This window comes from Gobio gobio (assembly GCF_949357685.1).
Source record: "Gobio gobio genome assembly, chromosome: 7".
Taxonomy (NCBI): domain Eukaryota; kingdom Metazoa; phylum Chordata; class Actinopteri; order Cypriniformes; family Gobionidae; genus Gobio; species Gobio gobio.
This window is the reverse complement of record NC_137103.1, coordinates 3,116,651-3,188,739: the sequence shown is the minus strand read 5'-3', so window position 1 is coordinate 3,188,739 and position 72,089 is coordinate 3,116,651. Positions and strand designations below refer to the sequence as shown.

Here is a 72,089-nt window from a genome sequence, read left to right as displayed (position 1 = left end):
GCCTTAAAGAAAGTAAACAATGTTAAGCATTTAATTAATCTTAAACAGTAATACGTTAACAGCGTGACTGAATTTTTGGCATAAATGTGTGAATTACATATACTGTAGGCTACAGTGAAATGATTGTCACTGAAAAGTGACAGAACAATGACTAAAATATTAATACAAATCAATATGTTCATTCAGATCTTATTCGTCAGGTCTCACACACACTTAATCGCGGACACTATTTAGACGTGCACTGACACCGTGTGGTGAAATAAGCACGTATGTTTACGACCCTCGGCTTATGTCGGATTAAAAAACGACAAGTTCAACAGAGTTTGGAAAATCCTGTACACAGTAATGATCAGTTTATCTCTTCTACTGTCTCGGAAAATGTCCGGATTTTTAAATCATCCTCCAGATGCTTATTTTAATGGTTGTTTGTTCAGCTAGGTGTTCACAGCACATTGAAAACATGCATAACCAGAAGAATCAGCACACTGCTTCGACGCGCACTTCCGGTATTCAATTCCTCTGTGATAAAGGCCTATGATGAGTAGTATTAATGGAGATGAGATCCTTATGCCAGGCTAGCAAACAGTGTAGCATAAAATGACCTCAGGTATTCACGCTCGTTTCCACAACATCGTCTTGCTTCATTTGAAGTTGCAGTGAAAACGACTGGTTTCACAGACGGGGCTTAGATTAAGCCAGGATTAGGCTTTAGCAATATTTATAAAAGCTACTTAAATGTCCTAATTGAACTGAGAAAAAACATTACTGATGTGCATCTTGAGAAAAAACAATGACACTGACATATTTTAAGATATGCTTTGAGTTAAAACAGCTCAAACACGCATTTTAGTCTGAGACTAGACTCAAGCCTCGTCTGTGAAACTGAGGGAAGGTGTTTTTATTCCACTATATTGACTCTGTCAGCTAAACTCACTGTTAGATCACGAGCTAGATTCACTCCAAACACAGCGTGCTGAGGACATCTGCTGGTTAAAGCCGTGGACACACTCACTCAAACACACAACCAGGAAGCAGAAATCACATGACTTCAGGGAAAGAGAAACTTAAGTGTAGTCGAGCTGGTGTGTGTTTGTGTCTCTGTATTCATTCAGTAAAATGGCAGAAGCCAGATTTGCTCAGGATTTGATGTGTTCAGTGTGTCTGGATCTCCTGAAGGATCCAGTGACCATCTCGTGTGGACACAGTTACTGTAAGAGCTGTATTACAGGCTGCTGGGATCAGGAGGATCAGATGAGAGTCTACAGCTGCCCTCAGTGCAGACAGACCTTCAGTCCAAGACCTGCTTTAGCTAAAAACACCATGATGGCTGAACTGGTGGAGAAACTGAAGAAGACTAAACTTCCTGCTGACTGTTACGCTGGAGCTGGAGATGTGCAGTGTGATGTCTGTACTGGAAGAAAACACAAAGCCGTCAAGTCCTGTCTGGTGTGTCTGGAGTCTTACTGTCAAACTCATTTTGACCGTCATGAGGACTATCACTCCCGTAAGCCACATAAAGTGACCGATGCCACTGGACGACTGCAGGAGATGATCTGCCAAACACATGATAAACTCCTGGAGGTTTTCTGCCGCACTGACCAGAAGTTTATATGTCTGCTGTGTACGATGGACGAACATAAAAACCACGACACTGTATCAGCCGCAGCACAGAGGACAGAGAAACAGGTATGAAATCACACACTGATCAAATAATGCTGACACTATTTATACTGGCACCATATGATCAGGAAACATCATTCACACTGCAGACGTTAGCAGAAGTCAACAGGAGCTGGAAGTGGACTTTCACCGATGAGCCAATCTGAGCTCCGCACTGAATATAACAGGAAATATGGAGACAATGCACTGTAAACATATTCTTAATGCATCCATAATGCCTTATAAACAACCTTATAATGTGTTGTGTCATCTGATGGAGATCATAACAATACTTACAATACATTAAAATGCTAAGCTATTTGTGGTTTAACTTTTAAGAGCACAATGCATTATAACACCAGATGAGCCGGCATTTATAATGCATCATAAGGTTATTTTTAATCCATTATAAAGCACACATAATGCCTTATAAACAACCTTACAATGTGTTGTGTCATCTCATGAATAATCATAACAACAGTAATAATACTTACCTATTTATTAGAATTGGTAAAGCCTTGTAATTGAACAGTTTTTATGACTAAAATGGGATTTGCATTATGAATGTATTGTTACTTAGATTTCACCTTAAGGGAAATGTCTTATAACCTAGGGATGGGTGATATGGACTATATATATAAAAATATATCACAATATTTTCTGGTATTTACTGCGATAACGATATTGATGATGATATAAATGTAGTTTTGGCTACAGCTGAGAGCTGCACACATTCTTGAGAGAGTCAGAAAAACAAGCAATGATAAAGTAAAACGTTCCCATCATCAAATAAGCTCCTATAATACACATTGTTGGTCATTCAGTGCTTCTGTAAAAAAAACAATAATACACTGTGCGTTCATTGAGATGAACTGAAATAGTGCGCGTTATGCCTAGTTCACACATTCGCAGTAGCTCCCTGAACCCACTCTTATCATTCATCTATTTGAACGAGAAATAAAGAAAGAAATACAACTTTATATCACATTAAACGCCTTTTGTTTTTGTAATCTTGCCGTTGTTGCCAAACCACAACACAAGCTGGCAGCTAATTTTCCATTATAAACATGTTTAAACTCTTTCCAACTCTCTGTAGCACAGACAACCCCTGCTGCCCATGTCTGCTTATCCAGTCTTTCACCCATATTCTTTTTTCCCCCTTTTTTCGGGGTTCAGAACACATCATTGCGGAAACCACTTGCACCGCTAATTTTGTTTCAACATCAATTTTCAAAACAATTCCTGTTTTGCGCGTTGTTTCGCATCATTTCCCGTTCCACTTCTCGCAAGTTTTTTCTCACAAAACGTGGTTTGGGGTCCGGATAGAGTTGTTGGGTGACAGAGTTGTTGTCAGTTTGTGTAGTGTGTGTGACTCCCTGTTGCGGATCATTTACGTAGTGTCATGTAATGAGAACACCACAACGACTTCAAGACTCAATAGTAAGTCATGTAGTCTGAAAAGCACAGCGATCCGCTGACGTTTAAAATCCTGTAGTGTGAACTAGGCCTTACGGATCGCTGGACGGAGAGCGAATCTCTCAAGTGCTCAGCGAGTGTAAATATATCTGTGTGTACAGGTTCCAGATTGATGAACTCCTCCACAGCTTCTGTTGTAGTTGTTTTGGCTCTGCACATGAGCTGTGGATGGGTCGCGTCATCAACTAGGCTTTATCGTTAATATCGCGGGAAAACGTCTTAGGTTACGTATGTAACCTCTGTATCCTGAGAACAGGGAACGAGACGCTGCGTTGGAAAGACGCTACAGGGAATGCCTCAGCGTGACGGATGTCTGAAACTACTATCCAATCACGGCAATCCTATTGACCGCCGACAACCCATGATGTCATCAATGTGCGACCAGGAAGTATATATGGGAGCCTTGCCACCATGACATTAACCTTATCGTCTGAAGGGACTGTTCTGTCTGAAGTGCTTCGAGTTAAGGTAATACAAACTCATTATTTAATACACACGAGTGATTGCGGTGATTGGATAGTAGTTTCAGACACCTGTCACGCTGAGGCGTTCCCCGTAGCGTCTCTCCGACGCAGCGAGAGTTTCCTTTCGAAAGGGAACTAATTCTTATTGTGAGGAGAATTTTTACATGTATATCTCAAATGATAAGATAACGCCCATTTTCCATTATAACCACTTCATGATATCTTATGGCTGTTTAACTTTTGTAACTTTACTTAAAGCAGACAAAGACCACTTATAAATATTATGAGCACATTATAAAGCGCTTTAGATGTTTAAAAGAAGCAGTGTTGCCAACTCAGCGACTTTGTCGTTACAGTATATTTAGCGACTTTTCAGACCCCTTTAACGACTTTTTTTCCAAAAAGCGACTAGCGATAAATCTAGCGACTTTTTGGACAAACGTCAGCTACTTTATTGTACAAATGTGGCCAGTGCTGTTCTGCGAGCGCGAGGTCTTGCTTTCTCCCTGCCCTGTTGAGTGAGTGGCTGTGGATGAGAGGAGCAGCGCGTGCCGTTGAACACACACAGCAGCTGACAGACGTGAATGAGCTACACATGAACACACAGGGCTGCCAAGGACCAATCACTTATCTGCTTCCTTTGCTTTATATTTAGAGAATTTAGTTTGACCCGTTATGATTTCCATTCTTCTCTTGTGCTTATCACTTATTTTACTCACTATCACAGAGCTTTAGTTCATCCAGTTTCAGAAATCTCTTAATTGAGATAGTTAAAAACAAAATGTAGTCATTAACTATATCATACTCGTTCTACTGTGTAAAAAAAAGATATAGGAAATGAGAAGATATTTATTGGACAGTTGGCTGTATTGTATTATTTTAAAATACAGTATGTGAGCATGAATTAAGAGAGAAAGCGCATCAGGCAGGCAGAACGCAAGAACGACGCGGTGATGTCACGGATATGCTAATTGACGCATGACTAGCGACATTTAGCGACTTTTTGGGCATTGCATTTTTTTGTAAATTCGACGAATATTCGAAATTCAAATTTTTATTTGACAGCCCTATGGGATATATAATCTATTATAACTTAAGTGGATAAAATCATCTTCATTATGTGATATAAATCATCATAATCTTTATAGTTATAACCACACATAGGTAAGTATTATTACTGTTGTTCTGATTATTCATGAGATGACACAACACATCATAAGGTTGTTTATAAGGCATTATGCATGTGTTATAATGCACTAAGAATATCCTTATAATGGATTATAAATACAGGCTTCATAGAAAGTGTTCCCAAACAAAAGCTCCCATGATGCTCTAGTGTGCCAGTATAAAGTGGCGTCTCTGTCATTGGTTTGTGCTGCAGAAGCGGCTGAAGGAGACGCAGAGGTCGTTCCAGCAGAGAATCCAGCAGAGAGAGAAAGATCTTCAGCAGCTGAGAGAGGCTGTGGAGGCTCATAAGGTGAGTCTGGAGAAGAAGAGAAGTTTGAGAAGTGTCAGTCAGGACTCACTGAAGCCACTGTGTGATTGTGATGTGTGTCCTAACAGCGCTCTGCACAGACAGCAGTGGAGGACAGTGAGAGGATCTTCACTGAGCTCATCCGCTCCATTGAGAGAAGCCGCTCTGAGGCCACACAGCGGATCAGAGATCAGGAAAAGACTGCAGTGAGTCGAGCTGAAGGACGACTGGAGCGACTGGAGCAGGAGATCAATGATCTGAGGAGGAGAGACGCTGAGCTGGAGCAGCTTTCACACACACAGGATCACGTCCATTTCCTGCAGGTAACAGAGATCTAGAAGAACAAGAGACTCACAGAGAAACATTTCATGAGAGCAGAATGAGCCGTTGATCTGTGTGTTGGGTTATTATATAATCAGCAGTCAGACGCTCATCTGATCGTCTTCTTCTGAAAGAGACGCACTTACAGATGCAGTTCAGCCAGGGCCGGCCCAAGCCCTTATGGGGCCCTAAGCAGAACTTTATTCGGGGGCCCCTCGGTTCCACCAATACGATTGACTATTGTCAATTCTTGATCATCCGAACACCCAGTATCAATGTTAGTAGTTGTAGCTGTGTTGCTTTCATCATGTCTGGCTGTCATGTTTTTACACTTATGCGGTTTTTAATTCAGTAGCAAACCCACAAGAGTGGTCAGGTGTTACTATTCAAAGCCTTACAGTAATACTTTTTTTATTTTTTATTTTTTTTAAGTAGTCTCTATGCTCACTTTCCCCCAGGATTCTTTGATGAATAGACGGTTCAAAAGAACAGCATTTCTCTGAAATAGAAAGCTTTCAAAAAATCCTAAAAACATTGTACACAACTGTTTTCAACACTGATAATCATAAATGTTTGTTAAGCATCAAATCATCATATGAGAATGATTTCTGAAGGGTCATGTGACACTGAAGACTGGAGTAATGATGATAAAATCAGCTTTGATCACAGGAATAAATTACATTTGACTATATATTCACATAGAAAACAGCTGTTTTACATTATAATAATATTTCACAATATTACTGTATTTTTGATTAAATAATGGCATCCTTGGTGAGCAGAAGATACTTTTTTTTAAACAAGAAATGTTGATTTCTTTCAAACATTAAACAGAGCTTTTATTTTGGCGGAAATAAAATTGTATCTTTTGCATTCCATTCGACTGTGTAGAAAGAACCTTTTTATTTTCTAAATAAAAACTTCCAAAATGTAGGCTACACAACTTATGATTCCAAGGGGACGATATATGAAACCTGATACCGCCCACTAGGGGAGGAGCCGCTAGAAGAATTTAAAGTACCGTTTCCATGGTAACACAACATCCAATTTCACAGGATGAATTTTGAGTTCGTAAACTTTCAAATTATACATTTATGATCATTACTAAGATATTTGATATGAAAAAATGGACAAAAAAGAGTGGCAAGTGTCCCACTAGCGGGCGGTGACAAGTAAGGGGTTGAGAAAACATGTTCGGAGCTGTTTCTTCATGAAGGTGTGTGTGTGTGTGTGTGTGTGTGTGTGTGTGTGTGTGTGTGTGTGTGTGTGTGTGTGTGTGTGTGTGTGTGTGTGTGTGTGTGTGTGTGTGTGTGTGTGTGTGTGTATTTTGCTGTCGAACTCAAACAGTGCCACAAACAGTTCAAAACTTCACTCACATTTTTTTCCTCAACTTTTTAACCCAATTTTTCCTTCTGATTTCATACATCATGGTCAAATCAGTGAACTTGTGTCCTAAGAGTCCTAACTGCTCAAAGTTATAAATAATGCTCAATCTGCTCATGACCTCTGAACTTCTCCTGAGTGAATCTACTCAAGCCTTCAATGAGACGAGGCCGTTTCTGAACATTTGGCCCAACTTCCCAAAACTTACACACTCAAAACTTAAACAGCAAATTCAAACAACAATAAATGGACAAAGCTTAGAGTAAAATGAGAAATGTTATAATATTTCCTTTAATAATAACAACAGTATTGCTCCTTCACTTTCAATAATGCAACAGTAGCCGATTATTATTCAATAAAACTTAAAGAAACGACCCTGAATGTCAACCTTGATCTGTCACATTTCTGTTATTGGCAGATGTTTGATTAGAAACGTCACATATAGTGTAAGTGTCAAACGCTAGCACTTGTAGCTCTAATGTGATATAATGAATATGAGAAGAATGAAGCTGATGCTGTGAAAGTGCTGGATTGAGGAGAGTCACTAAAGATCAACAAGAGCCGCTCAAATCTGACAGTAGTGCAGGTTATTGGCTGAAGTGTGGAGGTGATGAGCTTTGATTTCTGTTTTCTGTAGAGTTTCCAGTCTCTCTCAGCTCCTCCTGAATCTACAGACGTCAATGACAATCCCTTCAGTTCTCTCTCCTCTTTTGATGGCGTGAGAGAATCTGTCCGTCAGCTGAGAGACAAACTGGAGGATTTCTGCAAAGAGGAGCTGAAGAAGAAGAAGATCTCTGACAGAGGTAAAGTCCTGGAGATTCATCTGCTCTCAGAAATCATCCTCCATCATCTCATATCATGTAGAAGATCATATTAGAAATGTCTTAGGAACGGATGCAGGGATCATTTTCTCTTGACATGATAATCACACTCTTCATGTCTGTTGATTTCCACAGTCACTGTTCCCAGGACCAGGAACGACTTCCTACAATGTAAGTCACTGAGAAAACAAGCAGAAAAACTCACTGAGTGTGTTCATGTTCTTCCTGGAGAAGGAGAAAGAAAACATGACAGAAGAGTTTTAGAGTTGATCATGTGATCTCTGGTAAACTGTACTGAGACACTGCTGATATATTGAACATGAAGAGTTCAGCTCCATTAAAAGATCAGACAGATTCATCATCCCTGATTCTGTTTTATCTCCGTCAGATTCCCGTCCGCTGACTCTGGATATGAACACAGCGAATAAACACCTCCGTCTGTCTGAGAGGAACAGAGAGATTACTAACACTGACACAGTCCAGCCGTATCCTGATCATCCAGACAGATTTGATGAGTGTCAGGTGTTGTGTGGAGAGAGTGTGTGTGGAGAGAGTGTGTGTGGAGAGAGTGTGTGTGGAGAGAGTGTGTGTAGAGAGAGTGTGTGTGGAGAGAGTGTGTGTGGAGAGAGTGTGTGTGGAGAGAGTGTGTGTGGACGCTGTTACTGGGAGATTGAGTGGAGTGGTGGTGATGTGTGTATATCAGTGTCAAATAAGAGCATCAGCAGGAAGGGACGGGGTAAAGAGTGTGTGTTTGGATCTAATGATCAGTCCTGGAGTTTGAGCTGCTCTTCCTCCAGTTACTCATTCAGACACAATAACATAGAGACTGAACTCCCTGTTAAGCCCATTAGTGGTAGAATAGGAGTGTATGTGGATCACAGTGCAGGAACTCTGTCCTTCTACAGCGTCTCTGACACAATGAGCCTCATACACACAGTCCAGACCACATTCACACACACACTCTATCCTGGGTTTGGGTTTGGTCCGGATCATCAGTGAAACTGTGTTGATGAATCAGAATAGACTGTAGAGAGATTCTACCCATAATGCTTTGAGCTCATGATAAATCATAAACACTGAGATGTTCTAGAGTGTTTCTCTTCATGACATTAATACTATAGCTGAGCTTCTGTTAGAGCCGCTGTGGTTGAGTAAGAGATGAGCTTGAAGCTGATATAATATACTCACTAAACTCAATAACTATATTGTTCTGTCTCATTATCTCTTGTGTTTGTGTGTGTGTGTGTGTGTGTGTGTGTGTGTGTGTGTGTGTGTGTGTGTGTGTGTGTGTGTGTGTGTGTGTGTGTGTGTGTGTGTGTGTGTATGGATATATGAGAGAATGTGTGTCTGTTTCTTTGCTCTTCTTTGGAAACTCCACACATCAGTTTCTAGTGATGGGTCGTTCTCTACCGTCAGGAGCTTTTCTGAAGAGACCTATAGAAATTAAATCATTATGAAATAATGAATGATTTAAATTTTATCTAAAATAATAGATTAATTCAAAGAACAACAACAAAAAATATTATATAGGCCTAAAGACGCACACACATTCGTTTCGACAGCCTCACATTCTGTTCCTGTCAATCACCAATTCTAACAACTCCAACCAACTCCACCAATTCAACACACACACACACACACACACACACACACACACACACACACACACACACACACACACACACACACACACACACACACACACACACACACACACAATCTCTCATAAAATAAATATGGTCAGCGTTGTGTGTGTGTGTGTGTGTGTGTGTGTGTGTGTGTGTGTGTGTGTGTGTGTGTGTGTGTGTGTGTGTGTGTGTGTTCATGCTAGTTATTCATAAGTGAGATCATACTGGTTATAACATGGCAATAAAGAAGAGAGAAAAAAAGGGACGAGTTTAATCCTTTCATTTATTTATTTTTCTTTAATATGTTCTATTATGTTGTTCAGATTCAAATTATAATTTTTTTAAAATGTTGTTTCTATACATTAAAATTTTGCAATTTAAATGCAAATGTTTAATATTATAATTTTTTCATAACAAATCAATGCATTTTTTAAGAAATTGTGAGTATGATTTCATTTAATAATTTAATTATAATAGTTTTCACACCTATCATAGTCAAAGTCATCGTTAAAACATTTATTTTTAAAGAGCCGTTTGTGAGTCAAAAGAGCCGGAATTTCACTTCAGGATGAAAGTACAATGATAGAAATCAGAGGTGGGAGCAAATCACACGTGTTCAAGTCATAAAGATAACGATAATGATATAGTTCCAAAAATAGAGAAACGATATCGTTGGGATCACACACACATTTTTCCAGCTGTTGAACGATAAAACATTGTCAGCCAATCAGAATCCATTCTAATTTAAGGGCTCGCACATTTAAACTGACAGACGACATTGAGGAGAAATGAATCGCAGAGGTCCAGAAAAATCCACCAGTTTGACAAGTCAAACCCTCTTTTCAAGGAGACTTTAAAGGAAATGGATATATGGAAAACAATCAGTCACACCCTGTGAATAAATGATGAGAAGTATTAATGGAGATGAGATCCTTATGCCAGGCTAGCAAACAGTGTAGCATAAAATGACCTCAGGTATTCACACTCGTTTCCAACTAAATTTTATAATTTCGAATTTTATTTTTTTGGTAACACTTTACAATACGTGTGCACTAATATGCATTAATTCATGCTTAACTAATGCACAGATAATCATGAGTTAATGTATGACTCATGAAGAACTAAACCATTTATTAATGATCACTGCATCAGCAACCAATGAAATTTGAAATGTACTTAAATTGAAATGTTTTAATGGCAGAATTTTAAAGACGTGTATTTTCGAACAGTTTTTGTTCTGAATTTGATCTGACTGCAAATATCCAGTTTATAATATTATGTCTAAAATGTCACTCATCACAATATTAACTTTGTTTACTGAACTGCATAAAATCAGATTTGCAATCACACTAATATTCTATAAATATTGCTTAATATCATATGTTATAAATATGAATAAATAACTTTTTTTCCACCATGTCTTGAATTTTTGGGAGCATTTTATTGATTCTGGTGTATTTTGGCCCAAACCCCTGATAATGTCTGACTCTGCATTAAGAGAAACATCGATAAAACACTGATCATTAACAGTTTTGATTATTGTCTCATTTTAGAAAGAGTGATATATTTGGCATTAAAGCACTTTGAAAGAAACTGTGGCAAATGTCAGTGAATTTACATCATGTTAATTATCAAACATCCCATCATTAATGATCATTTTAATGTATTGACCGCCTTAAGCTACACTGACTGAAAACATAAGTTTGTATAAAGAGGCTGTTCTGCCCATTATTCTCTCTAGATTTAGTCAGATTAACTATAATGAACAGGTTAGTTTATATAACTTACTTTATGAAGTGGTGAATGGTGTCTGATATCCTGGCCAGTTATTATGCATACAGCAAATCTCCTTTTATAAATACGTTACATTTCAAAGCATTTAAACCCAAAAGAGACGATGTTGGGGGATTTTCTTCTGCTCTCTGTATTTAGCGCGCTCATTATCAGCCGTTATGTGTTTTTGTTCACACAATCGCGCGTGCCTTCAAAGTGCATGAAGGTTACTATAGTAATAACTATGAGTTATGCATAATTACATGCAACTGACCCTAAACCAAACCCTGATAGTAAGGACATGTAGTTATTTAGTATTACTCAGTATTAATTGTATAATTACAACAAGGACACCTCAAAATAAAGTGTAACCTCAAATGATTTCCTCATTTTCACGCTCAACAGCCAAGAGTCCAGATGCGGTTCTGAAGAGACACACAAAAGTTCTTGGAGCGCATAGAAAAGAAGCGTGACAAGAGCTTTGATGACAGTGGGAGTGGACAGAAACGCCCTTGCCCTCACTGCAGTTGTGTCTGAGATTAAAATGATCAACCCAGAGTTTTATCGCTCCGTCCCCAGTTCCAGCCGCACGAAGAGAAGCTTTTTGATTTCGCCCAGAGGTGCTCAGAGGCCTTGACACCTGAGATGAAAGCCTCTATACCTCAGGAAAAAAGAGTGGGAAACTCCAGCCCATTAAACACAAGCTTCACTAAAGCTTTATTTCTGCTTTCATTTGATTGTTCTGGGCATTTTACGCCTTTTTAACTTTATTTGTCCCCAAGGGGTAATTAATGAGGCCATGTAGAGTAACAAACAGTAGCTATACATACAAGTATAATATATTAAATACATAACACAATGTGCACAAAGTACATGATAAATATAATCTACTAGCAGATACCTAAAGAAAAGTGCTCAAAGATCAGTGCAATCTTGTCTCTTTTAAGCTTTTAAGTAGCGTAATTATGTTGTGTTGCAAAAGTTTCAGAGATGGTTCTGTTTATCTGAAAGTTTTCAGTAAAAAGATTCATAACTGCATTGTTTAGTTGTTTTTCTCTGCATGAGCAAGTTTAAATCAGAATACTGTAATTTTATTCTGCATGTCATTAATGGTGTGACCCTTACAAGAGGTGGGCAGTTTGTGTGTATTTTCAGTGTAAGTACACATTAGTTCCTGGGTATCAACACAGGTTTCATACCTTTTCTGCTAACACTTTACAATAAGGTTTAATTTGTTAACGTTGGTTCTAACTACCTCTGCAAACAAATTACTGGCCAAGTGGCAGAGTCCATACACCATAGACAGGAAGATGGGGCCAGTGACTTAAGTCTTCAACCCAGGCAATTCTCATTGGATATACCACATCAACTTGTTGAAAGAGTGAAAAGAGCCAACTAATTCAACTCCAGTGACTTCACTGTTGATCAGGAAGGTAGAGGAAGATGATGACACCATCCATCTAACCAATACCAATCCTGTCAGAGAGTGACCCTATCGAGTACCAGAAAGACTGCTTGAACCATTGAAAGAGGAGATTGAAGAGATGAAGCGGCTGGGGGTGATCAAAGCCTCTATGAGTGAATGGAGCAGCCCCCTAGACATTGACCCAAAGTGGTGAAGTGCGAGTGGGCTCAACAGGAAACCAGCTATTTGGGGGACTGCCTTGGCAATGGCGAATTGCGGCTTCAAGTGGACAAAGTAAGGGTTAATTAGACACAGTTCGCAACCAAGGACAAAAAAAGGTTAGGTCGTTCCTGGCTCTTGCAGGCTGGTACAGAAAGAAATCCGATTACATGGACCAAGACTGTGAGAAGGCACTCATCTTGCTAAAAGAGGTGGTCCAGTCCAGTCTTCTCCAAACGATTCCTGGTGCAAGTCAATGCACCAGATAAAAGAATAGGGATGGTACTGGCCCAGAGACCTGAAGGAGAAGAGAAACCAGTCACCTACCTCAGAAGGAAGCTATTGCTCAAAGAAACCAGGTATGCCACCATTGAAATAGAATGTCTGGCAATCAAGTGGTCCCTGGAAGACCTCCGATATTACCTCTTGGGCCGAGAGTTTGATCTGGAGACCGACCTTTGGGCGTTGACCTCAATTCAGAATACAAAAGATAGCAACTCCAGGGTGACGAGGTGGTAATAATGCGTTACATTTTCTTTTTCTGGGTACTCAAAGCGCTTTTCATGGAAGGGGGGGGATCTCCTCAACCACCACCAGCCAGTCCCTACAGCTTCAAGATTTGGCCTGGGAAATTAAATATTGTGGTTGACTGTCTGTTGAAGGTTGCCGACAATATGCTGCTAGGAGATAATGTGACGAAACAGTCATCCCCAGTGAACGTGGCAGTACTGCAATCACACACATTTACACTGGCCTCATGCATGTAATCATTTCCCCTTTGCCATCTCCATGGTCAGGAAAAGCAGGTGCACACGTGATCCCGGCCATAAATGATCATCATCTTATCAACACACTCCCTTACAGTTTACATTCCGGTCCGTTCATACATTAAAGGGATAATTCACCCAAAAATGTAAATTCTGTCATCATTTACTCACCCTCAAGTTGTTCCAAACCTGTATGAGTTTCTTTATTCTGCTGAACACAAAAGAAGGTATTTTTAAGGACGTTCATAACCAAGCAGATCCAAGCAACTATTGACAACCATAGTAGGGAAAAATACTATGGTAGTCAATGGTTGCTTGGATCTGCTGGGTTACAAACATTCTTCAAAATATCTTCATTTGATTCAGGACTAAGACACTACAAGCCACACAGAAGAGGCTCCGCACTGTCATAATTCTCACTTCACTCTTTATAGTGACTTGAATTCGGGCTGATTACACATCACAAAATTGCCTAAGTACAATCCGGACTTGATTAGCGATACTAGATCAAGAAGGCAAAAGACGACGATGAAGGAAGCGCCACAACAAGACAAACACAAGAGTGCATAGACATTTACATCAACCTCACATCAAAACGTCCTCTACGCAAGTACATAACATGTGTTTCACATGCCCTATGTCACACCAGAGCAGGCGTACCGAAACACGCATGATGTGACTTAAATACCTGATGTCGTCACCCACACCCAACCGTAGGCATAATCAAGTCATGACTGAAACCAATGTTTTCTTGTGCATTCTCTCACTGAAGAGGAATCAAATAATTCAATGCAATGTTCATTAGTTTATACAGTTAATGTTCTTTTATGTGTAATTTCTCCATTTACATTGTAGCATTTCACAGCAAGACAGAAGATTATCTAACATTTAGACTGTAAAAAAATTAAACTAAAATGAAGTGTATCTGCAAGCGTGATGGCAAAATAAAAACAATTCTGACACTGAACAAGATTAAATCGCTTTTTTTAAATGTACAGGTGATTTTTTAAATAGCTCTCTTTTCTAAATCTCTTGAAAATGTATCTTTCTTTTGAGAAAAGGTTTGCAAATGATGTTTCAAGTCTCTTTGATATGTGAAGATTGTGAAAGTCTTCTCTCCAGTGTGAACTCTCATGTCTCATCTCATTCAAGGCTTGATTTCCTTAAGTATGTCACTCCACAGTGATGGCACATGAGAGGCTTCTCTCCAGTGAGTTATCACATGATTCTTAAGCGGTGTCCTGTCTGTGAAACTCCTTCCACACTGATGACATATTAAACAGTTCTTTCTGTGAGGCACATGGATGAATTCTCATGTGGTCCTTAATGAGTCCTTTAAGTGAAAAACTCTTTCCGCATTGATCACATGTGAACAGCTTCTCTCCAGTGTGAATTCTCATGTGAATCTGAAGATTTTCTTTTCGTGAGAAGCTCTTCCCACACAGATCGCAGGTGAACGAGACTTCTCCAGTGTGATCTCTCATGTGGATATTAAGTGCTGATTTTTGAGTGAAGCTCTTCCCACACTGTTGGCAGGTGAATGGGTTTTCTCCAGTGTGTTCTCTCATATGGATTTCAAGGCTTGATTTGCGACTGAAACTGTTCCCACACTGTTGGCAGGTGAACGGCTTCTCTCCAGTGTGAATTCTCATGTGGACATTAAGGTTTGATTTTCGAGTGAAACTTTTTCCACATTGTTTGCAGGTGAAATTATTTCTAGTTTCCGTCTTCTTTTGTGAGGAAACCTTTTTTGTTGTTGAGCAACTAAAAGATTGTTCTCCAGTTTTGAAATCATGATCTTTCTCATTTTTTACTTCAACCTCCTCCAGTTCTTGACTCTCCTCTTTCAGCTGCATCAGGTCTAAAGAAACAAAACAAATACAAGTTAGCCCTAGTTTAACGACACAGAGACAAACATCAAAACCAACAAAGGCCCTGTTTACACCGGTGTGTTTTGGTCGATCAGAAGTAAATGAGGGAGACACATTTAAGTTTATAACTGGGGCTTGACGCATAAACGTTGCGTACATACAAAATTGAAATGTGTGTACGCAATTTTCCACAGACACATCGGGATATATTCAAAAATAAGATGAGTGTAAATATGTGTGCACTGTACAAACACTGTAGAACATATTACTGGAGTGAGCGAAGGGATAAAGGACTCTTTTTTTACATCTTATATACACATTTAGATTAAATATGCCACTCTCATTAATGGAGTTAAGCACTGAAACATTATCCAGAAGTTACAACATTAAATAAATTTTTTTACTGTTTGATAATTTATAATCTTTAATAATAATATAAGGAACTGCGACGCAATTGTTTTGCTTAATACTCAGTTCTGTTGTGTTGCTTAGCTGATTATCTGCTACTGGGATGATTAATTTAGACTCTCTGCTTATTTGTTATTTATACTTTAATAGTAATTTGTATTTTAATTATAGTTGCAGTTTAGAATACCATGCACGTTTGCTGCGCTTGTTGTTATTGCTCACTATCGCACTTAAATCAGGGGTCTCCCAACTCTGTCCTGTAGAGTTTAGCTCCAAACTCAAAAATAAACTCATCTGAACCATCTAATAAGTGTTTTACAAGGCCCTAGTTAGACACCGATTAGCTGGCTCAGGTGTGTTTAATTGGTGTTGGAGCCAAACTCTACAGAGTTTGTAGACCCCTGACTTAAAGGATTAGTTCACTTCAAAATGAAAATTCTGATAATTTACTCAACCCCATCTCACCCAAGATGTCCAGGTCTTTTTTTCTTCAGTGTAAAAGAGAAAAAAAAAATCAGGAAACCATTCCAGAATTTTTCTCCACATAATGGATTTCAATGGCAACCAATGGTTGAAGGACCAAGCTAGATCAGACTCTATTCCTCGTCTGGGATCGGTCAGAACCTCTGAAGCTCTTCCTTTGAAACAGCTTTGATTTGGACCTTCAACCGAAAAAAAGAACAATTCTGGAATGTTTTCCTCAAAAAACTTAATTTGAAGACTGAAGAAAGAAAGACATGAACATCTGAGATGGGGGTGAGCAAATGGCATTTTCATTTTGAAGTGAACTAATCCTTTAAGTACTTTGCTATCCAGCAGTAGTTTTGATTTCATTTCAGACATTCATGTGCTATTGGATTTTAGTGTGCTAATTGTAAGGGCGTGCTCAGCAGTTTTCACTCAAGTGGTGAGACTTGGGTAAAGACCTGTGACTCTACCCGAGCAAGGACACCGGTAAGGCACTTAAGTATCTTTTTCCTTCTCCTGAACACTCATCAACCCGCTGCTCTCTCTAACAATTTCTCTCTCTCACACCCCTCGCCAGTCTGGGAGGGGTGGGGGCACAGGTCTTCTAATTTCTTCCAATTAGAAATACTCACTCCTCTCTATGCAATAACAATTTGTTTGAATCCCATGCTATTACTGTTACAACTCCTGTTCAGATTCATATTGTAGTCATTTAGGAGCTGGATGTTCTGCTGTCCTCATTCCTTGAGGATTGCAGTCTACTTGTCCACTTGGCGATTTCAACATTCACCTAGAGAAGCCTTATGCTACAGACTTCCACTCACACCTAGCCTCATTTGATCTCAAACGGCTCATCACCACAGGTACCCACAAATCTGGCAACTGACTTGACCTAATCTACACACACAACTGCATCACAGACAACATTTTGGTGAAACCTATGTAAATTTCTGATCATTTTAAATTCACCACTTTAAATTCTTGTCTAGACCAGTGGTTCTCAAACCTGCCCTGGGGACAATTCAAGTTTTGCAGTCTCTACTATTGAGTTGATGAGTTGAATCAGGTGTGTTGGAAAAGGGAGACATGCAAAATGTGCAGTGGTGGGGGCGGTTTGAGAAGCTCTGGTCAAGACGATATCTGTCCTCTATCTTCTAGGCCAACACACACTACTCCCTCTAACAAGTTTTAGATTAGATTAGATTAGATTCAACTTTATTGTCATTACACAAGTACAAGTACAAGGAAACGAAATGCAGTTTAGGTCTAACCAGAAGTGCAATAGCAGCAAGTGCAGGATATACAATGGTTGCGTAAGTGCAGGACATAAAAATGTTTCTGAATATATATAAATATGTATAAGTAGAGAGATGGTTATTACTATAAGCAGAACTGAATTTACAGATGAATATATACAGTGAATAAATATACAGATGGCTATTACTATAAACAGAATTTACAGGTGAATATGTACTAGAATATAATATACAGATGGCTATTACTATAAACAGAATTTACAGGTGAATATGTACTATGAATATAATATACAGATGGCTATTACTATAAACAGAATTTACAGGTGACTATGTACTATGAATAAATATACAGACGGTTATTACTTGAACAGAATTTTACAGTTAGAGGTATACAATAATATGTTAGGCTAATATGAGGAATATAGCAGTGGATTAAGTTAGTACAATAAATTATGGACAGAGCTATCCGAAAGAAAGTGTAAAAGTGCAGTGGAAAGTGGTTGCATATTACAGTTAGAAGTACGGTGCAAAATGCAAATGTAAACATTGTTACTGTAAATACAGTCGGCAGTGCAAATGAGCATAATCCAGTTACGGTATGGTGGTGCAGAATGCATAAGTAAACAGTTGTTACTGTAATAAACAGTCGGTAGTGCAAATAACAAAGTGAAGGCAGATGTGAGGTAGGAGAGTTCGCAGTTTATGAGGGAAGTGGATCAACGGGGGTTTGAGTTCAGTAAAGAGACAGCTCTGGGGAAAAAACTGTTCTTAAGTCTGCTGGTCCTGGTCCGGTGGATCCTGAAACGCCTGCCGGAGGGCAGGAGAGAAAACAGTCTGTGGGCTGGGTGAGAGGAGTCCTTGAGGATGCTGCGAGCTCGATGCAGGCAGCGTTTCCTCTGGATGTGTTCAATGGCAGGTAGTGGAGTCCCTGTGATGCGCTGGGCAGTTTTCACCACCCGCTGCAGTGCCTTGCGCTCCGCAACAGAGCAGCTCCCATACCACACTGCCACACAGTTGGTCAGGATGCTTTCTATTGCGCAGCGAAAGAAGTTCACCAGGATAGCCGAGGAGAGCTGATTCTTCCTCAGTGTCCTCAGGAAGAAGAGGCGCTGGTGAGCCTTCTTGACCAGGCTGGAGGTGTTGGTCGTCCACGACATGTCCGCCGAGATGTGGGTCCCCAGGAACTTGAAACTGGAGACACGTTCAACAGCCATTCCATTGATGTGGATGGTGTCGTGTGTCTCTTGACTCCTTCCTGAAGTCCACGATGAGCTCCTTCGTTTTGGTGGTGTTGAGGAGCAGGTTATTATCAGCGCACCATGTGGCCAGGTGCTGGATCTCCTCCCTGTAGGCAGTCTCATCGTTGTTGCTGATGAGCCCGATCACCGTAGTGTCGTCCGCAAACTTGACGATGGAATTAGTTCCATACACAGGCTTGCAGTCGGAGGTGAAGAGGGAGTAGAGAAACGGACTTAGCACACAGCCCTGTGGTACACCAGTGTTGAGTGTGATGGACGTGGAGCAGGTGGATCCTGATCGAACATTCTGGGGTCTGTCAGTTAGGAAGTCCAAAATCCAGTTACACATTGAAGTGTTGATGCCCAGGTCTCCAAGTTTGGCAATTAACTTGGATGGGATGACAGTGTTGAATGTGGAGCTGAAGTCAACAAACAGCATGCGTGCATAAGTGTTTTTACTGTCCAGATGGGTGAGCACAGAGTGCAGTGCCATGGAAACGGCATCCTCTGTGCTCCTATTGCTGCGGTAGGCAAACTGGTGTGAGTCCAATGTGGATGGTATAGAGTCTTTTAGGTGTTCCAGGACCAGCCGCTCAAAGCACTTCATAATGATGGGTGTGAGTGCTACAGGGCGGTAGTCATTAGGGCACCTCGGGCTGGAGTGTTTCGGCACTGGCACAATGGAAGTGCGTTTAAAGCATGATGGTACAGCTGCTTGGGCGAGAGACAGGTTGAAAATGTCTGTAAAAACCCCAGCGAGCTGCTCCGCACATGCCCTGAGCACACGTCCAGGGATGTTGTCTGGTCCAGCAGCCTTGTGTGCGCTGATCCGGCTCAGTGCCTTGCAGACATCTGTGGAGGAGAGTGTGATTGGTGGGTGGTCAGCTGAGGGTTTGAGCTTGGTGGCAGTTTCTCTGTTGTCTCTTTCAAAACGAGCATAAAAGTAATTTAGCTCATTCAGGAAGTTGACATCAGTGGCTGCGGGGGTGGAGTGGGGGGGTTTGTAGTCACTGATGGCCTGGATGCCCTGCCACATGCGTCGAGGGTCAGAGTTGGAAAAGTGACCCTCAATCTTAAGCTTGTAGCAGTGCTTGGCCTTTTTGATGCCCCTCTTCAGGTTTGCCCTGGATGCGCTGTAGGCTTGTGCATCTCCTGATCTGAAGGCAGTGTTGCGTGACTTCAACAGGAGTCGTACTTCCCTGTTCATCCAAGGCTTCTGATTTGGGTATGTGGTGATCTGTTTCTGGGTTGTAACACTGTCGATGGTGGTATTGATATGATCCAATACAGAGGAGGTGTAGGAGTCAATGTCCGTGTGAGCGCCACTGGTGGCTTGAGAAGCAAACATACTCCAGTCTGTGTTTAGAAACCTTTCCTGGAGTGTGGAGTCTGCCCCCGCAGGCCACACCTTGATGGTTTTCATTGATGGCTTCACGCGGTTGATGAGGGGTGAATATTTGGGTCTGAGAAACAAAGAGAGGTGATCTGACTGTCCCAGGTGGGGGAGGGGTGTCGCAACGTAAGCTCCGGCCATGTTTGTGTAAACATGGTCTAAGGTTTTGTTTCCTCTGGTGTGGCAGGAAACATGCTGGTGAAACTTGGGTAGCACTGACTTTAAGTTTGAGTGATTAAAGTCACCTGCAACAATAAACGCAGCTTCCGGGTGATCAGTCTGTTGTTTACTGATGGCTGCGTGAAGTTCTTTCATAGCAAGCTTGGCATCAGCATCGGGTGGAATATAGGCTGCTGTGATAATGGTGGAGGTGAACTCCCGGGGTAGATAAAACGGTCTACATTTAACCATGAGAAACTCCAGGTTAGCTGAACAATGACTCCCAACAATAGCAGAGTTTGTGCACCAAGCTTTGTTAATATAAATGCACAATCCGCCCCCTCTGCTCTTCCCGGAGCCATCTAATGTTCTATCCGCCCGGAGTGTGTGGCGTCCCGCTAGCTCGATAGCGGTGTCCGGTATTCCGCTGTTTAACCAGGTTTCCGTGAATATTAGGACGTTACAGTTCAAAAGTTTCTTACTGTGTGTGATGCTGAGTCGAATCTCCTCCATTTTGTTCACTAGCGACCGTACATTGGCAAGGAAAATGCTGGGTAAAGAGAGCCGATGAGGAGTAAGCGTTAGCTTAGCACGCGTTCCTCCACGTCTCCCCCGCCTTTGTTTACGATCACGCCGCCGTCTGCGTGCACTTCCGCCCGGCCGGGTAGAGTGCAGAGTCACCGGTGTCTTAGCGATCTCAGGAAGGAGTTGTAGATTGTCCATAAAACTGTCGGAAATTCGCAAACCAATATCCAAAAGCTCAGCGCGGGTGTACGTTGTAAAGGCACAACTGTTCTGTGCGAACAGACCCGAGAAGAACAGGAAAAATACCGCAAAATTGCAGAATCTGGAGAGAACCAGAGCCTCGCGATCTACTCGCGCCGCCATCTTGGTCATAATCCAAGTGGAGTGGAGTCCCTGTGATGCCCAGTAATGAGAGGGTGGACAGAAGAATCTAATGATTGACCGTGGCAAATGCAGCAGATAGATTGAGGAGGACAAGGAATAATGATTTGGAATCAGCTTTAGCAATCCGCAGGGCTTCAGTGACCGACAGTCTCTGTTGAGTGGCCCTTTTTGAAACCTGATTGATTGACGTCCAGCTGGTTATACTGTGAGAGGAAAGATAAAAGTGTCACTTATAATCTACAACTTAATAGTTGTACATCACAAACCCCACCACCAGATACTTTCAGAAGAAACCTGGCTCACGTGCTCCTTCTCATCTTTCCTGTGTTGTGTCATCCTCTCTTCCCTCATCCACACAATTTTCATCTGAACGTGAATACCGCAACACACACTTTAATGTTCCACTTTAAATTCTTGTCTAGACCAGTGGTTCTCAAAGCTGCCCTGGGGACGATTCAAGTCTTGCAGTCTCTACTATTGAGTTGATGAGTTGAATCAGGTGTGTTAGAAAAGGGAGACATGCAAAATGTGCAGTGGTGGGGGGACCCCAGGACAGGTTTGAGAAGCTCTGGTCTAGAAAGTATCGACCTTCTATCTTCTAGGCCAGCACACACTACTCCCTATAACCCTTGGTTATCAACTGGACCAAACTCAGGGCAGCAGAGAGAAAATGGCACAAATCAAAGGACCGGCTTGACCTGGCTAAGTATCAATCTCTCCTCTCATCCTTTTCAGATGAAGTCTGATCAATATGAAAATCTTCATATTTCCACAAGATCAACAGTGCTTCAAACACACCCACACTTTTCAGAACATTCAACTCTCTCCTCTGTCCCCCTTCACCACCTCTTTAACTGCCGATGATTTCGCCAATTTCCTCAGCTCAGTGCTTGGACCTCTCCTCTTCTCCATTTACACTACTTCACTGGGTCCCATCATACAGGCACATGGCTTCTCATATCACTGCTATGCTGATGACACTCAGCTCTACCTTTCATTCCAACCAGATGATCCCACAGTAGCTGCACGAATCTCCAGCTGTCTGGCGGACATCTCGGCATGGATGAGAAAACATCATCTGCAGCTCAACCTGGCAAAGACTGAGTTTCTCGTCTTCCCTGCTAATCCGACTCTACAACAGGACTTCACCATCCAGCTAGGTTCATCTCTGATTACCCCTTCAGTGTCAATCAGAAATCTTAGAGTAACATTTGATGACCAGTTGTCCTTCAGAGATCACATTGCTAAGACAGCTCGCTCTTGCAGGTTTGCGCTCTACAACATCAGGAAGATCAGACCATTCCTAACAGAGCACACAACACAGCTTCTCGTCAGGGCCCTGGTTATTTCTAGACTTGACTACTGCAATGCGCTTCTGGCTGGACTCCCCTCTTGTGCGATCCAAACACTTCAAATGATCCAGAATGCAGCGGCACGTCTTGTCTTCAACGAGCCCAAAAGGACCCACATCACACCACTCTTCATCTCTCTGCACTGGCTACCACTCGCTGCTCGCAAGTTTAAGGTGCTGACGCTTGCCTACAGAGACACCACGAGCTCAGCTCATTCTATGCTTTCACTTTTCTTTAATACCTCACTATTCTATCTTATGCTACTCTGAGCAATGTCTGAACCTCTTCAATGCGAATCGCTTCATGTATCCCTCATTTGTAAGTCGCTTTGGATAAAAGTGTCTGCAAAATTAATAAATGTAAAATTAAACTCATTCAACGGATTTACAGAAATGGAGCAAGCGGTAAGTATTTGTGAAGATTATCAGAGCCAGTATGGAAAAGCTGATAAAGACACAAAAGCTGCGTTTACATTCAAGTCTTCTCGGTTGCTTTTGTACATGTAAGCAGCTTTTTCTACCGTGAACGAGATTATAATGTTATTCCCCGATGCTGACGAACAGATCAAACGTTGACATATATTTCTCTTGGATTCGGATTTCCTTGACTTTATATTGCAGCGCTGTGCTGCAGTTCCGTGGGTTCCCTCAATACCCTCATGATACCTGAACACCGGCATCATGAAGGTAATGTAGCCTAATTAAAACCAGCATTTATTGCATATCTTTTTAAAAAGAAACATTTATAAATAACGCTCCCATTGCCACCCAAAGTTTTTCAGTCTTATTTCCTTTTAAAAGTGATAATTGAGTGAGTTTTTCCATTATAAAGAGTGTCCACTGCAGCAAATCATCCATTTTTAAATCAAATTTGATGACATGTACAAACGTAAATTACCTACCTTCCACGTTTTTATTTATGGAAATAAATATTATTGTTAGATACTAGAGAAGGGGTTTATTGTTACACAAAATAATTGTTTTTAGGCTACCTCCATATTATTATTTTTTTATATTATTGGCAGGAGGAGTTTCCGAGATGCTCTTGAAGCAACATCAGTATATTTATATATATTTATATATTAAGTCATTAGTATTTGTCTGGTCGTGTCATCATCGAGGTGACCGGCTCCATGTCAAATAAAACCGCTTTAATTAGGACCCTCATATTCAAAAATATCATTCATTTATGTAGAGGTCAATATTTTAATAAAGGATAAAAAGAAGAGAATGAAACTAACCTGTTTGTTGCTCTTTATCTTCCGGTTTCATGCTGAAGACTTCTTCAATCTTTATGTCTTCACTCTCCTGTTTTATAACCGCCATCTTTATAGTGTGTCAGGTGGATCTCAGAGGCTTCTCCAGGAGTTCTCCTGTGTGTTTGGACGATTTAATCATGTTTAAGATGAGAATAATGAACAGAAACAAGAATACATCCACTCAATCAGCTCTGGTCAAGTTAATGGACTTACATGACCTGATTAGCCAAAAAACACAGAGAACTACACACTGATAAAAGAATACAATACTGACACTTCATATAATTTATAGACAACACACTACGCATGTGTACGGTCGAAGACATTGCCTTTTAAAGTATCCTTCATTCACCTTTCCCGCCCTCTGATTGGCTCAGTCACCTTTCATAGGCACACATGATAGAACATGTGTTCGTAGTTGGTGTCTGTCAGAGAAGTGCATGGATTGATGAGTGAATTAGCGAAGGTTGAGCTCAGTCTAGAGCACACTTAATCTGAGACAAATTCAGGAGTTAACTTATCTCACTATGACCGTATCATTGAATCACTGAGATGTTTTCTACCAATGTTAATTTTGACAACAAATTTTGATTTAGTCATAGTCTTTTGACTAAAATGCCATTTAGTTTTAGTCCTATTTTAGTCACCTGATTTGTTTTTAGTTTTAATCTAGTTTTAGTCTCCTAAAATCTAATGAGTTTAGTTCAATTGTAATACATTAAGCATTTAAAGGGTTAGTTCACCCAAAAATGAAAATTCTGTCATTAATTACTCACCCTCATGTCGTTGGACACCCGTAAGACCTCCGTTCATATTCGGAACACAAATTAAGATATTTTAGTTGAAAGCTGATGGCTGAGAAAGGCTTCACACAGGCCTCCATTGGCATTCAGTACATTGACACTTCCAAGATCCATGAAAGGCACTTAAAACGTCGTTACAAAGTCTATCTCACCACAGTGGCTCTACAATAATCATACAATGCGACGACAATAGTTTTTGTGCGCAAAAAAAAATCAAAATAACACCTTTATCCAACTTGTTCTCGACTTCCGTGTATGCCTCCACGACGCATGCGCGAGAATATGACGCAGATCCGGCGTTCGGACATATGACCCAGAAGCGATTTGTTTACGAGCAGAGGAAGACGCGCGTGTCTAAGCTGTTGGATTCTACATTGATCGTGCTTTAGGTCTCGGCGTAGTGCTCAAAATGGAGCTTAAGTGTGTATTTCATCGATTCCCGAACACCGGCGCTACGTCATATTCTCGCGCATGCGTCGTGGAGGCGCACACGGAAGACAAGAACAAGTTGGATAAAGGTGTTATTTTGATTTTTTTTTGCGCACAAAAACTATTGTCGTCGCATTGTATGATTATTGTGGAGCCACTGTGGTGAGATAGACTTTGTAACGACGTTTTAAGTGCCTTTCATGGATCTTGGAAGTGTCAATGTACTGAATGCCAATGGAGGCCTGTGTGAAGCCTTTCTCAGCCATCAGCTTTCAACTAAAATATCTTCATTTGTGTTCCGAATATGAACGGAGGTCTTACGGGTGTCCAACGACATGAGGGTGAGTAATTAATGACAGAATTTTCATTTTTGGGTGAACTAACCCTTTAAGCATTACATAACCGACTGTCACTTGAACTGACATTCTGACATCATTTTGTTTTTGACATTAAAATACACAAAAGAGCTCAATTCACTTTTTTTTTAATATGTAATATGTATTTGTATAGGTGCTATTAGGGATGAAACGATTACCGGATTCACGATAAACCACGATAAAATGTAGTGACGGTTAGTAATATCGTATAAAATTTAATTATCATTAAAACCGCGTGTGATTATCACGATTTTAAAACTCGCGGTAAATCTTGTCCAGTCAGCGTCAGTCTGGCTGCAGTGCTGTTTTCTGAATGAGAAGAAATGGCAGAAGGCAGTGACAGCACCGGGAGATTTTTCAGATATCTAAAAGGACCAAATCTGAGGCGTTGTCATATTTTGGCTTTTACAATAGTCCTGAGGGAAACTTAATCGAAGATGGTCACCCTGTCTGCAGAACATGCCAGAATAAAGTCGCTGTAATAGGGGAAACACTTCAAAACTACGAACGCAAGGCAAGTGGACTTTGACCTCAATACCAAAACTACGTCTGGGAAATAATAACGTGAAGCGAACGAACAAATTCAGACAAGACTAGGGTGACATTTAAGGGATAATAATCAGGGTTTGCCATTAACAACCGCCATTTGCGGGTGTAAGTTAACGTTATTTCGGCTGCACACTAGCCACTCTGCTGTTGAACTTATTATAGTCTTCTCAAAATCCATCTGTTATAATCGCGTTGCGCATTATAACCACTCACACGTGTTTATATTGAGTTTATGAATGCAATGTCTCATAATCAGAGGCGTTCAGATTAGCCGGAATTTTGTTCAGAGCGCGTGCCGCTCTCACTCGCTGAAATCTACACTAAAAGCAGATGTGTGTGTGATGTACGCAAGAGATTCACTCATCATACAGAGGTTGACTGTTTTTGTTCTATTTCAGCAGCGAAAATAGTTTCAAACAAACACAGCAGAACCACAGCATCTGATGTGACTGGCATAAAGTTGGTGAATTTAGGGACCGTCTCTAAAGTTACACACAACATTGGTAACGTTACACGTTTGAAACTTTAATAGCATTTGAAGAGAATGAAAGTCATAAAACTGACTGTAAAGTGATCATCTAGGTGTCAGGTATGATGCAGACATTTTGATATTTAATAAAATAAACTGTCAAATCATATGCAAATATGGATATGCATTATTTCTCTAGGATACTGTTTGGGCTTTTACACAAAACATGCTAGATTTAAATGCATCATTGTTGAACACTGATGAGAATATTGCTTGAGAATATATTTACAGAGATAATATTAGAGATTATATTTACGATAAATTATTGTTATTTATGCGTTGATATTGACGACGGCCATTATAAGGAAGAAAATCCCACAGAATCTTGCTTAAAAAAGTGCATAGAGCTGCTTTAGTTTGTTTGTTGATTTTCAAATATAAAACTTGAACAAAACCGTGATAATATTGATAACCGTGATAATTTGGGTCACTATAATCGTGATGTTAAATTTCCATACCGTTTCATCCCTAGGTGCTATAGGCCTATAAGCTATGTTACAAAGGTTTAGGTAACATTTTTAAACTGATTTTTATTCATTAATAACACAAGGACAAAAAAAATTATATAACAACTCAATAGAGAAAATTAAATACAGTTGATTCAAAAAGAGTAATAGTCTAATTGACTTGAATTTGTGATGTTAGACTTGAATAGTCAATATATTTCCCATATTTGTATATGTCTGATATTAACTGAGAATTATATATATAAAAAAATAAAATAAAATAAAAAAAAAACTACGTGCTTGTTAGTAAAAAGGTTGTGAACTAGTGTTCAATACGGTGACAAGTCACGTGGCAAAAGAACGAATTACTCAAACGTCAAACCCGAAAGACTCGAAAGAACTAATCTTTTCTGTTTCCGCTACTGACAGCATAGACTCTATGGGACTGACAGGAAGAACGAAAGACTCAAACCCGAGACTCGAAAGAACTAATCTTTTCTGTTTCTGCTACTGACAGCATAGACTCTATGGGACTGACAGGAAGAACGAAAGACTCAAACCCGAGACTCGAAAGAACTAATCTTTTCTGTTTCCGCTACTGACAGCATAGACTCTATGGGGCTGACAGGAAGAACGAAAGACTCAAACCCGAAAGACTCGAAAGAACTAATCTTTTCTGTTTCCGCTACTGACAGCATAGACTCTATGGGACTGACAGGAAGAACGAAAGACTCAAACCCGAAAGACTCGAAAGAACTAATCTTTTCTGTTTCTGCTACTGACAGCATAGACTCTATGGGACTGACAGGAAGAACGAAAGACTCAAACCCGAGACTCGAAAGAACTAATCTTTTCTGTTTCCGCTACTGACAGCATAGACTCTATGGGGCTGACAGGAAGAACGAAAGACTCAAACCCGAAAGACTCGAAAGAACTAATCTTTTCTGTTTCCGCTACTGACAGCATAGACTCTATGGGGCTGACAGGAAGAACGAAAGACTCAAACCCGAAAGAACGAATCTTTTCTGTTTCCGCTACTGACAGCATAGACTCTATGGGACTGACAGGAAGAACGAAAGACTCAAACCTGAGACTCGAAAGAACTAATCTTTTCTGTTTCCGCTACTGACAGCATAGACTCTATGGGGCTGACAGGAAGAACGAAAGACTCAAACCCGAAAGACTCGAAAGAACGAATCTTTTCTGTTTCCGCTACTGACAGCATAGACTCTATGGGACTGACAGGAAGAACGAAAGACTCAAACCCGAAAGACTCGAAAGAACTAATCTTTTCTGTTTCCGCTACTGACAGCACAGACTCTATGGGGCTGACAGGAAGAACGAAAGACTCAAACCCGAAAGACTCGAAAGAACTAATCTTTTCTGTTTCCGCTACTGACAGCATAGACTCTATGGGACTGACAGGAAGAACGAAAGACTCAAACCCGAGAGACTCGAAATAACTAATCTTTTCTGTTTCCGTTACTGACAGCATAGACTCTATGGGACTGACAGGAAGAACGAAAGACTCAAACCCGAGAGACTCGAAATAACTCATCTTTTCTGTTTCCGCTACTGACAGCATAGACTCTATGGGACTGACAGGAAGAACGAAAGACTCAAACCCGAAAGACTCGAAAGAACTAATCTTTTCTGTTTCCGTTACTGACAGCATAGACTCTATGGGACTGACAGGAAGAACGAAAGACTCAAACCCGAGAGACTCGAAATAACTAATCTTTTCTGTTTCCGCTACTGACAGCATAGACTCTATGGGGCTGACAGGAAGAACGAAAGACTCAAACCCGAAAGACTCGAAAGAACTAATCTTTTCTGTTTCCGCTACTGACAGCATAGACTCTATGGGGCTGACAGGAAGAACGAAAGACTCAAACCCGAGACTCTAAAGAACTAATCTTTTCTGTTTCCGTTACTGACAGCACAGACTCTATGGGGCTGACAGGAAGAACGAAAGACTCAAACCTGAGACTCGAAAGAACTAATCTTTTCTGTTTCCGCTGCTGACAGCATAGACTCCATGGGGCTGACAGGAAGAATGAAAGACTCAAACCCGAAAGACTCGAAAGAACCAATCTTTTCTGTTTCCGCTACTGACAGCATAGACTCTATGGGGCTGACAGGAAGAACGAAAGACTCAAACCCGAGACTCGTAAGAACTAATCTTTTCTGTTTCCGCTACTGACAGCATAGACTCTATGGGACTGACAGGAAGAACGAAAGACTCAAACCCGAAAGACTCGAAAGAACTAATCTTTTCTGTTTCCGCTTCTGACAGCATAGACTCTATGGGGCTGACAGGAAGAACGAAAGACTCAAACCCGAGACTCGAAAGAACTAATCTTTTCTGTTTCCGTTACTGACAGCACAGACTCTATGGGGCTGACAGGAAGAACGAAAGACTCAAACCCGAGACTCTAAAGAACTAATCTTTTCTGTTTCCGTTACTGACAGCACAGACTCTATGGGGCTGACAGGAAGAACGAAAGACTCAAACCCGAGACTCGTAAGAACTAATCTTTTCTGTTTCCGCTACTGACAGCATAGACTCTATGGGACTGACAGGAAGAACGAAAGACTCAAACCCGAAAGACTCGAAAGAACTAATCTTTTCTGTTTCCGCTACTGACAGCATAGACTCTATGGGGCTGACAGGAAGAACGAAAGACTCAAACCCGAAAGACTCGAAAGAACTAATCTTTTCTGTTTCCGTTACTGACAGCATAGACTCTATGGGACTGACAGGAAGAACGAAAGACTCAAACCCGAAAGACTCGAAAGAACTAATCTTTTCTGTTTCCGCTACTGACAGCATAGACTCTATGGGGCTGACAGGAAGAACGAAAGACTCAAACCCGAAAGACTCGAAAGAACTAATCTTTTCTGTTTCCGTTACTGACAGCATAGACTCTATGGGGCTGACAGGAAGAACGAAAGACTCAAACCCGAAAGACTCGAAAGAACTAATCTTTTCTGTTTCCGCTACTGACAGCACAGACTCTATGGGGCTGACAGGAAGAACGAAAGACTCAAACCCGAAAGACTCGAAAGAACTAATCTTTTCTGTTTCCGTTACTGACAGCACAGACTCTATGGGACTGACAGGAAGAACGAAAGACTCAAACCCGAAAGACTCGAAAGAACTAATCTTTTCTGTTTCCGCTACTGACAGCACAGACTCTATGGGACTGACAGGAAGAACGAAAGACTCAAACCCGAAAGACTCGAAAGAACTAATCTTTTCTGTTTCCGCTACTGACAGCACAGACTCTATGGGACTGACAGGAAGAACGAAAGACTCAAACCCGAAAGACTCGAAAGAACTAATCTTTTCTGTTTCTGTTACTGACAGCATAGACTCTATGGGGCTGACAGGAAGAACGAAAGACTCAAACCCGAGACTCGAAAGAACTAATCTTTTCTGTTTACGTTACTGACAGCATAGACTCTATGAGACTGACAGGAAGAACGAAAGACTCAAACCCGAGACTCGTAAGAACTAATCTTTTCTGTTTCCGTTTCTGACAGCATAGACTCTATGGGACTGACAGGAAGAACGAAAGACTCAAACCCGAAAGACTCGTAAGAACTAATCTTTTCTGTTTCCGCTACTGACAGCACAGACTCTATGGGGCTGACAGGAAGAACGAAAGACTCAAACCCGAAAGACTCGAAAGAACTAATCTTTTCTGTTTCTGTTACTGACAGCATAGACTCTATGGGGCTGACAGGAAGAACGAAAGACTCAAACCCGAGACTCGAAAGAACTAATCTTTTCTGTTTACGTTACTGACAGCATAGACTCTATGAGACTGACAGGAAGAACGAAAGACTCAAACCCGAGACTCGTAAGAACTAATCTTTTCTGTTTCCGTTTCTGACAGCATAGACTCTATGGGACTGACAGGAAGAACGAAAGACTCAAACCCGAAAGACTCGTAAGAACTAATCTTTTCTGTTTCCGCTACTGACAGCACAGACTCTATAGGACTGACAGGAAGAACGAAAGACTCAAACCCGAGACTCGTAAGAACTAATCTTTTCTGTTTCCGCTACTGAGAGCATAGACTCTATGGGGCTGACAGGAAGAACGAAAGACTCAAACCCGAAAGACTCGAAAGAACTAATCTTTTCTGTTTCCGCTACTGACAGCATAGACTCTATGGGGCTGACAGGAAGAACGAAAGACTCAAACCCGAGACTCTAAAGAACTAATCTTTTCTGTTTCCGTTACTGACAGCACAGACTCTATGGGGCTGACAGGAAGAACGAAAGACTCAAACCCGAGACTCTAAAGAACTAATCTTTTCTGTTTCCGTTACTGACAGCATAGACTCTATGAGACTGACAGGAAGAACGAAAGACTCAAACCCGAGACTCTAAAGAACTAATCTTTTCTGTTTCCGTTACTGACAGCACAGACTCTATGGGGCTGACAGGAAGAACGAAAGACTCAAACCCGAGACTCGTAAGAACTAATCTTTTCTGTTTCCGCTACTGACAGCATAGACTCTATGGGGCTGACAGGAAGAACGAAAGACTCAAACCCGAAAGACTCGAAAGAACTAATCTTTTCTGTTTCCGCTACTGACAGCATAGACTCTATGGGGCTGACAGGAAGAACGAAAGACTCAAACCCGAAAGACTCGAAAGAACTAATCTTTTCTGTTTCCGTTACTGACAGCATAGACTCTATGGGACTGACAGGAAGAACGAAAGACTCAAACCCGAGACTCTAAAGAACTAATCTTTTCTGTTTCCGCTACTGACAGCATAGACTCTATGGGGCTGACAGGAAGAACGAAAGACTCAAACCCAAAAGACTCGAAAGAACTAATCTTTTCTGTTTCCGCTACTGACAGCATAGACTCTATGGGACTGACAGGAAGAACGAAAGACTCAAACCCAAAAGACTCGAAAGAACTAATCTTTTCTGTTTCCGCTACTGACAGCATAGACTCTATGGGGCTGACAGGAAGAACGAAAGACTCAAACCCGAAAGACTCGAAAGAACTAATCTTTTCTGTTTCCGTTACTGACAGCATAGACTCTATGGGACTGACAGGAAGAACGAAAGACTCAAACCCGAAAGACTCGAAAGAACTAATCTTTTCTGTTTCCGCTACTGACAGCATAGACTCTATGGGGCTGACAGGAAGAACGAAAGACTCAAACCCGAAAGACTCGAAAGAACTAATCTTTTCTGTTTCCGTTACTGACAGCATAGACTCTATGGGGCTGACAGGAAGAACGAAAGACTCAAACCCGAAAGACTCGAAAGAACTAATCTTTTCTGTTTCCGCTACTGACAGCACAGACTCTATGGGGCTGACAGGAAGAACGAAAGACTCAAACCCGAAAGACTCGAAAGAACTAATCTTTTCTGTTTCCGTTACTGACAGCACAGACTCTATGGGACTGACAGGAAGAACGAAAGACTCAAACCCGAAAGACTCGAAAGAACTAATCTTTTCTGTTTCCGCTACTGACAGCATAGACTCTATGGGGCTGACAGGAAGAACGAAAGACTCAAACCCGAAAGACTCGAAAGAACTAATCTTTTCTGTTTCCGTTACTGACAGCATAGACTCTATGGGGCTGACAGGAAGAACGAAAGACTCAAACCCGAAAGACTCGAAAGAACTAATCTTTTCTGTTTCCGCTACTGACAGCACAGACTCTATGGGGCTGACAGGAAGAACGAAAGACTCAAACCCGAAAGACTCGAAAGAACTAATCTTTTCTGTTTCCGTTACTGACAGCACAGACTCTATGGGACTGACAGGAAGAACGAAAGACTCAAACCCGAAAGACTCGAAAGAACTAATCTTTTCTGTTTCCGCTACTGACAGCACAGACTCTATGGGACGTTGTTTGAAGTTGGAGCGCGCTGTTAGAAACTCGTTGTTGAGAGACTTTTGCGGCGAAACTTAACAGAACCCGAGACTTAACGGAAATAAAATAAACTTTAAGTAAAAGAAAGGAAAGTGAGAGAAAAGCAGATGGCCTGAAGGAAATCGTTGTTAACACATTTTCTCTGATGTTGGTCTGTCACGATCGTCAGATCGTCTCCTGGGAGCTCCGTTCAGAACTCACTCTGGTCAAACTGCTAGGACTGAGCTCATCTCTGATCTGCGAACAGGCCGCGAACCAGCTCGAACCGAACTGGAACCGAACTTGAGCTGAACTCTGCACTGCTTCTGGTCTGAACTGTCCAGAACTGCAGACAGAACTGTAGACAGAACTGAACTTTTCGTTCGTGTTCTGAGACTAAACTCAAACATTTGCCCATCCCCTGGATGGGTTCTGGCCAATTAGGCTTCAGGAGTGACTGTGTCTCCACCCCTCCCACAAAATTGGGTTATCTATAGAATTTAGTTTCCTGCTCTTAAGCAGAGAGTAAATTTAGACCTAATTTCTTACTATAAGGACATGATCAATTCTATAAAGATTTCATTCAGCTCATCTGTTGGATTATACCCATACGAACACACCGGAATCAAACACAATGCTTTTTCATCCACTCATTCAATAGTTACATAATTGCATGAATTGTGAGTAATATACATGCCTAATAGTCTAACTAACGTGTACTAGTTGTAAACACACTAACAAGTTATGTCGAAGGCTATTTGAATGAAAGTCCAATAATCAGTTATTTGATGTACTCCATAAGCTAACAGTTTCTGTGAGCTTACTCTGAGTTTTAGCTGTGTCGTGGAGTTCATTTACCGGTCATTGCAAAGACAGACGTCTGGTTGTTTCTTTGTCTTGTGACAACCACGAGCCCTTTGTCCTCTTTTAACTGAGTTTGGTGGCGAGTCCATAGGAAGTCAGAACTAGTAGCTCTGGGCAGAATCAAGCCCCCATCTCCCTCGTGATGATGATGATTTCCTGGAGCTGAATTGTGCTTTGTTGAAAAGGATGTTAATTTGATCGAATCATTGGAAGATTAACTCATCTATATGTCTGCGTCCATAATTGCTACAAGACTCAAACCCAAAAGACTCGAAAGAACTAATCTTTTCTGTTTCCGCTACTGACAGCATAGACTCTATGAGACTGACAGGAAGAACGAAAGACTCAAACCCGAGACTCGAAAGAACTAATCTTTTCTGTTTCTGCTACTGACAGCATAGACTCTATGGGACTGACAGGAAGAACGAAAGACTCAAACCCGAAAGACTCGAAAGAACTAATCTTTTCTGTTTCCGCTACTGACAGCATAGACTCTATGGGACTGACAGGAAGAACGAAAGACTCAAACCAGAGACTCGAAAGAACTAATCTTTTCTGTTTCTGCTACTGACAGCATAGACTCTATGGGACTGACAGGAAGAACGAAAGACTCAAACCTGAGACTCGAAAGAACTAATCTTTTCTGTTTCCGCTACTGACAGCACAGACTCTATGGGACTGACAGGAAGAACGAAAGACTCAAACCCGAAAGACTCGAAAGAACTAATCTTTTCTGTTTCCGCTACTGACAGCATAGACTCTATGGGGCTGACAGGAAGAACGAAAGACTCAAACCAGAGACTCGAAAGAACTAATCTTTTCTGTTTCCGTTACTGACAGCATAGACTCTATGGGACTGACAGGAAGAACGAAAGACTCAAACCCGAAAGACTCGAAAGAACTAATCTTTTCTGTTTCCGCTACTGACAGCATAGACTCTATGGGGCTGACAGGAAGAACGAAAGACTCAAACCCAAAAGACTCGAAAGAACTAATCTTTTCTGTTTCCGCTACTGACAGCATAGACTCTATGGGACTGACAGGAAGAACGAAAGACTCAAACCCAAAAGACTCGAAAGAACTAATCTTTTCTGTTTCCGTTACTGACAGCATAGACTCTATGGGACTGACAGGAAGAACGAAAGACTCAAACCCGAAAGACTCGAAAGAACTAATCTTTTCTGTTTCCGCTACTGACAGCATAGACTCTATGGGGCTGACAGGAAGAACGAAAGACTCAAACCCGAAAGACTCGAAAGAACTAATCTTTTCTGTTTCCGCTACTGACAGCAAAGACTCTATGGGACTGACAGGAAGAACGAAAGACTCAAACCCGAAAGACTCGAAAGAACGAATCTTTTCTGTTTCCGCTACTGACAGCATAGACTCTATGGGGCTGACAGGAAGAACGAAAGACTCAAACCCGAAAGACTCGTAAGAACTAATCTTTTCTGTTTCCGCTACTGACAGCACAGACTCTATGGGGCTGACAGGAAGAACGAAAGACTCAAACCCGAAAGACTCGAAAGAACTAATCTTTTCTGTTTCCGCTTCTGACAGCATAGACTCTATGGGACTGACAGGAAGAACGAAAGACTCAAACACGAAAGACTCGAAAGAACTAATCTTTTCTGTTTCCGTTACTGACAGCACAGACTCTATGGGACTGACAGGAAGAACGAAAGACTCAAACCCGAAAGACTCGAAAGAACTAATCTTTTCTGTTTCCGCTACTGACAGCATAGACTCTATGGGGCTGACAGGAAGAACGAAAGACTCAAACACGAAAGACTCGAAAGAACTAATCTTTTCTGTTTCCGTTACTGACAGCACAGACTCTATGGGACTGACAGGAAGAACGAAAGACTCAAACCCGAAAGACTCGAAAGAACTAATCTTTTCTGTTTCCGCTACTGACAGCACAGACTCTATGGGACTGACAGGAAGAACGAAAGACTCAAACCCGAGACTCGAAAGAACTAATCTTTTCTGTTTCCGTTTCTGACAGCATAGACTCTATGGGACTGACAGGAAGAATGAAAGACTTAAACCCGAAAGACTCGAAAGAACTAATCTTTTCTGTTTCCGCTACTGACAGCACAGACTCTATGAGACTGACAGGAAGAACGAAAGACTAAAACCCGAGACTCGAAAGAACTAATCTTTTCTGTTTCCGCTTCTGACAGCATAGACTCTATGGGGCTGACAGGAAGAACGAAAGACTCAAACCCGAAAGACTCGTAAGAACTAATCTTTTCTGTTTCCGCTACTGACAGCATAGACTCTATGGGACTGACAGGAAGAACGAAAGACTCAAACCCGAAAGACTCGAAAGAACTAATCTTTTCTGTTTCCGCTACTGACAGCATAGACTCTATGAGACTGACAGGAAGAACGAAAGACTCAAACCCGAAAGACTCGAAAGAACTAATCTTTTCTGTTTCCGCTACTGACAGCATAGACTCTATGGGACTGACAGGAAGAACGAAAGACTCAAACCCGAAAGACTCGAAAGAACTAATCTTTTCTGTTTCCATTACTGACAGCATAGACTCTATGAGACTGACAGGAAGAACGAAAGACTCAAACCCGAAAGACTCGTAAGAACTAATCTTTTCTGTTTCCGCTACTGACAGCATAGACTCTATGGGACTGACAGGAAGAACGAAAGACTCAAACCCGAAAGACTCGAAAGAACTAATCTTTTCTGTTTCCGCTACTGACAGCATAGACTCTATGAGACTGACAGGAAGAACGAAAGACTCAAACCCGAAAGACTCGAAAGAACTAATCTTTTCTGTTTCCGCTACTGACAGCATAGACTCTATGAGACTGACAGGAAGAACGAAAGACTCAAACCCGAAAGACTCGAAAGAACTAATCTTTTCTGTTTCCATTACTGACAGCATAGACTCTATGGGACTGACAGGAAGAACGAAAGACTCAAACCCGAAAGACTCGAAAGAACTAATCTTTTCTGTTTCCGCTACTGACAGCATAGACTCTATGAGACTGACAGGAAGAACGAAAGACTCAAACCCGAAAGACTCGTAAGAACTAATCTTTTCTGTTTCCGCTACTGACAGCATAGACTCTATGAGACTGACAGGAAGAATGAAAGACTCAAACCCAAAAGACTCGAAAGAACTAATCTTTTCTGTTTCCGCTACTGACAGCATAGACTCTATGGGGCTGACAGGAAGAATGAAAGACTGTAGCGACTATGAGTCAGATAAAATAATAACTCAACGGGGAACTGAATTAAAATGAAAGACTCGAATGACACTATATATTATAAATAATTCAGAATTAATGTTTACACCTTAACTTGTTCGTCCGCCGATATGTAAGAACTTAAAGGGGGCTCTGTTAAAGGGAAACATGTATATTTAGCTCAAATGAATGAATTTAATGAATTCATAGGGAATTTTGAGAGTCTATTTTACAGCCGAGCAAATGACTCTTCTAGCGTTCATTTGAACGGGCCGTAAATATCAACTCTGCAGCGGATATTAATATCCGAACAATAGTGAAACACTATTTAACAGCCAGGTAACTTAGATCGGCAGTTCAAGACATTAAATTGATAAGCACATAACACAAGAACAGTTATCTTTGAATACAAACGGAACTTTATTGATTAATCTAACACATCAAACTAATATCTAACATAAACACACACGCTCGCACATTCACACGTTGCAGAAAGGAAGAAGGTGAGGAAAGAATAAGTTCTAAGAGAGAGAAATTATGAAATCCTAAGCAATCTATGCATTTATGAAACATGACCTGAAGAAACCATTGATCAGTAATTTAACCTCCTATCGTTTCTTAGGCAGGGTTATTACATTTGATCTAATGCACCAGTTCAGCTTGGAATCAAAAAGGCGTTACTTGCGTTTGGGTTTCGCGTGTCCTCTGACAAGGGGGATTCCCTTTTTCTGGCTGTACAGGGATTTTCCCGGATCTTTGATTCGCTGAAGGTCTGGTCGACGTCTGGGGAAGCCAACCACGTGGCGTGTTGGCGGCTGGATGAAAGTCTTGTGGGCGTTGTTTGAAGTTGGAGCGCGCTGTTAGAAACTCGTTGTTGAGAGACTTTTGCGGCGAAACTTAACAGAACCCGAGACTTAACGGAAATAAAATAAACTTTAAGTAAAAGAAAGGAAAGTGAGAGAAAAGCAGATGGCCTGAAGGAAATCGTTGTTAACCCATTTTCTCTGATGTTGGTCTGTCACGATCGTCAGATCGTCTCCTGGGAGCTCCGTTCAGAACTCACTCTGGTCAAACTGCTAGGACTGAGCTCATCTCTGATCTGCGAACAGGCCGCGAACCAGCTCGAACCGAACTGGAACCGAACTTGAGCTGAACTCTGCACTGCTTCTGGTCTGAACTGTCCAGAACTGCAGACAGAACTGTAGACAGAACTGAACTTTTCGTTCGTGTTCTGAGACTAAACTCAAACATTTGCCCATCCCCTGGATGGGTTCTGGCCAATTAGGCTTCAGGAGTGACTGTGTCTCCACCCCTCCCACAAAATTGGGTTATCTATAGAATTTAGTTTCCTGCTCTTAAGCAGAGAGTAAATTTAGACCTAATTTCTTACTATAAGGACATGATCAATTCTATAAAGATTTCATTCAGCTCATCTGTTGGATTATACCCATACGAACACACCGGAATCAAACACAATGCTTTTTCATCCACTCATTCAATAGTTACATAATTGCATGAATTGTGAGTAATATACATGCCTAATAGTCTAACTAACGTGTACTAGTTGTAAACACACTAACAAGTTATGTCGAAGGCTATTTGAATGAAAGTCCAATAATCAGTTATTTGATGTACTCCATAAGCTAACAGTTTCTGTGAGCTTACTCTGAGTTTTAGCTGTGTCGTGGAGTTCATTTACCGGTCATTGCAAAGACAGACGTCTGGTTGTTTCTTTGTCTTGTGACAACCACGAGCCCTTTGTCCTCTTTTAACTGAGTTTGGTGGCGAGTCCATAGGAAGTCAGAACTAGTAGCTCTGGGCAGAATCAAGCCCCCATCTCCCTCGTGATGATGATGATTTCCTGGAGCTGAATTGTGCTTTGTTGAAAAGGATGTTAATTTGATCGAATCATTGGAAGATTAACTCATCTATATGTCTGCGTCCATAATTGCTACAAGACTCAAACCCAAAAGACTCGAAAGAACTAATCTTTTCTGTTTCCGCTACTGACAGCATAGACTCTATGAGACTGACAGGAAGAACGAAAGACTCAAACCCGAGACTCGAAAGAACTAATCTTTTCTGTTTCTGCTACTGACAGCATAGACTCTATGGGACTGACAGGAAGAACGAAAGACTCAAACCCGAAAGACTCGAAAGAACTAATCTTTTCTGTTTCCGCTACTGACAGCATAGACTCTATGGGACTGACAGGAAGAACGAAAGACTCAAACCAGAGACTCGAAAGAACTAATCTTTTCTGTTTCTGCTACTGACAGCATAGACTCTATGGGACTGACAGGAAGAACGAAAGACTCAAACCTGAGACTCGAAAGAACTAATCTTTTCTGTTTCCGCTACTGACAGCACAGACTCTATGGGACTGACAGGAAGAACGAAAGACTCAAACCCGAAAGACTCGAAAGAACTAATCTTTTCTGTTTCCGCTACTGACAGCATAGACTCTATGGGACTGACAGGAAGAACGAAAGACTCAAACCAGAGACTCGAAAGAACTAATCTTTTCTGTTTCCGCTTCTGACAGCATAGACTCTATGAGACTGACAGGAAGAACGAAAGACTCAAACCTGAGACTCGAAAGAACTAATCTTTTCTGTTTCCGCTTCTGACAGCATAGACTCTATGAGACTGACAGGAAGAACGAAAGACTCAAACCTGAGACTCGAAAGAACTAATCTTTTCTGTTTCCGCTTCTGACAGCATAGACTCTATGAGACTGACAGGAAGAACGAAAGACTCAAACCTGAGACTCGAAAGAACAAATCTTTTCTGTTTCCGTTACTGACAGCATAGACTCTATGGGACTGACAGGAAGAACGAAAGACTCAAACCCGAAAGACTCGAAAGAACTAATCTTTTCTGTTTCCGTTACTGACAGCATAGACTCTATGGGACTGACAGGAAGAACGAAAGACTCAAACCCGAAAGACTCGAAAGAACTAATCTTTTCTGTTTCCGCTTCTGACAGCATAGACTCTATGGGACTGACAGGAAGAACGAAAGACTCAAACCCGAGACTCGAAAGAACTAATCTTTTCTGTTTCCGCTACTGACAGCATAGACTCTATGGGACTGACAGGAAGAACGAAAGACTCAAACCCCAGACTCATAAGAACAAATCTTTTCTGTTTCCGTTACTGACAGCACAGACTCTATGAGACTGACAGGAAGAACGAAAGACTCAAACCCCAGACTCATAAGAACAAATCTTTTCTGTTTCCGTTACTGACAGCATAGACTCTATGGGACTGACAGGAAGAACGAAAGACTCAAACCCGAAAGACTCGAAAGAACTAATCTTTTCTGTTTCCGCTTCTGACAGCATAGACTCTATGGGACTGACAGGAAGAACGAAAGACTCAAACCCGAAAGACTCGAAAGAACTAATCTTTTCTGTTTCCGCTTCTGACAGCACAGACTCTATGGGACTGACAGGAAGAACGAAAGACTCAAACCCGAAAGACTCGAAAGAACTAATCTTTTCTGTTTCCGCTACTGACAGCATAGACTCTATGGGACTGACAGGAAGAACGAAAGACTCAAACCCGAAAGACTCGAAAGAACGAATCTTTTCTGTTTCCGCTACTGACAGCATAGACTCTATGGGACTGACAGGAAGAACGAAAGACTCAAACCCAAAAGACTCGAAAGAACGAATCTTTTCTGTTTCCGCTACTGACAGCATAGACTCTATGAGACTGACAGGAAGAACGAAAGACTCAAACCCGAAAGACTCGAAAGAACTAATCTTTTCTGTTTCCGCTTCTGACAGCATAGACTCTATGGGACTGACAGGAAGAACGAAAGACTCAAACCCGAAAGACTCGAAAGAACTAATCTTTTCTGTTTCCGCTTCTGACAGCATAGACTCTATGGGGCTGACAGGAAGAACGAAAGACTCAAACCCGAAAGACTCGAAAGAACTAATCTTTTCTGTTTCCGCTACTGACAGCATAGACTCTATGGGGCTGACAGGAAGAACGAAAGACTCAAACCCGAAAGACTCGAAAGAACGAATCTTTTCTGTTTCCGCTACTGACAGCATAGACTCTATGGGACTGACAGGAAGAACGAAAGACTCAAACCCGAAAGACTCGAAAGAACTAATCTTTTCTGTTTCCGCTACTGACAGCATAGACTCTATGGGGCTGACAGGAAGAACGAAAGACTCAAACCCGAAAGACTCGAAAGAACTAATCTTTTCTGTTTCCGCTACTGACAGCATAGACTCTATGGGGCTGACAGGAAGAACGAAAGACTCAAACCCGAAAGACTCGAAAGAACTAATCTTTTCTGTTTCCGCTACTGACAGCATAGACTCTATGGGACTGACAGGAAGAACGAAAGACTCAAACCCGAGACTCGTAAGAACGAATCTTTTCTGTTTCCGCTACTGACAGCATAGACTCTATGGGACTGACAGGAAGAACGAAAGACTCAAACCCGAAAGACTCGAAAGAACGAATCTTTTCTGTTTCCGCTTCTGACAGCATAGACTCTATGGGACTGACAGGAAGAACGAAAGACTCAAACCCGAAAGACTCGAAAGAACGAATCTTTTCTGTTTCCGCTTCTGACAGCACAGACTCTATGAGACTGACAGGAAGAACGAAAGACTCAAACCCGAAAGACTCGAAAGAACTAATCTTTTCTGTTTCCGCTTCTGACAGCATAGACTCTATGGGACTGACAGGAAGAACGAAAGACTCAAACCCGAAAGACTCGAAAGAACGAATCTTTTCTGTTTCCGCTTCTGACAGCACAGACTCTATGAGACTGACAGGAAGAACGAAAGACTCAAACCCGAAAGACTCGAAAGAACTAATCTTTTCTGTTTCCGCTTCTGACAGCACAGACTCTATGAGACTGACAGGAAGAACGAAAGACTCAAACCCGAAAGACTCGAAAGAACTAATCTTTTCTGTTTCCGCTACTGACAGCATAGACTCTATGAGACTGACAGGAAGAACGAAAGACTCAAACCCGAAAGACTCGAAAGAACTAATCTTTTCTGTTTCCGCTACTGACAGCATAGACTCTATGGGACTGACAGGAAGAACGAAAGACTCAAACCCGAAATCGAAAGAACTAATCTTTTCTGTTTCCGCTACTGACAGCATAGACTCTATGGGACTGACAGGAAGAACGAAAGACTCAAACCCGAAAGACTCGAAAGAACGAATCTTTTCTGTTTCCGCTACTGACAGCATAGACTCTATGGGACTGACAGGAAGAATGAAAGACTCAAACCCGAAAGACTCGAAAGAACTAATCTTTTCTGTTTCCGCTACTGACAGCACAGACTCTATGGGACTGACAGGAAGAACGAAAGACTCAAACCCGAAAGACTCGAAAGAACTAATCTTTTCTGTTTCCGCTACTGACAGCATAGACTCTATGGGACTGACAGGAAGAACGAAAGACTCAAACCCGAACTCGAAAGAACAAATCTTTTCTGTTTCCGCTACTGACAGCATAGACTCTATGGGACTGACAGGAAGAATGAAAGACTCAAACCCGAAAGACTCGAAAGAACTAATCTTTTCTGTTTCCGCTACTGACAGCACAGACTCTATGGGACTGACAGGAAGAACGAAAGACTCAAACCCGAAAGACTCGAAAGAACTAATCTTTTCTGTTTCCGCTACTGACAGCATAGACTCTATGGGACTGACAGGAAGAACGAAAGACTCAAACCCGAACTCGAAAGAACAAATCTTTTCTGTTTCCGCTACTGACAGCATAGACTCTATGAGACTGACAGGAAGAACGAAAGACTCAAACCCGAAAGACTCGAAAGAACGAATCTTTTCTGTTTCCGCTACTGACAGCATAGACTCTATGGGACTGACAGGAAGAACGAAAGACTCAAACCCGAAAGACTCGAAAGAACTAATCTTTTCTGTTTCCGCTACTGACAGCATAGACTCTATGAGACTGACAGGAAGAACGAAAGACTCAAACCCGAAAGACTCGAAAGAACTAATCTTTTCTGTTTCCGCTACTGACAGCATAGACTCTATGGGACTGACAGGAAGAACGAAACACTCAAACCCGAACTCGAAAGAACAAATCTTTTCTGTTTCCGCTACTGACAGCACAGACTCTATGGGACTGACAGGAAGAATGAAAGACTCAAACCCGAAAGACTCGAAAGAACGAATCTTTTCTGTTTCCGCTACTGACAGCACAGACTCTATGAGACTGACAGGAAGAACGAAAGACTCAAACCCGAGAGACTCGAAAGAACGAATCTTTTCTGTTTCCGCTACTGACAGCACAGACTCTATGAGACTGACAGGAAGAACGAAAGACTCAAACCCGAGAGACTCGAAAGAACTAATCTTTTCTGTTTCCGCTACTGACAGCATAGACTCTATGGGACTGACAGGAAGAACGAAAGACTCAAACCTGAGACTCGTAAGAACTAATCTTTTCTGTTTCCGCTACTGACAGCACAGACTCTATGGGACTGACAGGAAGAACGAAAGACTCAAACCTGACCTCGAGACTCGAAAGATGAACTAATCATTTTTGTTCTTTCCAGTACAGATTCAGCGTAATGCGCATGCGCGGTCAACACAAAATGAACGAATCATTCTCTGAGACAACGCGGTAGTCCCGAGTCATATTAAAGATTCGTTCAAAATTAACGAATCGTTCATGAACGACACATCACTAGTTCAGATAAAATAAAAAAAACTGTGCCATTTTACAAAGATATTGATACATTTGGTGGAATTTATATATATAAATTTACGCTAATTTCCCAGAGTGAGTAAAATAATTTGCAATATCTGCGCCAAAATTCAGACCCTGTGTGGTATCGATTTAATATGGGTATTATATTGTGGTACCGTACCGAAGTCAAAATTGTGGTATCGAGCCGTCCCTAGTCTAAACACACAATGAGTTGCATTAGTGACACTTCAAAGTTTGAAAATACAATTTCCAACTGATCTCCATCACGTTTTAATGAATTTTACATCAAATATCTTAACGTTTGAGACGAGAAATCTTATGAAAGTGATTTTATGATTAAAGCAAGAACAAATATCTGCCAAGGAGTTTATAAAAATCTATTTAATTCAAATGTAAATGTTCATATCCAATGACAGATATCTGTTCTTGTTTTAAGCACAAACTCACTTAATTTAGTTCAATTTCTCAGGAAACAAGACTTAATTTCTTCATTTTCGTGTCATTGATTTTAGGATGTTTGAATTTATACTGGACAACAAAAATCCTGAGGAACAACAGCATTAATGCAGTGCATACAATTTAATGTAGAGCCTTATGAAATCCGTTTTTTGTTTTATAGTTTATTCTGTTATTGACTTTAATGGTCAGATTAAATGTGATGACTCTCGTTCATCTTCTGAACACAACTGAAGAGATTTGTAATGAAATCTGAGCGATTTCTGTCCTCCATTGACAGTCTAAGCAACTTCCACTGATGCTTCAGAAAGCTCATCAAGAGAAACTGATCCATACGGATCGAGCGGATTATTCCAGATGTCCTGAAGAGACTCTATGGCTTTATATGAGGAAGGAAAGTCTGACGGGTTTGAGTGACGTTAGGGCGAGGAAATGACCACAGGATTCTCATTAATGGGTGAACTGGCCCTTTAAGAGACGGACCTACTGTCGATTTATTCATACAAAATCTGACATGGATTCTGCAATTCCATCCACATTTTCTGCATCACAGAAATCATACGGCCCTAATTCAATGCCATGATACTGAATTTAAAGACTTTTATGATGGATGGATGCACTTTTATGGACTTCAAAACAGCCATTCATTGCCATTATAAAGCTTGGAAGAGCCAGGACATTTATTAATATAACTCTGATTGTGTTTGTCTGAAAGAATAGGTCATATACACCTAGGAAGAGTTGAGGGCTAGTAAATCAAGGGGTCATTTTCATTCAGATAGTTGATAGTTTCATGGTGAACTATCCCTTTAATTCAGCAAAACAATCATTTCAGGGACATTGTGTGTTACAGGCTAATGTTTTATTTCCTTCTGTAAAACTGCACAGCTTTTCCAGTTTTTAAATGACACTCCTTCCTACACCATTTATAAATAACAACACGTTCTGTCATGTATGCCAATGAAAGACGACGGAGCCAATCAGAGTATGTGTGGGCGGGGCGACACGTGCAGCCACGCCCCCATCTGCGGGCTGCAGCCAGACCTTCTCGCCTCTGGTTTTGCAGGATCATGAGACTCTTCTCCAGAGAAACGCTCACTCCATCATTTTGACAAGCATTTGGTTCAGTTCACTCAGAGTTTCTCCATCACAACTTTAACCAGAGACTGAATTCGTGTTTAACTTGCTTCACGATAACGGGCGTGAAACGAGGCGCACCTTTTCTGTTACTCGCAGAAATAACGCTCATTAAAGTTAGATCAAGCATTATACAATATTACATGAAATAATCAATTCGCGCTGCTTGTGAAACTAATAAAATTATCCGAACAGACTACATCTATTTGAAACTTTAAATGCTTAAAAACACAAACCTTTCTTCAGCTGGTTCACAACAGACGCATCTCGCGGCGCGGCCGTGTGACGTCACAACACCACACCAAAATAAAAGTCCCGGTCAAAGGCTAAAATCACTAGCACATAGAAATTTAGGCTGCATACAAAAACACATACAAGCAAAGATGTGCAATATAAGTGAAGGGTAAGACCCCAAAGAAATATCAGAAAATTTATTTATTGCTATTTTACATCTTATTAGGACACAAATATTAAAATTTCATGTTTTTTTTTTTTTAAAACACAACTTTTAGTTTTATTTTAATGTTTATTAATATGTATTAATACATCGCCCCTTTGGGGGTATAAATTCACTAAAAAAAAATAAAAAATTAAGCTTGTTTGGCAATGCATGTTACAACATTTTAGCCAAATTTTAAAACATGTAGGCCTGGTTTCACAGACAGGGCTTAGACTAAGCCAGGATTAGGCCTTAGTTCAATTAGGACATTTAAGTAACTTTTATAAACGTGCCCAAGAAAAAAACATTACTGGTGTGCATCTTGAGATAAAACAATGCCACTGACATATTTTAAGATTTGTCAGTGCAAGATTCTTTCAGTTAAAACAGCTCAAACATGCATTTTAGTCTAGGATTAGCTTAAGCATTGTCTGTGAAACCGGGGGTTATTCTCTCATAACTTAAACTAAACATTCTTTGTAAAATTCTGTTGAACAATAAGTATAATGCCTATTTATTAATATAAGCCTACAGTATCATATTTAATATGCATATTTCTAGGGCCTATAAATTATCAATATGACTAAAACTTTAAGAAAACATTCTTGGAGACAATCTACTTCATGCTATCTCTTCTTTTTAATTTTTTTCTGCATCTTTTTTTTGTTGCTCAGAAATCTTTGATTAATTTTATTTAATTTTAAGATTAATTTATTCTAATTATCATTGATTTGCATATATACGAGTCATAAAAGCCTGATATATATATATATATATATACATAAATATGTGTGTGTGTGTGTATGTAATATGATACTCAACAAAAAAAAACAGATGCAAACTTTTTTTTTGCGCATCTGTACATCAATGGTTATCAGCAAAGTTCATATTGATAATTTATAGCCCCTAGAAATTTGCGTTTAAATATAATATGATCAATTTAAATATGATACAGTAGGCTAATATATGAATAAATAGGCATTATACTTATTGTTTAACAATTTTACAGGAAGAATGTTTAAAGTTATGAGAGAATAAATGTTTTAAAACCTTGGGATAAACCAGGCTCAGTCGGGGTGCCAGTTCTCCTCTGGCCAATGAACAATCAGTGTGTGATTATTATTCTGGCAACTTTACAGGTCAGAGGTCAGATTAGATCGGAATATTCCGAATATTTGTCCAGTTCCATCTGATTGAAGATCGGAGTCATCACGGCGGAGACGGGTTTATTGAGATGCCGTGTCGATGAGGCAGTTTCAGGGGGAGCCTAAAGGCCCATTTATACTTCTGCGTCGAGTGTACGCCGTAGTGTGCGCGCGTAGCCGACGCCGTCGTGAGCATTTATACTTCTGCGCTGTTGTCTGCGTCAATGTGCAATTACACATGCAGACGCTAGAAGGCAGTGTCCTCGGGCATGTTGGTGTAATCAAGACAACAGCCGAAGAAGAAGCAGCTTGATGTGTAGAATCTGTACATTCATGTCGGAATATCAGCAGCAGTGAGAGAGCGGCTTTTCTTGCAGCTTGAGTTGTTGTATCTAATACAAATTAAGCATCTCTAGTTGATTCGTAAAGTTAAATAAGGCGATCTGGCGCTGGAATGCATTTGTGAAACCATGCGGAGCTCGTGGCCGCTGTTTTCAGCAGCGGTGGCTCAGCAAGCGATTGTTGTTGCGGAGACTTCATTCACGAAATATACCCTAAAGTGTCCCTGTTCTTGATATACAATTACTGATTAACATCTTTGGTTTTAATGAGAAAATAAATAAACTATATTCAGCGGATCTATGTATTTATTTACTACCATAAAGAATCGCTGGACTGCAAAATAGTGTGTTATAGCAGACGTAAGAACTATCATCCCATTTCTGGACACACACACACACTCCTATCGCAGATTTTTTATTTATTTATTGACCTGAGGGAAGGGTTCTGGCAGACCAATCACAGCGCTTGCGGTCCGCGTAGAATTGACGCGTTGTTACATTTTTGGAGAGGTGCGCGTCAGGCTACGGCGTAAGGTACGGCGTATCCAACGCGTCAATGCTTACGTACCCTCTGCGTGCACTCGACGCAGAAGTATAAATTGGCCTTAATGGACACTGTTTCTGCAGACACTTCAGGGTCCTGCGTTGGTCATGTGTTGGTCATGTGTTGGTCATGTCTGGGCGCAGGTCCACCATCTGATCCGGATCCGGCTGACTGCAGTAAACCTCGGGATAAAACAGAGAGACTGACATTAGCGTAGATGCCATTCTTCTGATGATGTAACGAGTACATCAGGTGTTATGGGAAGTGTTCCCGGTTCCGGCTGACCTAGTTAATGCAGCCTAACAATCATTTCATTGAAAAAGTGTTTTATGTGTATGCCACAGTAAAGAGATGTGTTTTTAGTCTAGATTTAAACTGACAGAGTGTGTCTGCTTCCCGAACAATGTTAGGAAGAGTTCCAGAGTTTAGGAGCTAAATAGGAAAAAGATCAACTGGACTTCCGGTGTGGTGATGAAGGAGAACGCAGCAGAACGGACGGTCTCACGATTTGTTTTTCCTTTTCATACATACATTTTGCAGTGAATTTCACTTTAAAAGACGTTTTAAACCCTGAGGAAGAGTTTACCAACTAATCGGTGCACAATGAGTAATCCTAAACAGTGCAGCGTCGCAGTTGAAAAAGGCTAGCATAGCTAGCAAACTAGCGAGCTTACCTAAGCTAGCTGCGAACTTACCTTAGCTTACCTTACCTAGCTGCGAACATGGATGACTCTCTGTCCATGACACAACTTATCGCTGAACTATCTAAACAACGCAAAGTTCTCAAAGAGGACATGAGGGGAACCTGAGGGGAACGAGAATGGCAAAGACCCCACTGTATTTGTTTCAGAAATGCTGCGGAAGCAATGGCTGAGGTACTCACCACCGCTGGACAGAGCGCACCGCTTTCTCAAGCCTATAGCGGGTAAGCCCACGTGTGCCTTTGTGCTGTGTTTTCACCGTTACAGCGACTGGCTTGCCTCCAGATGGGCCAGACAACATGAGGTGAAGTTCAAGAGGAATACGCTGAGGATCTATCCTGATATCCTTGCTAAATCTCTATCAGGAGGGCAAATCTCAAAGTCATGTTTAAGGGAGATAACCTAATTTTCGAGACTCCAGATGAAGCAAATGACTTTTATGAGAAACAGGTGCTTGCTCAGAAGGAAAAGTGAGATTGCATACGTATTAAATTACAGGACTTGTCCATTTCGAGAGACTTCTTCATAAAGTAGACACTTAACATTTACCGTCAAACAGGGGAGTGTTCTTGACCAAAACTGTTCAGGAGTTTTTGGAGTTTGTTGTTTTTTCCCACATTTGCATGGCCAGTTTGCGATGTGCAGGTATCTGGAAAAGAATATATCCCAAAGGTACTAACGTTACTTTGTTAATATTGTTTCCTTTATCTCGTATATATCTGCCACCAGATGGTTAATGGGTTGTAATACCAACAGTTCAAATGCTCTGAGATATACCTTTTGAGTATTTGTTACTTATTTTCGTTTCTAAGTTCACTGTTATGTTTGATACTCGGGAAACTTCCACAGGACAACTTAATAAGGGAGTCAACATATCGGAAGCATAATGGTACAGGGATACAGCCTTCTTGTATAGGGAAGGGAGTTTTTTTAGCCTGACAAGCCAGACCTACATCAAGATGTTGGGTCTGGAAACTCACCATTGACAGGGCTCAATCCGAGGGGCGGGATAAACGCTTGTCTTTCAAATTCCCTCTGCACGCAATTGGATAGCGCCACAACCAACCAGAGCAAAGAAGAAGGTGAAGCCTAGCTAAGGTTAGTTGATAGACTTTCGTCGTATCCGGTAGGCAAAACTCCTAACATAACTTCTTTTATTAAGAATGACTTCAGTGCCGTTCTTTGTTCTCTCCTCAAAGAAAAGCTTAACAAGTCTTCCAGAGTCGCGGCCAAAGCTGATTCGAAAGACCGCTGTCCTTCAGCTTCTTTGTTTACGAGTAGCACGCAGAACCTCCGCAACTCGTGACGTGCCGTCATTATGTTAATCCCGCCCACCGACTCAACACACGCTGTGATTGGCCTGACCAGAGTTTGTGTTTTCCAGCTCGCAGGTCTACCGAGAGTTGCTAGACTACACTCACGGCAAATTAGATTTCCTGCCGATAGGGTGCGTCTAGATTTCTAGGCTAGAGGCTTTTTACTTTTTGTTTATTTTTATTTTTTTGGTTTGATATTTTGTTTGTCCGATCCTGCTCCTGGAGGGCCACTGTCCTGCAGAGTTTGTCTCCAACTTGCCTCGTCACACCTGTCTGGAAGTTTCTAATATGCCTAATAAGACCTTGATTCGCTGGTACAAGTTTGGTTAATTGGGGTTAGAGCTAAACTCCGCAGGACAGTGTCCCTCCAGGAGCAGGATCGGACACCCCTGGTGTAACTGTAGACAGAAAACATTTATATCAACTACTCATATATGACTAATAATCTATAAACAAAATACATATTATGGGATGCACAAAAATTATTCAATGGAACATATCGGGATGTAACCATGTAATAAAGTGTAAGAAAATCATCACCGATCTCAAGCAAAACAAATCAGAAATAGCTATGCTGCAAGAAACTCATCTAAATGCTGAGAAATTCAAAAGGGACTGATCATGTATAATCAAGTACATTCAACACTAGGAATAGGGGTGTTGCTGTTTTGATTAGAAAGGCCTTAGACTTCAGTGTCAACAAAGCATATAATGACCAGGAAGGCAGGTGGATTACGCTGGATTATGAATATTTATGCCCAATGTGATATCTCCGGATTTATTTAACAAAATTTGCAATATTATTAGAAATATTGGTTATCATAATATAATACTTGATAGCGATTTCAACCAAGTTGATAAGTCAAGTCACAAACAGGCCACACCTGTAATGTACACAGCCATTGATACTATGGTAGATGAATGTGGCCAAATAGATATATGGCATGGGTCATACTCAAGGATTGATTATATTCTAATCTCAAAAGAGTTGGTGAATCAGGTCCAATCTGCTTCAATTGGGAATACTGTTCTCTCAGATCATGCCCCAGTAGATGGTGTCCGTACCACATCGAACTATAAAAAAACATTAAAGCTGCAAGCAGCGATGAAATGGCCCTCGCACCTGGGGCCACCAAAAACAGCGAATAGTGAGCAAGATGTATTTAAGCGGGTAAATATAGGAGAAATACAGCAAAGTCGTTTTGATGTCCCACACTTCCTGCTGATAGCAGGGGGCGCTATGACTATAACTGAATATTGTCATCTAGATATCTTCAGGCCAGGACTATTATCAAACATGTGAAGTTTGAGGCAGATCGGACATTGTATGCCTAACTTACTACAGCTTCCTGTTTTATGGCGAAACAGCGAATTTTGTGAGGCCACCACGGACACGCCCTTCAGGGAAAACTCAAGATCTTCACAATTTAACAGCGCTAAGGCCTTTAGATTAGACTGACCAAATATGATGTTGATCTGATTAAATCTCTAGGAGGAGTTCGTTAAAGTACAACATCTGGAAATGGGAAAAAACTGCAAAAATTTTGCAGAGAAAATTCAAAATATCTCACTTCCTGTTTTTGCACCCAGGATCTTTTTTGTAGGTATTGGGCTGTTATATGTGTCTACCGAATTTCATACTCATAGAAAATAGCTCGAACGGCACAGTTCAAATTGTGTAGGTGGCGCTATCAAGCCATTTGCTACGCCTAATTCTGAAACCCACATCAAGCGTGAATTTTCACCACTTCTGACGCGTGTGCAAAGTTTAATGTTCCTTTATACAAGCAGCAAAAGATGAATATTGGCTTTTCAATGATGGCTCTGTCCCTGGCTCTGGTATAACATGAGAAGCTTTTAAGGCTTTTCAGAGGGGACGGCTTATCCAACACTGCTCGCTACGTAAATGCGTGGAACATGAAAAACTAGTTAAATTAGAAGAAATGATTAGGACCTTGAAAAAACAACCCATTAATCATCCAGACCCTGTAACTCTTAATAACTTAAACAGTTTGAAATTGAATCTAAATGACATAATACAGAAAAAAAAATGGAATTTGCTCTATTTTGCATAAAACTAAATTATTATTAAAAAGGTGCGAGAGCAGGTAAATACTTAGCCCATGGAGTGAAACAGCTTAGTACTCAAAACTTAATTCCTTCTATTTTTGATGACAAAAATAAACTGAGCACAGAGGTGGGGGAAATTAATAAGGCTTTTAAATCTTTTTACCAAGATTTATATACATCGCAAGGGGAAGTAACTATAGAACAGTATGACCGATTCTTCTCTTCCCAACAGATTCCATGTCTATCCACACAAGATAGAGACTCGTAAAAAAATGACATTACATTAGAAGAGATTAAGGGTGCCATCCAGGACCTCAAACCAGGTTGTGCCCCCGGGGAGAATGGCTTTCCCTCTGATTTCTATAAAAGGTTTTCAGAGGTGTTAGCTCCTAAATTGCTGTACGTCTCTCAGAATGCTCTAGTGCTTTAGAGATATTTCGGCTATTTACGATCTGACACAAAACAGAGCGACGTGCACTGCAAACTGTGCGGGCGACTAGGGCCATCAAAGACAGGCAACACCACAAACTTGTTTCATCATCTAAAACAATGTCAGAACACGAAGAAGTTAAGAAATTACAGTCCCAAATAAGTGTTAGTGCACGTCGACCATCTACAAGCACCAATGCGACTCAGCAAAGTATCACATCATCATTTTCCCACGGCGTGCCCTACGACAAAAAAAAACAAAGACACAAAGACATCACAAAAGCAGTTGCTTATTGCATTGCAAAAACATGCTTCCCATTAGCGTTGTCGAAAATGAGGGATTTAAGATACTTATCCGCGTCCTTGACTCCAGATACGAGCTACCTGGCCGAAAGCATTTTTCACAGACGGCGATTCCCCGACTGTATACGGAGTGCAGGGAGAAGGTAGAACGGCAGCTGCAAAATGTACAATTCTTCGCCTCTACTTCTGATATGTGGTCTAGTCGCACATCTGAGACCTTATCGGAGCCTCACCATTCATTTATTGACAAAGACTGGAATCTTCAGAGCAAATGCCTCCAAACAGCTTACTTTCCTGAAGACCATACAGGGGAAGTTATTGCCCAAGGAATGATTGAAGCACTCGCGTCCTGGGGGTGCCTTCTTGACACAGCTTGCTCGACCAATACCAGACCAAAATCCAGTTCTTAAATTTTCTAGGGAAAGCTGGAAATTGTATCACCGACATTCAAAACAAACCCCATGGCTAACAACTAGAGCCTTGGTATGGCACAACACCAAATTACGAATAGATAGGAGGCCTTTCTGCTGGATACAGTGGGCTAATAAGGGAATATGGTATTTAGATAACCTGTATGAGGGTGAACATATGGTCTCATTTAAATCACTTGAAACAACCTTACAAACTATCGAACACTGACTTTAGGAAATACCTCCAAATAAGTCAGCCTCCATACAACCCTTAAAAATGGTCCTGACCCACCAACGGATGTACAGCTTCTGTCTGCTGCTATTGGTAACAAAAAAGGTGGGGCCTCAGCTTTCTATGCCTATATTAGAGATGCTAATGCACCTAATTTAATTGGTCTTAAAGAGATTTAGGGTGGGTGATCAAGGAATTTAGGGTGGGTGATTGTGATTTTTTTCCCACAAAAAATGTGGAACCTGGTTGTATCAAAATGACATGCATCACAGTTGATCAATTGTAAAGATTTTAATAGATGCTACTGGACTCCAAGCAGATTGGCTAGACTTAAACTAAGAGATACTGCACTATCCTGGTTATGTAACAAAGATTGTTCTTATATAAGAACCCTGCCTTGTGTATGTTGGGTATTTTACCAGAGGGGGTTGCATTACGCTGGGATAAGGGGTAACATGTTACTGTTAACACCTAATTTCTGAGAGAGATTGGTATCAAAGAGCACACCCAGGTTCCTCACTGACCACGAGTGTGTGTGTGTGTGTGTGTGTGTGTGTGTGTGTGTGTGTGTGTGTGTGTGTGTGTGTGTGTGTGTGTGTGTGTGTGTGTGTGTGTGTGTGTGTGTGTGTGTGAGAGAGATTGGTATCAAAGAGCACACCCAGGTTCCTCACTGACCACGAGGACTGGACAGAGCATCAAGTGTTAGACAGTATTCTAGGTTACTACTTGTGGAGCTTTTTTGTCCAATCATTTTAAGAATTTGCCCATGTCTACTGGCCGACAACTCTGATGTGAGTGTTGAGCTTCATGTCATTTGAAGCATGTTATGAGGCTCAATAAAATCCAATAATTTTATTAAAGTTGTACATGTTGCCATGGCAACAGTATTTATGATATCAAGAATCCTTTTGCAGGTCTACGTCTGCCATGTCTTGACATTATTCTGACAAAGATCAAAGCAAATCAGGTAAAAATAAGAGGCCGATTTCAAAGCATTTGATAGTGACACACTTCTTGTTGTCAGTTGGTGGCGCTATAACTTTGACTCACAATAGTCACATCCATGTGATTGGCCTCCTACAATTTCCTGACGCATGACTATGAGTGCGTAAGTTGTTCCGCTTGAGATCTATAAGTATTTTAAGTTTGGTTACAGTATGTGAAAAGAGGTGTGCTACAGAAGCCCTAAATAATTACCATATAATAGGGTCCACTGCACAGCCATTTTGCATTGCTATTTTGCATATTACATTTCAAATTGAATACTGCTACCTGTATGCTTCCATATTGCCAACCATGGGCATATTCAAGTCACGACTGAAACCATGCATTTACTTGTGCTTTCTCTCACTGAAGGGGAATCAAATAATTCAGTGCAATGTTCATTATTTTATACATGTAATGTACTTTTATTTGTAATTTAATTTACATTGTGGCATTTCACCATAAAACAGTTTAAAACATTTTGATTCTGGTGTATTGAACAATCAAATAAAAAAATAAGATAAAAATTTATTTAACAAAGATTTTCTGGTGGTATTTAAAATTGTCAAGCCAAGTGTATCTGCAAGCGTAATGCCAAGAAAACAATTCTGACACTAAACAAGATTAAAATCACTGAGTAAATTTACAGGTGATTTTTAAAATGGCTACTTTTTTCTAAATCTCTTGGCAGACTTAGAACATTTAAGTTTTTTTCCAGAGTGAGTGAGTAAATGTTGTTTCAAGTCTTTCTGATGTCTGAAACTCACGTCACACTGAGGGCAGGTGAACGTCTTCTCTCCAGTGTGATCTCTCATGTGATCCTCAAGTTTTCCTTTGTTTCTGCAGGTCATTCCACAGTGAAGGCACATGTGAGGCTTCGCTCCAGTGTGAGTTTTTACATGATTCTTCAGGCGTTTACTGTCTGTGAAGCTCCTTCTACACTGATGACATTTGAAATCTCTTGAGTGAGTCCTCATGTGGTTTTTAAGAGTTAATTTACATCTGAAACTCTTCCCACACTGATCACATGTGAACGGCTTCTCTCCGGTGTGAATTTTCGTGTGAGTCTGTAGATTTCCTTTAGTTGAGAAGCTCTTCCCACATTGATTGCAGGGGAAAGGCCTCTCTCCAGAGTGAAGTTTTATGTGAGTCTGTAGATTTCCTTTAGTTGAGAATCTCTTCCCACATTGCTTGCAGGGGAAAGGTTTCTCTCCAGAGTGAAGTTTCATGTGAGTCTGTAGATTTCCTTTAGTTGAGAAGCTCTTCCCACATTGCTTGCAGGGGAAAGGTTTCTCTCCAGAGTGAAGTTTCATATGGACTTTAAAGTTTCCATTATGAGTGAATTTTTTCCCACACTGTTTGCAAGTGAATGAGTTTTCTCCTGTGTGATCTCTCATGTGGACTTCAAGGCTTGATTTTTGAGTGAAACTGTTCCCACACTCTTCGCAGGTGAACGGCTTCTCTCCCGTGTGTATTCTCACGTGGACTTCAAGGTTTCGTTTTTTACTGAAAATCTTTCCACACTCTTCGCAGGTGAACGGCTTCTCTCCAGTGTGAACTCTATTGTGGGCATTAAGGCTTGATTTTCGAGTGAAACATTTTCCACACTCTTGGCAGGTGAAATCGCTTCTAGTCTTCAGAGCTCTTTTTCGTAAGGAAACCTTTTTTGTCATTGAGCAACTAAAAGATTTTTCTCCAGTCTGATCTTTCTCTTCATCTTCCTCCAGTTCTTGACTCTCCTCTTTCAGCTGCATCCATTCTAAAGCAAAACAAAAACAAATACAAGTCAACCCTAGTTTAACGACACGGAGCAAAACATCAAAACCAACAAAGGCTCTGTTTACACCTCGTATTAAGATGTGTTTTGGTCGATCAGAAGTAAGAGGTAGACACTTTCAAGTTTACACCTGGGGCCTGATGTATAAATCTTGCGTACACGCAAAAAGGGCATAGAAATGTCCATCCTTTTCCTTTGGCATGCTGTGCTTTAATGTCTTGAATACAGTGAGGATTTCTTGGCGCAAGATATTTTGCACAAATAATAATCAATGATGCACACTTGACTCAGTCTAAGCAGATGGCTTAGCAACATAGACGTATAATGATAAGACACAGAAGGACTGGCTCTGTGCTCTGACTGACGGCCTGGACCGGGCCGAGTGGATGTGGTGCCTACTCATACTCGGTGAAAAGGAGAGCAGTGAGTGTAAAGACTTGTGCTCTGAAGGCTGTAGAAAGCACTTTAGGCACATAGCCCCGTCTTCTAAAGATGACTTCCAATAAGGAGGCATCTACTGAAAGAGTCTGCAAAAATGCCAACTCACTTGACTGATGCCAAAGTTAGCAGAAATGGCCGAAGGTGTTCATGGAGAGACATGAAGTCTCCCGTCAAGCGGCCACAGATGTAGGCTCAACCACTTGGGTTGGAGATGACAAATTGTCCCTCCCTTTTGGGAGAGGTCAAAAAACAGAACAATGAACCATCCCAGGGAACCACCGAGCATCTGTCCCCCCTGACTTGTCTAATGACCTGAGAGAGCAGAGCTACCTGAGGAAAGGCATAAAAGGTGCTTTTTCCTTTGAGAAGAATATCGGCAAGTAGGAGCTTTCTTTCGATGCAAAGAGGTCCACCTCTACCTGCCCGAAGATGCTCCGAGGGCTTTCAACAAGTGTTGTAGTGACCACATATGTAACCAAGGGAACTACTGAGGAGGCTGTTGCCATGAGGTCCAGTATCTTCTGAAATTATTTTAGGGAAAGGCTGTCCACAACTCAATGACGCCACAAACCTCTGAATTTTCAGACAATGATCCGGTGAAATCCAGGACCCCATTTGGGCAGAGTAGAGGACTGCCCCAGGAACGGGATTTGTTGGCTGGGGGACTGAGCTTTTGCTTAAAGCAGCACTAGGTAGTTTTTGCTCTCGGGGTCCCCCTACAGTTGGTAAACAGTATTGTCCTCTACTACTGTCGTAAACTGTCATTCTACATCAGGGGATGCATCGCACGTGCATTTGTTGACATGACAGCTATGATAGCCCTGAACACTGCAGGAGTTCACATGCGTGTTCTGCTTGCGTCGCGTGTGAAATGTCTTCATCCCAGGTACAGTGGCATATGTTTCAGCATGTCATATGAATATAATTTCATGGGTTTTATTTTTTTCAAACGCCAAATGATCGCGATGCTCACGTTTACAAGCCAGCGTCATTATAGTAGCCTAGTCTATTGGTTACCGTTTTACAGAATCTGTATGATACTTCAAACAATGTTTGAGTGGTAGGAAATAACCATATATCATCAATATTAAAATATCAAGCTACCATAGATGAATCTGCAAATTTGAAAAATCGATTTGCATTATAGCTTGAGGCAAGACAAATAAACCAATATCACAGACATGTTAGGTATCCTAAAATATGATTTTGAACGTCTTACGTATTTACTTGCAAGAATGTAGCTCCTCCTCCTTCAGCTCACGCCAACGAGCAAACGCTGGCACAATGTTGATCCTCCTGCCTTTAATCCGATCACTTTCTCGTTTCCTCTTTTTGCTTTCCTCCGACAAAACCTTTGCTTTCTTATTTTTCTGTGCTGCTTCGGCCATGACTATAACATTCGGCAAACAAATGATAGTTTGGTTTGCACGTCCGAATTTAAGGAAGTGGGGGTGGTGGTGGAAGTGACGTATATGCCGTAAAGCAGTCAAATTTTGTAGTTCTTTTTGTTCTCGGGTTACTACCCGAAACCCGAAGTTTAAAAGTACGATTAAAAACGATACAGACCCCGTCAGGCTATGGCAGACGTGTCATTCAACCTATTGTAAGTCGATGTATCATCACAAGAGGTTTGAAAATATATTATAAAAGGTTGAAAAGTTACCTAGTGCTGCTTTAAGTTAATCCTGAACCTAAGTAGCTGAAGTGCAGAGTTCCTCCTTCATTGGGCTAAGAGCAACCACTCCTCAAGGTAGTTCAGAATGCATACTACCATCTATCTCAGTGGGGAGAGGGACACATCCGATGCTTTTCGTAAAAATTTGCAAATCTAGGGAGCCAGAATGGTGGAACTGCATATTGGTAAGCCACCCCTTCTGGATGTAAAAGTAAACATCCTTCAGATCCACTGAATAAAATTCAATCCTGTCTGCAAATCTGCAAGAGAATTTGTTTCAAAGTTAACATTCTGGACGACCGTCTTATTAGGGTGCAGTTCTGACATCTCAAGTTGAGGAAGGGTCTAAGGCCACCATCCTTCTTTGGAACAAGGAAGTAGCGGCTGTAAAACTTCACGTGACCCTACAAGAGTGATTACTCATAGGCTGTTTAAAAAAAATCATCCACTGACTGAAATCTGCTACAGAAATGACTTTCGACTTTGAGGACCTTGAGAGAAATGTACTGGATTGAGTAGTACGATATTTGGCTTTCAAATGTCGTAGAGATGCACGATATTATCGGCTCGGAATCGGCCAATAATAGCATATTAAAGGTCCCATTTTTCGTGTTTTTTTGAAGCTTTGATTGTGTTTACAGTGTGCAATATAACGTGTTCATGTTTCATGTGTAAAAAACACAGTATTTTTCACACAATTTACTTATCTGTATACTGCTGTTTTCACTGTCCTCAAAACGGCCTGAGAATTTCCTCGTTCTATGAAGTCCCTCCTTCAGAAATACGTAACGAGTTCTGATTGGGCCAGCGGTTCCCGTGTTGTGATTGGACAGCAGCTTAGCTCACGTTGCCCTGAAAGGTCACGCCTCTTACCATAACGGGGAGATGAACGCGCTCAAAGTACAGCCCCTGAAGGCCAAACAAAGGTGATTTGACTCCGGGATGAAAATAACAGCGTCTGAACGACATGGCGACAAACGCAACCGAACCGAACCGAACCGAACCGAACCGAACGCAACACTTCCTCTTCTCCACGAGGGAGCAACAAGACCACGCCCCCTTTTTCGCATATTCTTGTGGGCGGAGGTTAGTCAATAAACTGCTCTACTGACGTCATTAAAGCAGGATGTACAGGGATGTAGAACAAACCGGCCGCTCGCTGTAGGCTTTGAAAGGGAACTTCTGTTAAATAAAATATCTCGCTTGGCATTGAACTTTGAGCTTTATAATTTTACAGGTATTATTTATGCTCTAACAGCAACATTACACACTAACTAAAGTTTGAACAATGGGATCACGAAGAACAGGACCTTTAATGAATTATCGGCATCAGCCGTTGATTATGCGCAAGCGTCAACTTGCAGGTTTTAACAAGTTCTGTAGCTTTACAAAAGGAATATGCTACAACTTCTGAAAAACATTATAACTTCCTGTTTTACAGAGGTAGCTATACAAAACAGACATTTGAGTGCTTCCAATGCACAAAGTGCAATCTCCTAAAGGGTTAGTCATTAATGACTTCCCCTCATGTGGTTGGACACCCGAGCTTCATCTATGGTTTCACGATATCTATAGTTTCTCCATGGGGTTTGCAGCTTTTCGATGACGTTCACGTCGGGTAATTGCGTCTCTTCAAAACGTTCCCATGGCAATAGGGGGAAATGGGGGCTCTTGTGTGAAGTAAACAAACATTTATCAACTTTCTGCTAATATATATGACTTTTTTGCAACGAAAATGCAGGGATTATGAAATCATGTTAGCCCCGCATATTTTGTACACCAAAATAGGCAATTTATGTGGCGAAAGTGCGGCGTATTTGAAAAAATGCGGCCCCGCATAAATATGCAGACTTTGGCTGATTATGCATTAAATCATGCGATCGCATAATTGTGGCTGTATTGTGGCCTTGGGAAAGAGAATGGTGGGACATTTCTAGGACTCACAACCGCATACAAGATATACAGAAGGAGCTCAGGATGCTAATAAATGTCGGCAACAAGATGGCACAATTAAGTGGGATTCAACGTTTTACATGATGGAAAGCTTGGTCTGGCAGAAGAGGGCACTAGGTGCATATGCTGCAGAATTTGAACTTCCTGCATCATTGACAGCAAATAAATGGGGAATTTTTGAAAATATGATCACAATACAGCCCCCGAATTAAAGTGAAGTGTGGCCATGTATGGTGACTAGGGGTGTGCATTGGCACTGCCCTCACAATTCGATTCGATTACGATTCACCAGGTAACGATTCGATTCAATTCGATTCTACGATGCATTGCGATGCATCAAAATTCTACCGCACACAACAAGGCAAATTTTTAAGTTTTGCGCTTCAGAACTTTTAGGAAAAATAAAAAGGAAAAATAGTGAGCATTGATGCACTGAATTGTATGATGTTCTGAATAGTGTTAGTTTATGCTACATGTTCAAACACGTGAATGACATTTCTTGCATCCGTTTTTAAAAAGAAACATTCAGCCTATAAATAACTCTCCCATTGCACCCAAAGATTTTCACTTCTAGACAACAAATGTAAATTACTTACCTTTCACAGATTGATTTATGAGAGGTAAATATTATTGTTAGATACTAGATGGTTTATTGTTACACAAAATAACTGTTTTAGACTAACTCATGTGCTACATGTCATAATAACGAATGCCCAACATGGAAGTAGGACACTCATATGACTAGGGTTGGGAATCGTGAGAAATTTTCTGGTTCCGGTTCTGGTTCCGCCTAACGATTCAGGTTCCGATTCCGGTTCCATTAAAATTATTAAACAAATAGTGGTAAAGGATAAAGGCACAATACGCAACTCAAACAATCCATTTTGTTTTTATTACTTGCTCTAAAATTAAAAAGTCCTGTACTGTACATATATTACAGTATTAATTAAGACATTCTTGAAAAAAAAGTTTTTTTAAAATGAACAACTCTGAAATTGTCTTATTACATTTTATCTCTCTGTCTCTGAATAAAACCAAGTTATAAATTATATTTATTAGTTATATTTATGAATTAGTTGTATATTAATTTAATAGTAATTAAGTTATTCAGTGAACTTGTAAATAATAAATTGCAATTCAGCATTACAAAGGTAATTGTGCCTAAACGCTTCCCTAAACCATGGTGACTCAACGGTTGACAAATATATATATATATATATATATATATATAGGCCTTTCACTATAAATCTGGTATAAGCCCTGTGGCACTCTGTGCTGTAGCAAATGTTTTGTCAAATTGCTAGTGCAGCCTCCTTTGCATCTTATTAACTTTTCACACGTGTTACATTTTGCTTCATTATCATTAATTCTTTGGAAATGAATCCATACTTGTGACTTTCTCTTCGCCATGCTGGTGGTCAACGAGAAAATATCTGACGCAAAACCGTAAATGTGTAGCGCGAGGGCTTTCAGTGCTGAACTGCTGCACTCCTGGAAGCGGCAACGTCATTAATATTCATGAGGAGGTGAGCCAGGGTTGCCAGGTTTTCACAACAAAATCCGCACAATTGCTCCTCAAACCTAGCCCAAAACAAGCCCAACCGCGTTTCAGGGGGGCTTCTCCGGTAAAATTAGCATTTCCGGGGCTAAATATCCCATAATTGGGGTCGCTTCAACCCGCAGACATGAAACACAGCCCGCGGCAACAGTGGAAAACGGGAAAGCGGGAAAGCCACGGACTTGGCAACACTGGCTGTCACTCGCTATTAAAGGACACGTTTCCAGCGCTACGCACACACATTGCACCAGAACCGTTTTCGGAACCGAAACTTAGGAATTTCGCGCGGTTCTGGTATTTTTCAAAAATCAGTTTCGGTTCTGCATAAGAACCGGTTCTCGGTTCCCAACCCTACATATGACATTCTTCAAAAAATATCATTAATTTCTGTAGAGATCACTTTAATAAGGATAAAAAGAAGAGAATGAAACTAACCTGTTTGTTGCTCTTTATCTACATGTCTCAAGCTGAACACTTCCACAATCTTTATGTCTTCACTCTCCTGTGTAAACAACGCCATCTTTATAGTGTGTCAGGTGGATCTCAGAGGCTTCTCCGGGTGTTTTCCTGTGTGTTTGGACAATTTAATCATGTTTAAGACGAGAATAATGAACAGAAACAAGAATAAATCCACAGTAAATCTCAAAGTATACAAAATTGTTGACTAAATCCGTGTCACAGGAACTGGACGTGGATCCTCACGTAGAAGTAAAAAACCAAAGTATACTTTGAGCGTTATTTTTAACGAATGTTAATTGAATGTGCAGGGCTTTCAGTGTCAGTTGTGCAGAAACTTGCTTGTAATGTAAACTATGTTTTTATTTTATTTAAATTATTAACCTAATCGTACACATTGTAGTGCAAACAGTTTTACTTTTTACCATAATTTAAACCGGTCGCACAAGATGAGAAGCGCTAATAAAACATAAAAGGCATTTCTTTCCATCAAAACTGAATTTAAAATGAGAATATATGGGCTTAAATATTGAAATATATCAAGAGGGTTATCAACGGTTATGTGTAGAGTTAGGATAAAATATAAGTTACATTTAAACAATTAAAACAGTAAATCTTTATGAATACACATACGGTGAACAGTAAGTGCTATAAAACTGAAACTAATGTCCTAAAAAATCCTGAAACTGCAGCCTCTGGATCATGAGACTCTTCTCACTGAATCATTTGATTCATTGACTCGGAGTTTCGCAAAGCTCCGTTTCACCCGTCCCTACGCACTGCTCCCTACTCTGTTCAAGTGGACTTTTGCTCCCTTTGGACTGGAATCACACTTAAAATGGCGGATTATCGTCTGAAGTCCACTAAAGGTCGAATGAACGCGCCCTGAATTCGTCTTTAAACAGATTAGCGATTAAGGAAATGAGACGCTTTTCTGTTACTCGCGATTTACTCACAGAAATAACGCTCGTTAAAGTTAAAGCATTATAATATTACATTTAATAAACATTAATCAACAAAATAAAGAACGGACTATATAATTATGAAACTTTAAATGTTTAAAAACACAAACCTTTCTTCAGCCGACTCACAACAGACGCATCTCGCGGCGCAGCCGTGTGACGTCACAACACCCCACCAGAATAAAAGTCCCGGTCAAAGGATAAAATCATAAAAGTCTTCTTCTTCTTCTTCTTCTTCTTATTATTATTATTATTATTATTATTATTATTATTATTATTATTATTATTATAATTATTATTATTATTATTATTATTATACTACGGTGGTTGGCAACCTGCTTAAGTGCATATCAATGTAGGCTAAAAACACATACACGATGTGAAATATAAGTGAAGGGCAAGACCCCAAAGAGAAATCAGAACATTAGTTTATTGCTATTAGGACACAAATATTACAATTTCATGATTTTTAAAAAAATCTGTTTTATTTTATTTTAATGTTTATTAATATGTATTAATACATTGCCCCTTTGGGGGTACAAATTAATTGAAAAAACAATGCTTGTTTGTCAAAGTGTGTTACAACATTTTAACCAATTTTTTTAAAACATGTATTCTCTCATAACTTAAACTAAACGTTCTTTGTAAAATTCTGTTGAACAATAAGTATAATGCCTTTTTATTAATATATTATCCTACTGTATCATATTTCTAGGGCCTATACATTATCAATATGACTAAAACTTGGAAAATTTGTACACAATCTGCTTCATGCCTTCTCTTCTCTGATTGATAGATCATACCACTTTTTTGCATCTTTTTTTTGCTTAGAAATCTTTAATGATTTTAAAGTAGTAAATGTAAGAAAATAATTTACTGTACTTATTCATGCATCATTTTTTAATATTAACAATTAAAAATTATTTAAAAATGCTTTCATGTTAATGTAAATGTCAAATATGGCTTTTGGGGAACATTTATTTGTCAATCACTCAATTATCATTGATTTGCATATATGAGCCATAAAACCCTGGTGTGTGTGTGTGTGTGTGTGTGTGTGTGTGTGTGTGTGTGTGTGTGTGTATATATATATATACACACACACACACACACACACACACACACACACACACACACGGCGAGGTGGTGGGGGTGAATAGTTGACAAATACCAACTCTTTAATGGTAATACAATATAACAAGCTGACTGCACCAGAGAAAGGGGAAATAACAATCCAATGGAAATAGGGCACAAACCTTCCTTACCATGGAGGGCAAAGAGCCGTGGATATCAGTACAAAAAAAAGAACGTCATACAAATTAGTACAATCAACACACACGAAAATTAAATTAAGACAGCTGAGGCTTACCCGTAGCGGGGTAGGCTAGCTGGAAGGTGATTTATGCAAAAACCACACACACTCCCAGTATAAGTGGTTAAAAGCAGCAAACCACACTGTGCACGAAATACCACCACCAGAAGAGAAGCTAGCCTACCGACCCGGGGCCCGTCAGCCTAAGATAAAACACACGAAAAAGACAATTAACCAAAGAATACACATGCATACAAGAACAAACAGGAAACCAAATAATAACAGAATTCTCAGATGTTGCTTATGTAAGACACTCACCACAAATGAGCACTGACTGGCAGACAAAAATCAGAGCAAAATGTTGCAATTGAATAAGTTACAAAATAGTCAACATCAAACTGAAACAAAGGACAAAAGCACTAGAGCAAAAAACAAAAAATATGCAACAAAAAAAAAACGCCTGCACCACAGGGCGGAGCTAGCAAGCAAATAGGGACAGAAACAAGATTATTTATCTTACGCCATTGGCAGATTATTTTGCTTGTTTTAAAAACAAAACAAGAAAACAAGAAAAAATATCTTATGTCATTTTACTCATCTAGTAAATGCATCTTGATTTAAGAATATTTAGATATTTGGACTGGAAACAAGAAAAAAATACTGAGTAAGAAGAGCATTTTTTGCAGTTTGCAGTGTACAGTCTTTTTGAGTTTGATGCTAAAGCTTGGCACACCTATATTTGGGCAGTTTCTCCCATTCTACTTTGCTGGACCTCTCAAGCTCCATCAGGTTGGATGGGGAGCGTCGGCCATGTTCAGATCTCTCCAGAGATGCTCAATCGGGTTCAAGTCTGGGCTCTGGCTGGGCCACTCAAGGACATTCACAGAGTCGTCCCGTAGTCACTCCTTTGTTATCTTGGTTGTGCTCAGGGTCGTTGTCCTGTTGGAAGATGAACCTTCGCCCCAGTCTGAGGTCCAGAGCGCTCTGGAGCAGGTCTTCATCAAGGATGTCTCTGTACATTGCTGCACTCATCTTTCCCTCGATCCTGAATAGTCTCCCAGTTCCTGCTGCTGAAACACACCCCCACATCATGATGCTGCCACCACCTGCTTCACTGTAGGGATGGGATTGGCCAGGGGATGAGCGGTGCCTGGTTTCCTCCAGACAAGACGCTTGCCATTCAGGACAAATCGTTCAATCTTTGTTTCATTTGACCAGTGAATTTTGTTTCTCATGGTCTGAGAGTCCTTCAGGCTGCCTTTTGGCAAACTCCAGGCTTGTGCGTTTTACTGAGGAGTGGCTTCTGTCTGGCCACTCTCCCATACAGGCCTGATTGATGGAGAGATGGCTGTTCTTCTGGAAGGTTCTCCTCTCTCCACAGAGAAACGCTGGAGCTCTGTCAGAGTGACCTACGGGTTCTTGGTCTCCTCCCTGACAAAGGCCATTTTCCCCTGTTTGGCCGGATGGCAGCTCTAAGAAGAGTCCTGGTGGTCCCAAACTTCTTCCATATACGGATGATGGAGGCCACGGTGCTCATTGGGACCTTCAATGCTGCAGAAATGTTTCTGTGCCCTTCCCCAGATCTGTGCCTCCATACAATCCTGTCTCTGGAGGTATACAGACGATTCCTTGGCATTCATGGCTTGGTTTGTTCTCATGCTCTGTTAACTGGTGGACCTTATATAGACAAGTGTGTGCCTTTCCAAATCATGTCCAATCAGCTGAATTGACCACAGGTGGACTCCAGTCAAGTTGTAGAAACATCTCAAGGATGATCAGTGGAAACGAGCTCAGTTTTGAGTGTCATGGCAAAGGCTGTGAATACTGATGGACATGTGATTTTTTTTTAGTTTTTGCAAATATTTCAAACTTCTTTCACGTTTTTATTATGGGGTATTGTTTGTAGAATTGAGGAAATAATTTAATCCATTTTGGGATAAGGCTGTAACATAACAAAATGTGGAAAAAGTGAAACGCTGTGCGTACTTTCCGGACACACACACACAACCTCCCCAACGACATGACATTAACTCTTGATGACACATGACATAAATTGAATACTGCTACCTGTATGCTTCCATACTCCCAACCATAGGCATATTCAAGTCACGACTGAAACCATGCATTTACTTGTGCTTTCTCTCACTGAAGGGGAATCAAATAATTCAGTGCAATGTTCATTATTTTATACATGTAATGTACTTTTATTTGTAATTTAATTTACATTGTGGCATTTCACCATAAAAACAGTTTGATTCTGGTGTATTAAACAATCAAATAAATAAATAAGATAAACATTTATTTAACAAAGATTTTCTGGTGGCATTTAAAATTGTCAAGCCAAGTGTATCTGCAAGCGTAATGCCAAGAAAAAAATTCTGACACTGAACAAGATTAAATCACTTTTCCCCTGAGTAAATCTACAGGTGATTTTTGAAATTGCTACTTTTTTCTAAATCTCTTGGCAGACTTAGAACATTTACGTTTTTTTCCAGAGTGAGTGAGTAAATGCTGTTTCAAGTCTCTCTGATGTGTGAAACTCACATCACACTGAGGGCAGGTGAACGTCTTCTCTCCAGTGTGATCTCTCATGTGATCCTCAAGTTTTCCTTTGTTTCTGCAGGTCATTCCACAGTGAAGGCACATGTGAGGCTTCTCTCCAGTGTGAGTTTTTACATGATTCTTCAGGCGTTTACTGTCTGTGAAGCTCCTTCTACACTCATGACATTTGATATCTCTTGAGTGAGTCCTCATGTGGGTTTTAAGAGTTAATTTACATCTGAAACTCTTCCCACACTGATCACATGTGAACGGCTTCTCTCCAGAGTGAAGTTTCATGTGAGTCTGTAGATTTCCTTTAGTTGAGAATATTTTCCCACACTGTTGGCAGGTGAACGGCTTCTCTCCCGTGTGTATTCTCATGTGGACTTCAAGGTTTCGTTTTTGACTGAAAATCTTCCCACACTGTTCGCAGGTGAACGGCTTCTCTCCAGTGTGAACTCGCATGTGGACTTCAAGGCTTGATTTTCGAGTTAAACATTTTCCACACTCTTGGCAGGTGAACAGCTTCTCTCCAGTGTGAACTCTCATGTGGACTTTAAGGTTTGTTTTATCAGTGAAACATTTTCCACACTCTTGGCAGGTGAAATCGCTTCTACTCTTCAGAGCTCTTTTTCGTGAGGAAACCTTTTTTGTTATTGAGCAAATAAAATATTTTTCTCCAGTCTGATCTTTCTCATCTTCCTCCAGTTCTTGACTCTCCCCTTGCATCCGGTCTAAATCAAAACAAAAACAAATACATGTTAACCCTAGTTTAATGACATGGAGCAAAACATCAAAACCAACAAAGGCTCTGTTTACAACTCGTATTAAGATGTGTTTTGGTCGATCAGAAGTAGGAGGTAGACACATTCAAGTTTACAGCAGTGAGCGTAATGACTTGTGCTCTGAAGGCCGTGGAAAGCACTTTAGACACATAGCCCTGTTTCCTAAAGATGACTTAACTAAAATTAGGCCCAATATATAGGCAAGATGCGCCCACTGAAAGAGCCTGCAAAACACCAACTCACTTGACTGATGCCAAAGTTAGCAGAATAGGCCGAAGGTGTTCATGACCTCCTGGGAAAGACATGGCCCACAACTTAGGTTGGGGATGCCAAACTGTCCCTCCCGCTAGGGAGAGGAGGTCCACCAACGGAACTGGCCATGGGGCTGCTGATAGCGGATGAACCATTCCGGGGAACCACCGAGCATCCATCCCCACCTGACTGATGACCTGAGGGAGCAGAATTACCGGAGGGAAGGCATAAAGGTGCAGAGGGGGCCACCTCTGGGATTTCTCTTTCAATGCAAAGAGGTCCACCTCTGCAAGCCCGAAGATGCTCCAGATCATGTGAACCATCTTGGGGTAATGTCTCCACTACTTTGGGGACGTCCATTCTGTGACAGCATGGAGCCTAGCATGTGCACTGCTCTGACTGAGCGAAGACTGTGCTGTGCCAACAGAAGGAGGCAGCGCCTAATTATATAGCTTAACACTGTCATGCTGCCCGATCCCAGCATGAAGGCCAGAAATACTGCCATCATTTCTAGGATGTAGATGTGCTAGTTCGTCATCGGTTACGCCCAGAAGCCAAAGGCTGGCCTTCCGTCGATTAGAGCGCCCAAAACCAACTTGGAGGCATCCATCACAACTACTTTCCTTCTGGATACTGAGCCCAGTTTTACCCCCACATGATACAGATGGGGCGATTTCCAGGGGACCATGACACAACTGTGGGTCACGCTGAGAATGAAGCGGCCCTCACGCTACACTTCAGGTGGTACACAGGGTGTTTTATTGACCGCATATGTAACAGACCCAAGGGAACTACTGAGGAGGCTGCTGCCATAAGGCCCAGTAGCTTCTGAAATGATTTTAGGGGAAGGCTGTCCATGACTTTGAATGACGCCGGCAACTTCTGAATTCTCAGAAAGCGATTGGGCGAAATCCAGGACCGCATTTAGGCAGAGTAGAGGGCTGCCCCAGGAATGGGATTCGTTGGCTGGGGGACTGAGCTTTTGCTTAGGTTGATCCTGAACCTAAGTAGCTGAAGTGTAGAGGTCTGTGTGTGCATAGCTTTCTCCTTCAATTGGGCTAAAAGCAACCAATCCTCAAGGTAGTTCAGAATGCATACTCCCATCTGTCTCAGTGGGGAGAGGGACACATCCACACTTTTCGTAAAAGTGCGCAAATCTAGGGACAGTCAGAATAGTGGAACTGCATATTGGTAAGCCAACCCTTCAAACGTGAACCTCAAGAAAGGTCCTTGATATGAACTTACTGTCCACTTATTTCTGATTTTGTAGGCTTATTTTGTAAATATAAGCAACTAATTTAGACGCGCTAACTGGGTGCCAGTGTGGTGAGTTGTACTGCTCGGCCAGATTTGCCTTGAACTCGTGCATCTTCGGATGCAGAGCCGTGTGGAAAGTTATAAAATTTGCTGTGCACACCGTCAAGAGAAATGGGGTCTCGCGCTCTCAACGCGCACTAACGCCCATTCCACGATTACGTCACTTTTGCCGCGCACACTTCCGCGCTCATTTGAATGCGTTGCGTATAAACAAAGCTTGCTGCTTTAGAGGCAGACCGAGACATTGCATCGTTGAAGTCATCCTTGGATCCACCAAATGAAACCATGCCGCTCACACCAGAGATTCGTCATGCTGAGGGAAGAGGGAGCCACATGGGCGCTTGGCTGACGGGAGCTTGCTATAGCCCTTTTGCTCCATGGCTCTGCTGTTTCTTTCGTCTCAGCTCAAGAGGGGAAGAGAAAGGGAGAGTGTGCAAGGTGGGATCACTTTCCTTAAAGAAAGCGGCATTTGACAAGCACTTTTCAAAATATTGGGGTGGAGCCCTGTACTTCAGGCAATAACAGATTTTAACAGAATTCAGGTGTTCAATCCCTTCATGGCCACAGGTGTATAAATCAAGCACTAGGCCTGCAGACGCTTCTACACACATTAGTGAGAGAATGGGCCGCTCTCAGGAGCTCAGAGAACTCAAGCGTGGGGCCGTGATCGGTGGACACCTGTGCAATAAGTCCATTCAGGACATTCCACGCTCAACTGTTAGTGGGATTATAACAAAGTGGAAGCGATTGGGAACAACAGGAACTCAGCCACAAAGTGAAATCACAGAGCGGGGTCAGCACATGCTGAGGGTCACAGAAGTGGCCACCTTTCTGCAGAGTCAAGAGCTCCAGACCTCCAAACTTCTGTGGCCTTCAGATGAGCTCAAGAACAGTGTGTAGAGCTTCATGGAATGGGTTTCCATGGCCGAGCAGCTCATCCAAGCCTTACATCACCAAGTGCAATGCAAAGCGTGGGATGCAGTGGGGTAAAGTGCGCCACCACTGGACTCTAGAGCAGTGAAGACGTGTTCTCTGAGTGACCAATCACGCTTCTCTGTCTGACAATCCCATGGACGAGTCTGGGTTTGGCGGTTGCCAGGAGAACGGGACTTGCCTGACTGCATTGTGCCAAGTGTAAATTTTGGTGGAAGGCGGGATTTTGTGGTGGGGTTGTTTTTCAGGGGTTGGGCTTGGCCCCTTAGTTCCAGTGAAAGGAACTCTTAATGCTTCACCAAGACATTTTGGACAATTTCATGCCCCCATCTTTGTGGGAACAGTTTGGGGACGGCCCCTTCCTGTCCCAGCATGACTGCGCTCCTAACTGGACTGGCTTGACCTCAACCCGATAGAACACCTTTGGGATGAATTAGAGCAGAGACTGAGAGCCAGGCCTTCTCATCCAACATCAGCGCCTGACCTCACACGTGCGCTTCTAGAAGAATCCCCATAAACACACTTCTAAACCTTGAGGAAAGAAGAGCAGAAGAGCTGAAGCTGTTAGAGCTGCAAAGGGTGGGCCGACTCCATATTAAACCCTACGGATTAAGAATGGGATGGCATTAAAGCTCATGTGCATGGAAAGGCAGGCGTCCCAAAACTTTTGGCAATATAGTGTATGTGAGATATGAACATATTCTGACTTTAAATTGTAATTTTGGCAGATCCAAATACCCAATATGGCCTAAAGAAAACAGATAAACAGATGTATCAACTCAGTCATGTGTTTATTGTCTTCATGTTTTGGTCAAAACATCTCTTTCTGCATGTAATTCAGCTGTAGCGATATCGAATGCCTGTCCATTTAAGGGATTTCTTGAAATGTTGTAAGATTTATGGCTCTATGTGTCTCACTTGTGGATTGTAGTTGTAGCTGAGACGGGAAGAGTTTGCAACATACTTTTGACATGTGACTTATTTACTGCTTTGTGTCACTGAATATTTACTACGGTTTGTAATTTTCCTTGAATACTAAGTTTTTGGCCCTCAGAATTGTATGATGTTCTGAAAAGTGTTATCTTACATGTGCAAAAATGTGAGAGAAATACTACAAACTTAATTTATTGCATTTCTTTTTATAAAAATAAACATTTTAGCCTATAAATAACTCTCCCATTGCCACCCAAAGTATTTCAGTCTTATTTCCATTTTTTTAATTCAATTTTATTTCACTTCTAGACAACAAATGTAAATTACTTACCTTTCTCATATTGATTTATGCAGGATAAACATTATTGTTAGATATTACATGGTTTATTGTTACACAAAATAATTGTTTTTAGGCTACCTCCATATTATTTTCCTAATTTAATGTGCTACATGTCGTAAAAACGAATGCCCAACATGGAAGTAGGAGTTTCTCAGATGCTCTTGAAGCAACATTAGTATTTATACATTTATAATGTTAAGTCAGTAGCATTTGTCTGGTCATGTGATCTCAACATCATGTCCACAACTGTCCACATGATACAACTGCTTTAATTAGACACTCATATGACATTCTTCAACATTTTAATAAGGATAAAAAGAAGAGAATGAAACTAACCTGTTTGTTGCTCTTTATCTACAGGTTTCAAGCTGAAAACTTCTACAATCTTTATGTCTTCACTCTCCTGTTTAATCAACTCCATCTTTATAACAGTGTCACATGGATCTCAGAGGCTTCTCCAGGAGTTCTCCTGTGTGTTTGGACAATTTAATCATGTTTAAGATGAGAGATGTAGGGGTCTGGTATTCGCTAGTATACCATTCAATAACATAGTTTTATATATAAATGGGGTGTTCGTCTAATGATTGCATGAGTTTCCAGTGTTGACAGGTCTGTAAACCTGCCTATTGGAAGCTCTGATTATATAGGCCTACACAAAATACATTTTAATTTATTTCCATCTCTGAACAATTAAAGTAATTGATGTCAGAAATACACAATTCTGATTGTTGTTTTAGCCTAATTGTCAGAATATTTCCTACATGAAAACACAAACATGATGCTTAGCTTAAATTTATAATTTAATAAATAAATAACAAAA

The 72,089-nt window shown here is 41.0% G+C and overlaps 4 protein-coding genes across 8 annotated transcripts in view; 1 reads left to right on the top strand and 3 right to left on the bottom strand.

The window, feature by feature from the left end:
• The first annotated feature begins 1,040 nt into the window (after positions 1 to 1,040).
• Positions 1,041 to 10,644, top strand: LOC307129428 (tripartite motif-containing protein 16-like). Of its 3 annotated transcripts, none has more exons than XM_079821827.1 (7): positions 1,041 to 1,686; positions 4,981 to 5,076; positions 5,163 to 5,396; positions 7,415 to 7,580; positions 7,734 to 7,769; positions 7,987 to 8,183; positions 8,228 to 9,257. In XM_079821827.1, the coding sequence occupies exons 1-7, from the start codon at positions 1,117 to 1,119 to the stop codon at positions 8,270 to 8,272; spliced, it is 1,344 nt and encodes a 447-aa protein (XP_079677953.1). In that variant the 5' UTR covers positions 1,041 to 1,116; the 3' UTR covers positions 8,273 to 9,257. The 3 variants fall into 3 exon arrangements, with proteins under 3 accessions (XP_079677953.1, XP_079677954.1, XP_079677952.1); XM_079821828.1 differs by having other exon boundaries at positions 1,045 to 1,686; positions 5,175 to 5,396; XM_079821826.1 differs by having other exon boundaries at positions 1,045 to 1,686; positions 7,987 to 10,644.
• Positions 10,645 to 14,193: 3,549 nt separating this feature from the next.
• LOC307129293 (uncharacterized protein) lies at positions 14,194 to 45,423 on the bottom strand. Its single transcript, XM_079821582.1, has 3 exons — positions 45,357 to 45,423; positions 23,685 to 23,816; positions 14,194 to 15,251 (listed from the first exon to the last, which is right to left on the bottom strand). The coding sequence occupies exons 2-3, from the start codon at positions 23,767 to 23,769 to the stop codon at positions 14,620 to 14,622; spliced, it is 717 nt and encodes a 238-aa protein (XP_079677708.1). The 5' UTR covers positions 23,770 to 23,816; positions 45,357 to 45,423; the 3' UTR covers positions 14,194 to 14,619.
• Positions 45,424 to 54,442: 9,019 nt separating this feature from the next.
• On the bottom strand, positions 54,443 to 63,038 carry LOC307129292 (uncharacterized protein). 3 transcript variants are annotated; one of them, XM_079821579.1, is made up of 3 exons: positions 62,967 to 63,038; positions 61,874 to 62,005; positions 54,443 to 55,793 (listed from the first exon to the last, which is right to left on the bottom strand). In XM_079821579.1, exons 2-3 carry the CDS (start codon positions 61,956 to 61,958, stop codon positions 54,700 to 54,702), a joined length of 1,179 nt encoding a protein of 392 aa, XP_079677705.1. In that variant the 5' UTR covers positions 61,959 to 62,005; positions 62,967 to 63,038; the 3' UTR covers positions 54,443 to 54,699. The 3 variants fall into 3 exon arrangements, with proteins under 3 accessions (XP_079677705.1, XP_079677706.1, XP_079677707.1); XM_079821580.1 differs by lacking the exon at positions 62,967 to 63,038 and adding an exon at positions 62,528 to 62,682; XM_079821581.1 differs by lacking the exon at positions 62,967 to 63,038 and having other exon boundaries at positions 61,874 to 62,084.
• Positions 63,039 to 66,023: 2,985 nt separating this feature from the next.
• The window catches only part of LOC307129219 (uncharacterized protein), an 8,998-nt gene continuing 2,932 nt past the window's right edge, over positions 66,024 to 72,089 (bottom strand). The window contains exons 2-3 of the mRNA XM_079821452.1: positions 71,606 to 71,738; positions 66,024 to 67,443 (exon numbers count right to left, since the gene is read on the bottom strand). Coding sequence (XP_079677578.1) covers positions 66,611 to 67,443; positions 71,606 to 71,690 — 918 coding nt within the window. The 5' untranslated portion in view covers positions 71,691 to 71,738 and the 3' untranslated portion in view covers positions 66,024 to 66,610. The remainder of the gene's footprint in view (positions 67,444 to 71,605; positions 71,739 to 72,089) is intronic.

What these genes read in the sequence shown, in the direction of transcription:
- LOC307129428 (XM_079821826.1), top strand. Translation starts at nt 1,117, where the DNA reads ATGGCAGAAGCCAGATTTGCTCAGGATTTGATGTGTTCAGTGTGTCTG. An exon ending in AGGCTGTGGAGGCTCATAAG is followed by an intron (nt 5,077 to 5,162) that starts GTGAGTCTGGAG and finishes GTGTCCTAACAG; the next exon opens with CGCTCTGCACAGACAGCAGT. An exon ending in GAAGAAGATCTCTGACAGAG is followed by an intron (nt 7,581 to 7,733) that starts GTAAAGTCCTGG and finishes TGATTTCCACAG; the next exon opens with TCACTGTTCCCAGGACCAGG.
- LOC307129293 (XM_079821582.1), bottom strand. Translation starts at nt 23,769, where the DNA reads ATGGCGGTTATAAAACAGGAGAGTGAAGACATAAAGATTGAAGAAGTC. An exon ending in AGATAAAGAGCAACAAACAG is followed by an intron (nt 15,252 to 23,684) that starts GTTAGTTTCATT and finishes TTGTTTCTTTAG; the next exon opens with ACCTGATGCAGCTGAAAGAG.
- LOC307129292 (XM_079821579.1), bottom strand. Translation starts at nt 61,958, where the DNA reads ATGGCGTTGTTTACACAGGAGAGTGAAGACATAAAGATTGTGGAAGTG. An exon ending in AGATAAAGAGCAACAAACAG is followed by an intron (nt 55,794 to 61,873) that starts GTTAGTTTCATT and finishes GTTTTGCTTTAG; the next exon opens with AATGGATGCAGCTGAAAGAG.